The 72089-nt window shown below is 42.6% G+C and overlaps 1 protein-coding gene and 1 long non-coding RNA gene across 2 annotated transcripts; both read right to left on the reverse strand.

The window, feature by feature from the left end:
* Positions 1–21979: 21979 nt before the first annotated feature.
* Positions 21980–22600, reverse strand: LOC148195830 (L10-interacting MYB domain-containing protein-like). Its single transcript, XM_088095296.1, has 2 exons — positions 22250–22600; positions 21980–22168 (listed from the first exon to the last, which is right to left on the reverse strand). Exons 1-2 carry the CDS (start codon positions 22598–22600, stop codon positions 21980–21982), a joined length of 540 nt encoding a protein of 179 aa, XP_087951422.1.
* A 1233-nt stretch (positions 22601–23833) lies between these two features.
* On the reverse strand, positions 23834–26224 carry LOC148195831 (uncharacterized). Its single transcript, XR_015780681.1, has 2 exons — positions 24993–26224; positions 23834–24437 (listed from the first exon to the last, which is right to left on the reverse strand). It is a non-coding gene; the product is annotated as an uncharacterized LOC148195831 (long non-coding RNA).
* Between the last annotated feature and the right edge of the window lie 45865 nt (positions 26225–72089).

A 72089-nucleotide genomic window follows, 5' to 3' on the forward strand; every position in this document is an offset into this window, starting at 1 on the left:
GAGGAGAGGAAGTAGACGAAGTTGGAGAAATGGCAGAAGTTGACGAAGTAGACGACGTTTATGAACTGGACAAAGTGGAGGAAATGGACCAAGTTGACGAAGTGGAGGAAGTGGAGGAAGTGGAAGAAGTGGAGGAAGCACTAGTGCAGCGAAGGGCTTTTACCGCGGTTCATTTTCACTATACGTCGCGGTTCTTGAACCGCGGCATATTCAGCCGCGGTAGTAAGTCAGACACTTTATACCGCGGTTCGAACCGCGGTATATAGGCTGCGGAATATGCCGCGGTTGTCTAGGGAACCGCTGCCTAAACCCTAAAAAAAATTTAAAAAAAAAATTAAAAAATGCACTATATGCCGTGGTTGAACCGCGGCATATAGGCCGACGAATATGCCGCGGTTAGTGTCAAAACCGCGGCCATATGTCTCGTTTGTAAAAAAAAACGAAGCACTATATGCCGCGGTTGTGGTTAGAACCGCGGCATATTCCCCTGCAGTTTTTTAAAATTGCAGGTCTGTTTTTGTGATATCCATTACCACAAAAACAGACCTGCATATAAAAACATTTACAGAAATTCAATTTCAACATAACAAACACATGTTCAAATGTATTTCAACATCAAATAAAGTAGAGAGTCTAAGAAAATTCTATCTAATCAAATGCATTGTTTAAATCTAAATCTAAGAGCTATTGTATAATCTAACTATATACTTCGCAGCAGCGTTCCTAATGAATAGTAGTGACTTCTCAGGAACTGGTGTAGTAGTCTTGAATCTCTGCAAAAGATAATTCATTTTAATTAGTGTATATGAATTCAACATTTGTTAAAAAATCAAAATTTGTTAAAGTTAAATATTACCGTTTCCCAGCTTCTTGTGATGTGAGAACGAACAATATGGGTCATCCAATACATTACATAGTATCCACACTCATATGACCCATTTTGTCTGTTACACTACAATATATCATCACAGTTGATAATAGTTAGTGAATAACATTTGTTATAAAACAATTATAACAAAGTCAGACTTTAGCATATGTCAAACCTTGAGAGAAATCCAAGCAATCTTTCTACTCTTAGCAATTGATCTCCCGTCCATCATCATACTTGCTGGAATAGAACTGTATATAAAAAAATGTTTTAGCATTCAGTTATATAACAAAGAAAGTCCAAACATTGAGGTTCTTACCAATCAATTGCTTGTCTGAGTTGTGTGGGAGGAGGCCTGTGCAATGAGCAGAACCACAAAGCATAGTTGTCTTGCACAGACATAACAAGAAGTTGCCAATGGCGCCTGAAATTCATAATAACGTAACTATTAAATATTAAAATCACATATGGAACATTATTATGTTAACAAAGTTCACTTACCCGGATATATAAGGCAAAAAGTATATTTTCTTGCCCCTTCCAAAACTTCTTATCAGACTCATGTTGATATGGTCAAAATCATTTGATTCATGAATTTCTTGGGGATCAATGAATCCATAATCATCAGAACGCCCCAACTTATTAGCGACCCCAAACATATACCTGAAATCAAAAATTAACTTTGATATAAGGATACTTGATATATAAATCAATTTTATATATAAATAATTGGTCATAGACTTACATCGTCCATAGTTGAATAATTGAAATATTCAACTCTTGTGTTCCCGACGCAAGCTCACGGACATCTTGGCTATTAAGGTATATTGGGACCTCAGAGCCATGCCCAAATACATTAGCATCATACTGAACCTCCAAAGGCTTATCATCAAGGATGTCAGCAAGTAGATGCAATGAAGAAAGAGGGTCATCCTCAGATAGAGGAATCTTCTGTTGTTCCTGCGTCTGTTGTTACATGAAAAGATAAGATAAGTTTTGACATCAAAAACCTTTAAAATTGAGAAGTGTAAAGAAGAATTTCATACCGAGGGGTCAGAAACTGGTTTAACCAAAAATTTAGGCCAAGTGATAAACGACTTATATGCTTGTTCCACAGTGAAAATCTCTTCCGTGGACAGTGGAACCGAGGCATCTGGCATGATCATTTCATCCACTGAGACCTTCACCTCATCCTCTAATAGTTGCATACCATGACATACAGTCGCTGACCTAAACTCTGTTCCACGAGCTACCAGCACCATCTCATCTTCTTCTAAAATGTATAGCAGACATGGACTACCATCGTCCATGTCATCCTCTGCGATGGCTGATGCGGAACAACTTCCTTTGCCGCTTCTCCCTATCAGAGTAAATGTTAGATTATACAAGAGATAGAAATAATTGCACATAAATGTTTATTAAGTTTACCTGTGGGAGGGGGAGGGACCACATGTTCCTCTATAGGAGACTGCATCGGGCGCATGCTCTGAAACTGCTCCTGGTAGAGCATCTGGAATTCAGCCCTCACCTCGGCCCTGATCTCCTGCATAAGGTCTTGTCGGACCTTTTTTGTGATCTCTTCTGTCATCCTTTGTGTATCGCTGTACGAATATGAAGGCTGACGAGAAGAGCTCCCAAAATAATCCGTAATGCCTACTCCAGGACCTGCAGCACGTACACGTCCAGGGTGCTCAGGTCGTCCAATTGCAGCAGCAAGAATATCCTGGCGACCCTCTGGAGTGAATTGGCCTTGGGAGCTCTGCTCAACCAAGGCGTCCTGTAACATTACAAAACACCATTATTCTTTAAATAGTTTAATGTAGTATGTATAATGACAATATTTATTATTTTAGGAACAGTGATAACTTACAATTTTTTCAGAAATCTCTCGTGCAGTGTCGGAAGAGTAGGTGCCCGATGGTCGCATACGGGCCAACTTCCATTTCTCATGTCTAGACGGTGGAGAAGGAGGCTGAGGAGGGCTACCACTCTGAGATGGTGGTATAGCATCTGCCTTTTGCTTGAGGATTTTCTCCTCAAGCTTCCTATACCCACCACGAGATAATAGGTGGGGGTTTTTGTTCTTAGCACTTGTTCCTTGTGCTTTGCTTCTAATTGCCTGTCACATACACATTAATTAATGAGTTCATATGATATATATTTGTTAATGAGGAATTGAATAATATGAACTACACTAACCTGCCATTCCTCTGACATCCGACTCTCTTTAAAAACCCGCCAAGTCTCCTCATCAATGGACTTATATGCATTACATGGAGTTTTATGTTTAAGGTGTCCAAAGATGTACCTTGATGTCAACTTGCTTTTAAAGTTTCTGAAATTTTCTGCAACAGTTGACAAACACTTATTTCTAAGTGTTGGGACATTTGGAATGTCAAATGTCATCTGAAAAAAACATAATAAAGTTGTATTAGTACAAAATTATCAATATAAACAAATTATAATTCAAATGCTATTAACTAACTTACCAATATATCTTGCCAAATAATGTTCCGATCACCCTCGGACACATGATCAAAAGATGGAATGAGAATGCTAATCTTATCACGTGCCACTACTCCAAGGTATGATCGGAAGTCATCTGCATAGGGGCCAGTTGCCACACCCGTGGTGACATTCACATTCACCGGAGTTCTTTCACCACTATTTTTCCTGATTAATAGTTGTTTCATCCTAGTGGGTCCTCTAGTGGATCTGGGTGGGGGAGCCTCATCCCCTGAAGAATGTGGATGATCAGCCATATATCTGTCAAAATAAATAACAACATTAAATTTTCTTTCAAGACTTATGTAATATCATATAAATTAACAAAACATGTAATAGTATCCAAATTGAAAATTCATACATAAAGATATGGATTCATCATATGTATATTCCCTCATCATGATCTGACCGAATTGCATGTACATCATCGTCAACTACAGATTGGTCATCCAACTTTGTTGTAGTTTGAAATGAATGGTTGTCAGCAATATCAATATTAATTAGATTGTCTTCGTTAACTTCAATTTGTTTTTTGCCTTGAAGAGCAACATACCAATGGTCAGACGAAGGATCTTTGACATAAAAAACTTGAGATGGTTGATGTACCATGATAAACGGTTCGTCTCGATAACCCACCTTGCGAAAATCAACCAGTGTCATACCCGAGTCATCTATTTTCACACCACTCTTATTGTCAAACCACTTACACTTGAACAATGGAACGGAAAACTTGGTGTAATCAACCTCCCATATCTCTTCTATTATACCATAATATCTCATTGATCCAAGTACAGGAGATTGATCTTTTGATGTGGAAAATTGAAGTGACTCAGCTTCTAAACTGACTCCACTATTTTGTACTGTGCTTTTATCATCCAAAGTCTTCGTATAGAATGTGCAATTATTGACTTCATAACCTGTACAACACACGACATCAAACTTCAAACCATTTGCAAGCCACAATAAAGTTTCAGAAGAATGTGGCTCTTTGTCAATTTCAGATTTGAACCAAGACATAAATGTTTTGTTATGCTCCATCAATTGCCATTTCTCTGATTGTCTTGGATTTTTATTCTTAACAATGGCTTTGTGTGCTTCCAAAAAAGGGATCACCTCATCTGTGTTGTTCAATATATAAAGATGCGCTTGCAACAATTCTTCGCGATCTTTTGTCACCACATTGACACCTCGGATGCTTTTACTTGTAGAAAATTTATTCAACCATGCTGTGCGAGGAACTCCTATTGGATTCGTTGATGTCATGTAATCTGAACAAAACTCGATACTTTCTTCAGCAATATACCTTTCAATCATCGAACCTTCAGGATGATATGGATTTTTAACGTACCCTTTCAAAATCTTCATATAACGCTCAATAGGATACATCCATCTTAAGTATACCGGTCCGCACAACTTGATTTCTCTAACCAAATGAACAAGTAAATGTACCATGATGTCAAAAAAAGATGGAGGGAAAAACATCTCTAGTTGACACAAGATGATAACAATCTCGCCTTGAAGTTCATCTAACTTTGTAGGATGGATGGCTTTACTACATATTGACGAGAAAAATGAACACAACCTGTTTATGGTGTGCCTAACATTTTTGGGCAAAATTCCACGAATAGCCACCGGTAACAACTGTTGCATTAAGACGTGACAATCGTGAGACTTCATGCCAACAAGCTTTAAGTCCTGCATTGACACTAAACTCTTCATATTTGAAGAGTATCCTTGTGGTACTTTGATACTCTTTAAACATACACAAAAACTTATCTTCTCTTGTCTAGACATTGTGTAACATGCAGGGGGCAAATAAGTACGTTTACCAATCTCCTTCGGTGCCAACTCTTCTCGGATATTCATGTCAACCAAATCCAAACGAGCATTCACTCCATCTTTTGTCTTTCCCTGAATGTTGAGTAATGTACCAATCAAGCTATCACACACATTCTTTTCTACATGCATCACATCTATGCAATGTCGAACATCTAACTTTGACCAATATGGAAGATCAAAGAATATTGATTTCTTCTTCCAAGGGGTCGTTACAGATGACTTCTTCGATGTTTTCCCAAATACATGATGTATTTTATTAACTTTTTGAAGAACTTCAAGGCCAGTAAGTGGATTTGGTGCTTCGTCCCTCTCTTGATCTCCATTGAATGCTTTTTTTAACCTTCGATATGGATGATTACGTTTTAGAAATCTCCGATGACGCAGATACACCGTCTTTCTTCCATGTTTCAATTGATGAGCTGCAGTGTTTTCTTCACATATAGGACACGCTTTATGACCCTTGACACTGTATCCTGACAAATTACCATAAGCAGGAAAGTCATTAATGGTGCAAAATAACATTGCACGCATCATAAAAGTCTCTGAAGCGAATGCATCAAATATTTCAACCCCGTCAACCCACAAAACCTTCAAGTCTTCAACTAGTGGGCTTAGATAAACATCTATGTCATTTCCAGGCTGCTTTGGACCAGATATCATCATAGATAACATCATGTACTTCCTCTTCATGCACAATGCAGGAGATAAGTTGTAAATTATCAATATAACTGGCCAACAACTGTGATTGGTACTCAGATTACCAAATGGGTTCATTCCATCAGTGGCTAAACCAAGCCTAAGATTTCTACACTCTTTACCAAATTCGGGGAATTGTCGATCAATATTTTTCCATTGCTTTGAATCAGCTGGATGACGAAGCAGCCCGTCAATTTTTCTCTCATCTGCATGCCATCTAAGATTTTTAGCATCTTTGGGATTCGCAAACAAACGCTTAAGTCTGGGCACTATTGGAAGGTACCAAACTAATTTCAAAGCAGATCCATTTTTTTCTATCTGACCATTATCTTCACTATTGTTTTTTGACTTGTATCGTGATAAGCCACATTTTGGACACTCTGTCAAAAATTCAAACTCTTTCCTATACAAAATGCAGTCATTGGGACAAGCATGTATCCTTTTATACTCCATACCCATTGGACAAAGAATTTTCTTCGCATCATAATTACGAGTGGGCAGTGTATTTCCATCTGGCAACATTTCATTCAACAACGTCAACAGTTCTGTAAAACTCTTATCAGTCCATCCATTGCTCGCCTTCAAATTCATGAGCCTTAACACCGCTGATAAACGTGTGAACTTAGTTGAACCGACATACAAAGGTGTTTCTGCATCAGTCGACATCGTCTCATACACATGAGCTTTGGCAAAATTTTCTGCTCCAACATCGCGGATCATGTCCTCCAATTTGTCTTCATCCGATCGATCTTCTTCCATGGTGGAATCAGTAACATTTACACTTTGAGAGTCAGTGGGAAAATCCATTTCTTCGCCGTGCCAGATCCATGTTGTATAGCATCTTAGAAAACCATCACATATAAGATGTTCTCTAATTTGAGTTGCGTTCAACTTTCTCCCATTCAAACAGTTCACACAAGGACATCTAAACTTCACTTCATCATCAGTTCTCCCCTCATTACGTTGCGCAAATTGTATAAATTCCTCTACACCTCTCTCGTACTCAGCACTAATACGTGGTAAATTAATCCAATTTCGATCCATATTCCTAAATATTACATAAAAAGATAAGCTACTAAAAATCAAACTTCCAATTACATACAAGAACTACAACACACATTACCAAAACTATAGCAAAAATCATACCATACATTACCAAAACTATAACAATTTCATGCATTATCAAAATTAAAGCAAAAATTATACCATACATTACCAAAACTATAGAAACTTCATACATTACCAAAATTATAGCATTATGTAAAAACTAATGAAGAAACCACGTTAAAGATGCAAAAGGGCATAAATACCTGGAAGAGGAACGGCGAAAACGCTTGGTGCAACAAAAACCAAATCGCAGCAGACATTGAATGGCTCGTTTTCAAACAATTTTGATCGGCTGAAATGTTTCAAACGCGTCACAAATGAGAAACGAACCAATAATTTTGAGTTTAAACGGTGCAGAAACGCGTACCTGAGATGACTCGGAGGAAGAAGAAAACGCGTTCCAGAGAGCTTGCGCGAAGACGACGACACTGTTCCAAGTTTTGTTTTTTAACTCTGAACGAGGGAATCTACCGCGGTTCCCTACTTAACCGCGGTATAATAGGGGTATATGCCGCGGTTTAACCCCCAACCGCGACATATACTGATTAAAAAAATTATCCGAAATGGCATTTTTGAAATTATTTTCAAACTATATGCCGCGGTTCAGCGGGCAACCGCGGCATATACCTCGAAATATTTCAAATTAATATTAAATTAATTTCAGATGGGAGAATATGCCGCGGTTGCTCGTAGAACCGCGACATATACCCCTGTAACGTGCTCAACATAACTGCCCCCCAACTGCCTTCTGGGGAATTTCAGAAGTTACAGGGGGTATATGCCGCGGTTCTCTGGGGAACCGCGGCATATACCCCCTGTAACTTCTGAAATTCTCTGACTGGCAGAGAAGTTGAGACGTTACAGGGGTATATGCCGCGGTTCCCCAGAGAACCGCGGCATATACCCCCTGTAACTTTTCGAATTCTCTGACCCAGTCAGCACCTGCAATAAATTGGCAGGGTATATGCCGCGGTTGTGCAGAGAACCGCGGCATATACTCTGTTATTTAATTTTTTATTCATACGTGGCGTCAAAGGCAATGGTTGACTGGGGTATATGCCGCGGTTCCCAGTAGAACCGCGGCATATAGGTTCGTTTTATTTACAAAACTGCCACCGCGCACCATTATGCTGCGGTTTTCGTTGAACCGTGGCATAATGTGCGCTGTAAAAACCCGATTTTTTACTAGTGAAGGGGAGGAAGTGGAGGAAGTGGAAGAAGTGGAGGAAGTGGAGGAAGTGGACGAAGTTGACGAAGTGGAGGAAGGGCATGAAAAGCAGGAAGTGGACAAAGTTGACGAAGTGGACGAAGTGGACAGTGTGTTGGAAGTGGACGACATGGACGAAGTTGACGAACTAGACGAACTGGAGGAAGTGGACAAAGTGGAAGAAGTGGACGAAGTGGAGGAAGTGGAGAAAGTGGAGCAAGTGGACGAAGTTGACGTAGTTGACGAAGTGGACGAAGTGGAGGAGGTGGAGGAGGTGGAGCAAGAGGACAAAGTGGACGAAGTAGAGGAAGGGGAAGAAGTGGAGGAAGTGAGGAAGTGGACGAAGTTGACGAAGTGGAGTAAGTGGATGAAGTGGAGGAAGTGGACGAAGTTGACGAAGTAGACGAAGTTTAAGAAGTGGAAGAGTTGGACGAAGTGGAAGAAGTGGACAGTGTGGAGGAAGTGGACGAAGTGGAGGAAATGGACGAAGTTGACGAAGTTGACGAAGTGGACGAAGTGGAGGAAGTGGATGAAGGGGACGAAGTGGAGGAAGTGGACGAAGTGGATGAAGTGGACGAAGTGGACGAAGTGGAGGAAGTTGAGGAAGTGGAGGAAGTTTAGGAAGTGGAGGAAGTGTAAGAAGTGGACGAAGTTGACGAAGTGGAGGAAGTGGAGGAAGTGGAGGAAGTGGAGGAAGTTGACGAAGTGCACGAAGTGGACGAAGTGGACAAAGTGGAAAAAGTGCACATAGTGGTGGAATTTGACAAAGTGGAGGAAGTGGAGGAAGTAGAGGAAGTGGAGGAAGTGGACAAAGTGGAGGAAGTGAGGAAGTGGACGAAGTTGACGAAGTGGACGAAGTTGACGAAGTGGACGAACTTGACGAAGTGGAGGAAGTGGAGGAAGTGGAGGAAGTGCATGAAAAGGAGGAAGTGGACGAAGTGGAGGAAGTGGACAAAGTTGACGAAGTGGACGAAATGGACGATGTTGACGAAGTGGATGAAGTTGGCAAAGTGGACGAAGTAGACGTGGTGGACGAAGGAGATGAAGTGGACAAAGTTGAAGAAATGGCAGAAGTGGACGAAGTAGACGAAGTTTACGAACTGGACAAAGTGGAGGAAATGGACCAAGTTGACGAAGTGGACCAAGTTGACGAAGTGAAGGAAGTGAAGGAAGTGGACGAAGTGGAAGAAGTGGAGGAAGTGGAGGAAATGGAGGAAGTGGAGGAAGTGGAGGAAGTGGAGGAAGTGGAGGAAGTGGACGAAGTTGACGAAGTGGACGAAGCTGACAAAGTGGAGGAAGAGCATAAAAAGGAGGAAATGGACGAAAGTGGAGGAAGTGGAGGAAGTGGAGGAAATGAGGAAGTGGACGAAGTTGATGAAGTGGACGAAGTTGACGAAGTGGACGAAGTGGACGAAGTTGACGAAGTGGAGGAAGTAGAGGAAGTGGAGGAAGTGGACAAAGTGGAGGTAGTGGAGGAAGTGGAGGAAGTGAGGAAGTGGAGGAAGTGGAGGAAGTGGAGGAAGTGGAGGAAGTGAAGAAAGTGGAGGAAGTGGAGGAAGTGGACGTGGTGGACGAAGCAGACGAAGTTGACGAAGTGGACGAAGTTGACGAAGTGGACAAAGTGGAGGAAGTGGAGGAAGAGGAGGAAGAGGAGGAAGTTGATGAAGTGGAAGAAGTTGACGAAGTGGACGAAGTTGAGGAAGTGCTAAAAGTGGAGGAAGTGGAGGAAGTGGAGGAAGTGGAGGAAGTTGATGAAGTGGAAGAAGTTGACGAAGTGGACGAAGTGGACGAAGTTGAAAAAGTAGAGGAAGTGGAGGGAGTGGAGGAAGTGGAGGAAGTGGAGGAAGTGGAGTAAGTGGAGGAAGTGGACGAAGTGGACGAAGTGAAGGAAGTGGAAGAAGTGAAGGAAGTGGACGAAGTTGACGAAGTGGACGAAGTTGACGAAGTGGACGAAGATGACGAAGTGGACGAAGTGGACGAAGTTGACGAAGTGGACGAAGTTGACGAAGTGGACGAAGTTGACGAAGTTGACGAAGTGGACAAAGTGGAGGAAGCGGAGGGAGTGGATAAAGTTGACGAAGTGGAAGAAGTTGACGAAGTGGATGAAGTGGACGAAGTTGAAAAAGTAGAGGAAGTGGAGGAAGTGGAGGAAGTGGAGTAAGTGGAGGAAGTGAAGGAAGTGGAAGAAGTGAAGGAAGTGGACGAAGTTGACGAAGTGGACGAAGATGACGAAGTTGACGAAGTGGACGAAGTTGACGAAGTGGAGGAAGTTGACGAAGTGCACGAAATGGACGAAGTTGAAAAAGTAGAGGAAGTGGACGTAGTGCACAAAGTGGAGGAAGTGGAGGAAGTTGACGAAGTGGAAGAAGTTGACGAAGTGGACGAAGTTGACGAAGTTGACGAAGTTGACGAAGTGCACAAAGTGGAGGAAGTGGAGGAAGTGGAGGAAGTTGATGAAGTGGAAGAAGTTGACGAAGTGGACGAAGTGGACGAAGTGGACGAAGTGGACGAAGTGGACGAAGTTGAAAAAGTAGAGGAAGTGGAGGAAGTGGAGGAAGTGGAGGAAGTGGAGTAAGTGGAGCAAGTGAAGGAAGTGGAAGAAGCTAACGAAGTGGACGAAGTGGACGAAGTGGACGAAGTGGACGAAGTGGACGAAGTGGACGAAGTGGACGAAGTGGACGAAGTGGACGAAGTGGACGAAGTGGACGAAGTGGACGAAGGGGACGAAGAGGACGAAGTGGACGAATTGAACGAAGGGGACGAAGCGGACGAAGCGGACGAAGCGGACGAAGTGGACGAAGTGGTCGAAGAGGACGAAGTGGAGGAAGTGGACGAAGTGGGGCAAGTGAAGGAAGTGGAGGAAGTGAAAGAAGTTGTCGATGTAGACGAAGTGGACGAATTTGACGAAGTGGAGGAAGTAGAGGAAGTGGAGGAAGTGGACAAAGTGGAGGTAGTGGAGGAAGTGGAGGAAGTGAGGAAGTGGAGGAAGTGGAGGAAGTGGAGGAAGTGGAGGAAGTGAAGAAAGTGGAGGAAGTGGAGGAAGTGGACGTGGTGGACGAAGTAGACGAAGTTGACGAAGTGGACGAAGTTGACGAAGTGGACAAAGTGGAGGAAGTGGAGGAAGTGGAGGAAGAGGAGGAAGTTGATGAAGTGGAAGAAGTTGACGAAGTGGACGAAGTTGACGAAGTTGAGGAAGTGCTAAAAGTGGACGAAGTGGAGGAAGTGGAGGAAGTTGATGAAGTGGAAGAAGTTGACGAAGTGGACGAAGTGGACGAAGTTGAAAAAGTAGAGGAAGTGGAGAGAGTGGAGGAAGTGGAGGAAGTGGAGGAAGTGGAGGAAGTGGAGTAAGTGGAGGAAGTGGACGAAGTGGACGAAGTGAGGGAAGTGGAAGAAGTGAAGGAAGTGGACGAAGTTGACGAAGTGGACGAAGTTGACGAAGTGGACGAAGATGACGAAGTGGACGAAGTGGACGAAGTTGACGAAGTGGACGAAGTTGACGAAGTGGACAAAGTGGAGGAAGCGGAGGGAGTGGATAAAGTTGACGAAGTGGAAGAAGTTGACGAAGTGGATGAAGTGGACGAAGTTGAAAAAGTAGAGGAAGTGGAGGAAGTGGAGGAAGTGGAGTAAGTGGAGGAAGTGAAGGAAGTGGAAGAAGTGAAGGAAGTGGACGAAGTTGACGAAGTGGACGAAGATGACGAAGTTGACGAAGTGGACGAAGTTGGCGAAGTGGACGAAGTTGACGAAGTGCACGAAATGGACGAAGTTGAAAAAGTAGAGGAAGTGGACGTAGTGCACAAAGTGGAGGAAGTGGAGGAAGTTGACGAAGTGGAAGAAGTTGACGAAGTGGACGAAGTTGACGAAGTTGACGAAGTGCACAAAGTGGAGGAAGTGGAGGAAGTGGAGGAAGTTGATGAAGTGGAAGAAGTTGACGAAGTGGACGAAGTTGATGAAGTGGAAGAAGTTGACGAAGTGGACGAAGTGGACGAAGTGGACGAAGTGGACGAAGTTGAAAAAGTAGAGGAAGTGGAGGAAGTGGAGGAAGTGGAGGAAGTGGAGTAAGTGGAGCAAGTGAAGGAAGTGGAAGAAGCTAACGAAGTGGACGAAGTGGACGAAGTGGACGAAGTGGACGAAGTGGACGAAGTGGACGAAGTGGACGAAGTGGACGAAGTGGACGAAGTGGACGAAGTGGACGAAGTGGACGAAGTGGACGAAGTGGACGAAGTGGACGAAGTGGACGAAGTGGACGAAGGGGACGAAGAGGACGAAGTGGACGAATTGAACGAAGGGGACGAAGCGGACGAAGCGGACGAAGCGGACGAAGTGGACGAAGTGGTCGAAGAGGACGAAGTGGAGGAAGTGGACGAAGTGGGGCAAGTGAAGGAAGTGGAGGAAGTGAAGGAAGTTGTCGATGTAGACGAAGTGGACGAATTTGACGAAGAGGACGAAGTTGATGAAGTTGACGAAGTGGACAAAGTGGTGGAAGTGGACGAAGTGGACGAACTGGACGAATTCGATGAACTGGACGAAGTCGACGAAGTTGAGGAAGTGGAGGAAGTAAAAGAAGTGGAGTAAGTGAAGGAAGCGGAGGAAGTGGACGAAGTTGACGAAGTGGAGGAACTTGAAGAAGTTGACGAAGTGGAGGAAGTGGAGGAAGTGGAGGTAGTTGAGGAAGTGGAGGAAGTAGAGGAAGTGGAGTGAGTGGACGACGTTGACGAAGTGGACAAAGTGGAGGAAGTGGAGGAAGTGGAGGCAGTGGAGGAAGTGGAGGAAGTGGACGAAGTGGAAGAAGTTGACGAAGTTGACGAAGTGGACGAAGTGAACGAAGATGACAAACTGGAGGAAGTGGAGGAAGTGGAAGAAGTGGAGTAAGTGGAGGAACTGGAGGAAGTGGAGGAAGTGGAGGGAGTGGAGGAACTGGAAGAAGTGGAGGAAGTGAAGGAAGTGGAAGAACTGGAGGAAGTGGACGAAGTGGACAAAGTTGAGGAAGTGGACGAAGATGACGATGTTGACTTAGTGGACGAAGTGGACGAAGTTGACGAAGTGGACGAAGTGGAGGAAGTGGACGAAGTGGAGGAAGTGGACGAAGTGGAGGAAGTGGAAGAAGTGGACGAAGTTGACGAAGTAGACGATGTGGAGAAAGTGGACGAAGGGGACGAAGTGGACGAAGCGGACGAAGTTGACGAAGTGGAGGGAGTGGAGGAACTGGAGGAAGTGGAGGAAGTGAAGGAAGTGGAGGTAGTGTACGAAGTGGACAAAGTTGACGAAGTGGACGAAGATGACGTTGTTGACGAAGTGGACGAAGTGGACGAAGTTGACGAAGTGGACGAAGTGGACGAAGTGCACGAAGTGGAGGAAGTGGACGACGTTGACGAAGTGGAGGAAGTGGAGGAAATGGAGGAAGTGGACGAAGTGAAGGAAATGGACGAAGTGGACGACGTTGACGAAGTGGAGGAAGTGGAGGAAATGGAGGAAGTGGAGGAAGTGGATAAAGTGGAGGAAATGGAGGAAGTGGAGGAAATGGAGGAAGTTGACGAAGTAGACGAAGTTGAGGACATGGAGGAAGTCGAGGAAGTTGACGATGTAGAGGAAGTGGAGCAAGTGGAAGAAGTAGACGAAGTGGAGGAAGTGGAGGAAGTGGAGGAAGTGAAGGAGGTGGAGGAAGTGGAGGAAGTGGACGAGGTGGACGAAGTTGACGAAGTGGACGAAGTTGACGAAGTGGAGGAAGTGGACGAAGTGGCAGAAGTGGAGGAAGTGGAGGAAGTGGACGACGTTGACGAAGTGGAGGAAATGGAGGAAGTGGAGAAGTGGACGAAGTGGAACAAGTTGACAAAGTGGACGAAGTGGACCAAGAGCACGAAGTTGACGAAGTGGAGGAAGTGGAGCCAGTGGAGGAAGTGGATGAAGTGGAGGAAGTGGACGGCGTTGACGAAGTGGACGAAGTTGACGAAGTGCACAAAGTGGAGGAAGTGGAGGAAGTGGAGGAAGTTGATGAAGTGAAGAAGTTGACGAAGTGGACGAAGTGGATGAGGTTGACGAAGTTGACGAAGTGCACAAAGTGGAGGAAGTGGAGGAAGTTGATGAAGTGGCAGAAGTTGACGACGTGGACGAAGTTGACGAAGTTGACGACGTGGAGGAAGTGGAGGAAGTGGAGGAAGTGAAGGAAGTGGAAGAAGTGAAGGAAGTGGACGAGGTTGACGAAGTGGACGAAGTTGACGAAGTGGACAAAGTGGAGGAAGTGGAGGAAGTGGAGGAAGTTGACGAAATCGAAGAAGTTGACGAAGTGGACGGAGTTGACGAAGTGGACGAAGTTGACGAAGTGGACGAAGTGGACGCAGTGGAGGAAGTGGAGGAAGTGGAGGAAGTGGAGGTAGTGGAGGAAGTGGAGGAATTAGAGGAAGTGGAGGAAGTGGACTGAGTGGACGACTGATGAGAGGGTCGCACCTCCCACAAAAGTTGTGCATTAAAGAATGCAGTACAGTGCTAGGAAGTGACTCCTAGGTCGTCTCTCAAGGACCAATTTGGGTTCAGTCTCAGATCAAACACGTAGTGGGGGGGGGTTTGTGATTTTTTTTGGTTGCGGTAAAAAATTAAAAGCGTTGAAATAAAATTCAAAACAGTAAAACGAAATTTAAAACAGTAAAATGAAATTGGTACAGTAAATGAAATTAAAACAGTAAAAACGAAAATACAGTAACATGAAACAGTGAAAATAAATCTGGAACAGTAAAAAAAAAACGAAAATACAGAAAAACATAAAATACAGAAAATAGTAAATACAGAAAACAGTAAATTTAGAAAACAGTAAAAACAGAATCAAAATCACTGCAGTAAAATACAGAAAATAAAATTATAGTAAATGATCAACATGCAAAAATAAAGAAGAGCAGAAATTAAATTGCAGAAAACAACAACTGAAATTAAATTACAACAGAAATTAAATTGCAGCAGTAAAAAGAGACAGTAAAATCTGGAAATTTAGAAACAGAATTTGAAACCAAACTTTGCTTAGAAATTAAATTGTGCATGAAATTATTACAACAAAGAACAAGAAAGCTAAATTGAAAATTAAACATTACAGCAAAGAAGATGAGTGCATCAACCGTAAACCTCCATTTTCTGTACTGTGATTCTTCTTTCTCTGTTTTGGACAGCCGTGAAACTTTCAAGCTTTGAACAATAAAAACATTCACCCAAATGCATCAAAGAAAACTAAATGAAGAAAGGAGAATAACACTAACACAGCCGTGACTATTCAGCACAAATGAAAAGAAATGAAACACTTCAAAAATGAAATTACAAAGCTTCAAATTACAATAACAACTTGCACAAACAGAATACAGAGTGCAGTTTATAGAATACAAAGATGATAACAGCAGATGAATAAAAGCTTAAATGGAAAAGTGTACAAAACCGAAGGAGAAGGCACCAAGAACTTCAAGCTACATCACCCTCCATTCTCCTCAATTCTTCTGCTTTTTTTTTAAAAATAAAAGCCCTCCTCCTTTTTTAGGTTGCGGCTGGAACATGTGCTTCCCTTTTCCTGGATGGACGCCCACCTCATGCTTCCAACCACACACATTTCTCTGCTGGACCATTCTGCTTTTGACACCCCTTCACATGTGAAAGCTTATTTTTCTTTCTCTTTCGTGGCAGCTACTAAGCCCAACGTCACACCCATCTTTGCTTTGCTGGATGTCACCCCTATTTGGTGCTTCTGCTGGAAGGCCTTTTTGTGCACAAAGAAAAGCCAAGATGCTTCTCCAATTCCAGCCCATCACGTGACAGCACCTGCTTCAGGATGCTTGCTTCTACAAGGCGTGCGACTGCTTCTTCCAGCTGAAATCAGACCGTGCACACCACCCCTCTTCCTTCTTTCAACGTTAGCTTCTCCTTCTTCTTTTCTTTGACCAGCTGCTGGATTCTTCTTGGACATGTGAATGCAGAATGAATGGGCCGTGTGCAGCTGGATGTTTCTCAAAGAAAACGTGAATGGTGGCAGCTCCAAATTGCTGGACTTCTTCTTCTTCAAGGTGTTGCACCGTGAGCACCTCCTCTGCTGCCATGGCCGTGAGTTTCTCCAAATGGAGATCAAAATCCAAAAGCTTCTTCTCTAAATGAATGTCCAAAACCAAAAGCTTGTGTGGAGTAGAAGAGCACATCACCAAATCTGCACATCTCTTTTCAAGCCAAAGTGCCCGTGAGCTTTTTCAAGTGGTGGCCCCCATTATAAAATTCACAAAGAAAGTTGATTCCTTATTGGTAAGTGTCGTATGGTGTTGTCCCTTGGACATTAGCTTCCAACATGTGGCCCCCCTCTTTTGTTACATATGCTTCTTGCAAAATGAATTTCACCGTGTCCAGCTCCAAACGTGACAACACTCTTGTTGACTTAAACTTGCTACCATGCCTCTTCCAACAAGCAAAACCGTGAGGTGTTTACAAATGGTGGCCCCTCCATCATTCCAATTGATTTACTTCTTAAAAGAATCCAAGCAATGACCGTGACATTTACTTAGAAAATGTGGCAGCACACTTGTTATCTTCCAGCTATAAAACCGTGAGCTTCATTTCAATGTGGTCCCCTCCATTTTGCTTCTTAAAATTCAAGAATTGAAGGACTTTCTTAAGAGTGTTGGGAGGTCTTAGCATCGTCCAATGATCAATTCCAGCCACCACAATTACTAAACAGCAAGCAACCAATGCAAACAGATTAGAAATCACTCAAACAGTAATCACTGGACTGACATATGAGAGTAAAATAAATACTGGGAACAGCACAGAACGAATTTGAACAAAGTAAAAACTATACGTTAAAATAGACATCCAGACGAAACTATGAAAAAAAATTGCATGGAAAACGGATAAGAATTGAACTCAAACGAAGACACACAAGTTGACACAACATTCACGCGGCAGCCAGCGAAAATAAAAATGGCTAAGATGCATTGGCTCAATTGCCATTTCTCATTTAGCTTTCAAATGTCCCAAAAAGTTATCCAAAATTTTCCCGTAATTAATAATGCAAAATAATAAGCTCAGATAATTCAAATTAGTTAAAATAAGAATTTCCGATCAAATTAAGCACAATTAGGAAACACAAGAAAATACCGGACGTTTAAGCATAATTCCCCGACTAATTCTAGCACATTAAACTAAGTGAAGTGAGGAAAATATTGGTTCATCAAAATAGACCACACTTAGTCTTTTGCACTCCTGGGCAAAATCAAGACGCAAATCAGGGAATAGTTCAAAGGACTTTTAAGAAGGTGACACAACGTCGACACACAGAAAATAAAGATTCACAAGGAAACAAACAGAATTACACATTCCTCAAGAAATCTGGACAAAGAAAAGAGGTAGACAATATCCAACTCAGAATCAGAGAAAGCAGATACTCATGAAATTATCCAAGCAATTCAAATCATGACAAAATGATCAATCAGCTCAAAAGGTGAATCAAAAGTAACAAAACCTCACAGATGCACTATCAGTGTTTCTCTCAAGTGTTTAAGGTAAATCAATGTCACTCAATGCACTCAAGAAAGCGATCACAAATAGACTTGGCAAGCCTCTAATATCAACACTCAAGCACATACGCATGTTCAAATCAAAAGGTCTTTTCATGGTTGTAATGGGGCCAAGGACATGGGAGGATAACATATGGATGAGAAGCTATAAACCAAAAGAAATAGAGGAGCAATGGGGAACAAGTGTAAACACAGTCAAATCACACCCAAAACCTCTAATTCAATCCTCTTCTTGACTCCATTATTCACAAATTTATTTATTTTTTCTCATTTTTCTCATCATTTTTTTTTCATCCTGTCTCTTTTTTTTTTCTTTTCTCACTCTTTAGGACACAACTATAAGAGACAAGATACACAACATATTTACAAACATAAAACAAGAAGAGGAACCAACCAGCCAATTCATCAGAAACCCCAAGGAGACCACACTTGTTCCCAGAACACTTCCAAAGCTCCAAAATTCCCTAAGGTTAAGGTAATATTGGTTTTTCACTTAGGGCTAGTGTATGAGCTTCAAAACAAAGAAATGAGGAAAGTATAGGCTCAAAAAGGGTTTTCAAAGAATCAGAGCAAGGTAAGCTTATTTGGCTAGAGAGGCTCAAGAACAAAAATGCCTTTATCACTTCCAAACATGCATATCAATCAAGAATTATCAACAAGAGTCAAGCCAAGGCATATGTGCAAGCAATCAAGAGACATATCACACACAAGAAAGAACATCAAGTGGCTCAAATTCTCACACAGGGCATTTGTGTCACAATCAATTCAACTCTCAAACATCATGATCATCTTCCAAGCAAAGAAAAGCAAGGGATTTCAAACCAATAAGTATCAATCAAGTGAAGTGAAAGACGAGTCTACAACTTTAACACAGTCCAGAAATGAAGAGAAACATATAAAACTGTACACAAAACAAAACAAAAACAACTTAGAAAAGAAAAAAAATTTAACACGGAAAACAAAAATTAACAAAGAAAAATCAGAATCTCCCCCAATAGACCACAGTTAAACTACACAGTGTCCTCAATGTGTCATAAGCATAAGATCAGAAATCAAAACAGTCAACAGATCATGGACAAGTGCAATAAAAGTAGGGAAAAGGGGAGAAGAGAGAAAGAAAACTCCCCTGGTCATGGTGGCAATTGCCAATTTTGGACTATCAGGGAGATGTCTTCCACCACAGGATTCAGCAAACAAGTTTTGAGGAGGAACAACTTCATCAGTACTGCCATATCATCCACAACGCGATGTTTCTTCTTTCTTTTCCCAGCAAACTGTTCCATCAGTAGCTTTCGTTCCACTGGCAGTTGTTCAGTGTGTGACACCGGAATGGAGATCTCTGGCTCAGTCAAAGAAGTAGCAATACACTCTCCTTCATTAATCATGATTTCCTTAATGTCAGCACCTGCATTCTCATTTAATTCTGCAGCATGGTCATCAAACTCACAATTAATAGCATCTGTTATACACTTAGAATCTGTCTGTAGCACATAATCAATTTCAATACAAATCGGGCAAGAACCAGATTCACAATCACATTCAAAGTTCTCAGAGAACTGTGTCAAATCAAAGTTCAGTCCTAACTCTATAGAGTTATCAGATTGCACAGTTTCCACCTCAAAATCAGTATTGATATATGCATCATCAACAGAATCAAAGGTCAGTTCAAGGCTATTATCATTCAAAATTTCATCACGGCAATCATGTCCATTCAAAACAACCCTTAGACCAATGGGTTTAATGGCTGATACTGAATCAAAAATTTTAGAATGGTCAATCAAATCTGTATCAGTATCAGTCATGAATCCTATAGAATCAGTGTGCATCAAATCACAGGCATTTGAATGCATAAGCAAATAAGGTAAAGTGTTTGGAATCTCAAGTTCAGAATAAACCTGTTTTTGCTCATTGAAAATTTTCTTACCAATCTCCAAGTCATCAGCTGCATCCTCAAGGCTATCATTTAAATCAAGGTCAGTGCAAGGATAGGGAACATCAGGTATGTCAATGTGCTCTACAGGGAATAATGAATCCACAACATGAGTGTGCACATGTGTATCAATATCAGAATCCAAAACAGGCTTAAATGGTTCAAGTTTTACCAATTCAAAAGCATTAAAATTTACTTGAACCTCAGATACATGAGTAGGGATTTCAAGTTTACAGTAAACCTGCTCAGGTTTTTCCTTTACTACCTCACTTGGATTTTGACCCGCCAGCTTGCAGAGCAACTTCTTTGCCTCTGTTGGAGTTGTGTCCATCAAAGATCCCCCAGCAGCTACATCCACTAATATCCTTTCATTGTCCAAGAGCCCTTCATAAAAGTAAATCAAGAGCAAATGCTCTGGAATTTGGTGGTTTGGACAGGCTGTGCAGAGCCTGTTAAACCTCTCCCAATAATCTGGCAGGCTTTCTTCTTGAAATTGCTCAATGGTAGTGATCTCCCTCCTAATGCTGCTTACCTTTGCTGTTGGAAAGAACTTGTGGAGGAATCTCTGTTGTGTTTCTTGCCAACTATCAAAAGGATACTGGTATAGGAACCAGTCTCTTGCTGCACCTTGAAGGGACATTGGAAACACTTTCATCAACACTGTCTCCTTTGAAACACCAGGAGGCCTCATCGACAAACACACTAAACAAAACTCCTTGAGGTGCCTGTATGGATCTTCATGTGCCAACCCATGGAATTTGGGAAGACTCTGGATCAGATCATATATCCAGTCTTGAGAATCTGTCATCTCCTCTATTGTAGTGCAAAACCTGTCTCAGACCTGGACTTCCACTTCAAACAAAGATTAAACCAAACATATAGAAACATAACATCGGGGAAAACCATTATTTACATAATTTGAAACTTCGAGAAACAACAACTAAATGCACAAAATACAAAAATGATAAAAATCTAAAAACACAAAAATCGATAAAAGAAGTAAACCCAAACAAGACTAACTAAACATCCTAAAACACATCACACAACACAACACTAACACTAACACAACAAAACACAACACACACAAACACCACAAAAACCTAAGACCGAACCATTGTTCCCCGGCAACGGCGCCATTTTGATAAGAGGGTCGCACCTCCCACAAAAGTTGTGCATTAAAGAATGCAGTATAGTGCTAGGAAGTGACTCCTAGGTCGTCTCTCAAGGACCAATTTGGGTTCAGTCTCAGATCAAACACGTAGTGGGGGGGGGGTTTGTGATTTTTTTTGGTTGCGGTAAAAAATTAAAAGCGTTGAAATAAAATTCAAAACAGTAAAACGAAATTTAAAACAGTAAAATGAAATTGGTACAGTAAATGAAATTAAAACAGTAAAAACGAAAATACAGTAACATGAAACAGTGAAAATAAATCTGGAACAGTAAAAAAAAACGAAAATACAGAAAAACATAAAATACAGAAAATAGTAAATAGAGAAAACAGTAAATTTAGAAAACAGTAAAAACATGAAGAGCCTATCTATCTGGGGTATAGAGACCCAACTCCACCATCACCTCCTCCATATGTGGATGAGTATAGTCCAGGGCAGACTCAATCTGTGCTTCCGTTCCATTCGGAGGAACTTCATCTTCACACAGTTCCAAAAGGAAGGCACCTATGGTCGATGTGATAGATGCTCAATTTGATAAGTTGACAACCAGCCTGGATGGTTTCACAAATGTCCTTGGCTCTACAAATGTTCATTTTGGTGTAATTTATGATGCAGCCATCTGTCAAGTCTCAACAATGGAAGATAGAAATCAAATACTCCGTCGCACCTCGATGTACACATACACAGAGGGCAACATTTGTGAAATGTTGAGTGCTATGAAAATTGCTAATGAAAACTTGCTCGAGCAATGTTATGATTTCTTATGTGGAAACCCCACATGTACTAAAAGGTTGATCGGACTTCCACCACACAAGAGGTGGAATAAGTTATGTGAAATGATCTCGGGTGGTCATTGTTAGGGATGTCTTCAATGATTAGTTGTATTACAATTATACTATTATATGTTCAATGTACCTGTTTTATAATTGTGACTTCTTGGTTTTAATCCATCTTCAACTTTTAAGTTATGGTTATGGTTATGATCTAATGGTTTGTCTTTGCTTATTGTTATTATTAATATTCAATAATTTTTTATGACTTAACTTGGTATTGTTTTTATTTATGGTTTTGTTGAAGAAATTGTGAAATGGCCTCATCATCAACCAAAAGTTATTGTTATTATTCAAACATTCAATCAATCAGAATGTACTCCATATTCTGATTAAGATCAACCTGTACACGAGGCCCAACCCGTTGTCGACGTGCTTGACGAGCGGTCCGAACACCACTCCCAATAGCTCGATCCGCAACCCATAATTCCATCATTAAATCGTAGTGTCTGATACTATTAACTCTCCACTTTGATGCACTTGGCCTCGACTGAAACAACATAAATTAAACAGATAGTGGTTGAACTTATGTCTTTTAAGAATCCACCAAATTTGAATATTTAACAAATACCTGAATGAGGTCATCCCAGACTTTGTCCTCAACTTCAAATCTCAGACTTATGCCGTTCCAGGCAAATCCACTCAATCCAGCAAAGAGGTCATGAACCTCACGCCATCTGTCTTTTAACACCTTTTGACGATTTTTGACATTACTTTTACTAACATTAACATAACCACAACTATGAAGGTTTTGAACCATGTTATTATAGGCTTGGGTTGTCCAACTTCCATCAACCCTATTACCCAAACGGGTTTCCTCGATCAAAGAATGCAAAATCGTAGCATCCATGTCCTTTGTCCATTTAATGAACTCTCTTGTGCCTCCAGAGGACTCAATGGTTACTCCCTGACCCCTATCCATATTAAACCTATTTCATAAACAAAATGGTAACAAGTCAAGTTTACTTAATCATAAAACCAAATAGATGTGATATTCAAATAACATAGTCATAAAAAATAATCAATTACAATAAGTATGAGTTTTGATAATCTCGCCACATTTCATCTGCTATGGCATCCCTAATAGTACTACAGATAACAGTTGAAAAACTGTTATTTTTATACTTAATTTTGACATAAAAAATAACCTTTATGACTTAGAAACTAGCTTGGAATCATGCTTTTGTTTATGTTTTGGAAATAAGAGAGTTGGATGGGTTTTATGCTTGGTTTTCCTTGTTTTTGTAGGTTTTAAGATGAATTGAATGGAAGAAGTGAAGGAGCCAGAAGTTGGACTCAGAAAAGGAAGAAAAAGTGCATAAAACAAGAGTCGCAAGTACCGCTCAGCGCCACTTTTACCGCTGAGCAGCACTTTGAAGTCCCGCAGTCACCGCTGAGGGGCAAAACTGCAACTAAGAGTCAAATAGAAGAACCGCACTTACCACTGAGCGCCATTTTATTGGACTTTGGGCCACTTTTCTGTAATTTTTAGGGTTAGTATCTTTGGCCAAAAACTTGATGAACAAATCTTCAATCCCCGAAAACGAAGTCAAAAACTTGTTAATGCTCGACAAGTGTAATCGAATCGTATCAAGTAATAAAACACTATAAGACCAAGTATCGTTTTCCCAAGAGACTCACGACACTAAACATTTATGTGATTACTCAACTAATTAAGACTCTAAAGAACATATTTTTGGGATTTTGAATGCAAATGCAATAAAATAAACATGAATGCATGAATGCAATTTGATCAATTGAGGTTAAACACAAGAAAGAATAGATGAAGTTGATGATATTGTTGTTGGGGTTTAGATTTAACCTAATTTACTCTCATGCATTTATGAATTCGTCTTTCTTTTCATTAATGTTAATGACACTCTCTGAATTACCTTAAACCCGATGTCTCGGTGAAGAAAGCCTATGCTTAATTATGAGTTCATAGAATTCCTAGCATCCCTAATAATTAATTCTGAAGCACAGAAGCTTAAAGGCAACCAACCCTCATATCTCTATGCCTAGGCAATACTGCTTTTGGTAGAATTTCCCTAGTTTTAGATTTCCCCATATTTGCCCATATTGACAAAATCAATAATCATGACATCGAATGAGTTAAACAATGAATGTTTTGGGCAAAGAGGAAAAACCCTAACAATTAATGAAAGAAAGCATGTATCTTATAAAAGATCTTGAAGAACAAATTCAATACATGAGAGTTTAAGAAGGTTACATCTTTCCCAACAACAATAAGGTTTATCCCTCCATCGTCATGGAAGAACTAGATGAATAATGGAATGAAAGAATGAAAGAGATAGAAAAACCCGAGAAAGAGAAGAGGAGAGCCGTCACCATCCCCAAATCTACCCCCAAGGGGTGAAAAGTATGTTTGTGTGCTTAAGCCATCAAAAGATACTAACCCTAGGAAGACTAAAGCCTTATATAGACTTCTAAATATTACAGAAAATTAAGCCCAAGCCCATAAGAATAACAGAAATCGGGTCCAAGCCCAAAACAGATCATAAAAATTATAGAAAATTGGCCCAAAGCCCAATAAAGTGGCGCTCAGCGGTAAGTGCGTTTCTTCTATTTTGCCCCTCAGCTGCATTTTTACCCCTCAACGGTGCCAACGGGTCCTTGAAAGTGCCGCTCATCGGTAATTGGCGCTGAACAGTACTTGCGGCTTTCTTCTTTTGCACTTTTTGTGTCCTTTTTTGATTCCATCTTTGTCCCACTTCACTGCTTCAAATTCATCCAAAAACCTGCAAAAACAAGGAAATTAAGCATAAAACCTGTCCAACTCTCTTATTTCCAAAAATATAAGCAAAAGTATGATTCCAAGCTAGTTTCTAGCCATAAAGGTTGTTTTTTATATCAATTTTAAGTATAAAAATAACAGTTTTTTAACTGTTATCACAACCCCAAACTTAGAACTTTGCTTGTCATCAAGCAAAACAAAACTGGAACAGTAAAAAAAAACGAAAATACAGAAAAACATAAAATACAGAAAATAGTAAATAGAGAAAACAGTAAATTTAGAAAACAGTAAAAACAGAATCAAAATCACTGCAGTAAAATACAGAAAATAAAATTATAGTAAATGATCAACATGCAAAAATAAAGAGCAGAAATTAAATTGCAGAAAACAACAACTGAAATTAAATTACAACAGAAATTAAATTGCAGCAGTAAAAAGAGACAGTAAAATCTGGAAATTTAGAAACAGAATTTGAAACCAAACTTTGCTTAGAAATTAAATTGTGCATGAAATTATTACAACAAAGAACAAGAAAGCTAAATTGAAAATTAAACATTACAGCAAAGAAGATGAGTGCATCAACCGTAAACCTCCATTTTCTGTACTGTGATTCTTCTTTCTCTGTTTTGGACAGCCGTGAAACTTTCAAGCTTTGAACAATAAAAACATTCACCCAAATGCATCAAAGAAAACTAAATGAAGAAAGGAGAATAACATTAACACAGCCGTGACTATTCAGCACAAATGAAAAGAAATGAAACACTTCAAAAATGAAATTACAAAGCTTCAAATTACAATAACAACTTGCACAAACAGAATACAGAGTACAGTTTATAGAATACAAAGATGATAACAGCAGATGAATAAAAGCTTAAATGGAAAAGTGTACAAAACCGAAGGAGAAGGCACCAAGAACTTCAAGCTACATCACCCTCCATTCTCCTCAATTCTTCTGCTTTTTTTTTAAAAATAAAAGCCCTCCTCCTTTTTTAGGTTGCGGCTGGAACATGTGCTTCCCTTTTCCTGGATGGACGCCCACCTCATGCTTCCAACCACACACATTTCTCTGCTGGACCATTCTGCTTTTGACACCCCTTCACATGTGAAAGCTTATTTTTCTTTCTCTTTCGTGGCAGCTACTAAGCCCAACGTCACACCCATCTTTGCTTTGCTGGATGTCACCCCTATTTGGTGCTTCTGCTGGAAGGCCTTTTTGTGCACAAAGAAAAGCCAAGATGCTTCTCCAATTCCAGCCCATCACGTGACAGCACCTGCTTCAGGATGCTTGCTTCTACAAGGCGTGCGACTGCTTCTTCCAGCTGAAATCAGACCGTGCACACCACCCCTCTTCCTTCTTTCAACGTTAGCTTCTCCTTCTTCTTTTCTTTGACCAGCTGCTGGATTCTTCTTGGACATGTGAATGCAGAATGAATGGGCCGTGTGCAGCTGGATGTTTCTCAAAGAAAACGTGAATGGTGGCAGCTCCAAATTGCTGGACTTCTTCTTCTTCAAGGTGTTGCACCGTGAGCACCTCCTCTGCTGCCATGGCCGTGAGTTTCTCCAAATGGAGATCAAAATCCAAAAGCTTCTTCTCTAAATGAATGTCCAAAACCAAAAGCTTGTGTGGAGTAGAAGAGCACATCACCAAATCTGCACATCTCTTTTCAAGCCAAAGTGCCCGTGAGCTTTTTCAAGTGGTGGCCCCCATTATAAAATTCACAAAGAAAGTTGATTCCTTATTGGTAAGTGTCGTATGGTGTTGTCCCTTGGACATTAGCTTCCAACATGTGGCCCCCCTCTTTTGTTACATATGCTTCTTGCAAAATGAATTTCACCGTGTCCAGCTCCAAACGTGACAACACTCTTGTTGACTTAAACTTGCTACCATGCCTCTTCCAACAAGCAAAACCGTGAGGTGTTTACAAATGGTGGCCCCTCCATCATTCCAATTGATTTACTTCTTAAAAGAATCCAAGCAATGACCGTGACATTTACTTAGAAAATGTGGCAGCACACTTGTTATCTTCCAGCTATAAAACCGTGAGCTTCATTTCAATGTGGTCCCCTCCATTTTGCTTCTTAAAATTCAAGAATTGAAGGACTTTCTTAAGAGTGTTGGGAGGTCTTAGCATCGTCCAATGATCAATTCCAGCCACCACAATTACTAAACAGCAAGCAACCAATGCAAACAGATTAGAAATCACTCAAACAGTAATCACTGGACTGACATATGAGAGTAAAATAAATACTGGGAACAGCACAGAACGAATTTGAACAAAGTAAAAACTATACGTTAAAATAGACATCCAGACGAAACTATGAAAAAAAATTGCATGGAAAACGGATAAGAATTGAACTCAAACGAAGACACACAAGTTGACACAACATTCACGCGGCAGCCAGCGAAAATAAAAATGGCTAAGATGCATTGGCTCAATTGCCATTTCTCATTTAGCTTTCAAATGTCCCAAAAAGTTATCCAAAATTTTCCCGTAATTAATAATGCAAAATAATAAGCTCAGATAATTCAAATTAGTTAAAATAAGAATTTCCGATCAAATTAAGCACAATTAGGAAAAACAAGAAAATACCGGACGTTTAAGCATAATTCCCCGACTAATTCTAGCACATTAAACTAAGTGAAGTGAGGAAAATATTGGTTCATCAACGACGTTGACGAAGTGGAGGAAGTGGAGGAAGTGGAGGAAGTGGAGGAAGTGGAGGAAGTGGAGGAAGTGTAGGAAGTGGAGGAAGTGGAGGAAGTGGAAGAAGTTGACGAAGTTGACGAAGTGGAGGAAGTTGACTAAGTGGAGGAAGTGGGGGAAGTGGACGAAGTGGAGGAAGTGGACGAAGTGGAGGAAGTGGAGGAAGTTGACGAAGTGGACGAAGTGGACGAAGTTGACGAAGTGGACAAAGTTCAGGAAGTGGAGGAAGTAGACGAAATGGACGAAGTGGACGAAGTGGAGGAAGTTGACGAAGTGGAAGAAGTTGACGAAGTTGACGAAGTGGACGAAGTTGACAAAGTGGATAAAGGTGACGAAGTGGAGGAAGTGGAGGAAGTGGACGACATTGACGAAGTGGACAAAGTTGACGAAGTGGAGGAAGTGGAGGAACTGGACAAAGTGGACGAAGTGGACGAAGTGGAGGAAATGGACGAAGTTGGCGAAGTGGACGAAGTGCACGAAGTAGAGGAAGTGGAGGAAATGAACGAAGTGGACGACGTTGACAAAGTGGACGAAGTTGACGAAGTTGACGAAGTGGACGAAGTGGGGGAAGTGAACGAAGTGGACGAAGTGGACGAAGAGGAGGAAGTGGACGAAGTCGAGGAAGTGGACGAAGTGGACGAAGTTGACGAAGTGGAGGATATGGAGGAAGTGGACGAAGTTGACGAAGTGGACAAAGTGGAAGAAGTGGACGAAGTGGAAGAAGTGGACGAAGTGGAGGAAGTGGAGAAGTGGAGGAAGTGGACTAAGTTGACGAAGGTGACGAAGTTGACGAAGTTGCGAAGTGGACGAAGTGGACGACATGGAGGAAGTGGAGGAAATGGAGTAAGTGGACGAAGTGGACGACGTGGACGAAGTGGATGAAGTGGAGGAAATGGAGGAAGTGGAGGAAGTGGATAAAGTGGAGGAAGTGGAGGAAAAATGGAGGAAGTTGACGAAGTAGACGATGTTGAGGAGATGGAGGAAGTGGAGGAAGTGGAGGAAGTGGAGGAAGTAAACGAAGTGGAGGAAGTGGAGGAAGTGAAGGAAGTGAAGAAAGTGGAGGAAGTGGAGGAAGTGGACGTGGTGGACGAAGTTGACGAAGTGCACGAAGTTGACGAAGTGGACAAAGTGGAGGTGATGGAAGCTACTCCAGGATATGCAGAAGAAGCTCCAAAACTCAGAGAAGTGGCAGCGGATTGAATGAATTCAGTGGAGTTCTGGATGCACGTAAGGTGTTTGATAATATGCTGGAGGTGTTTGAGTGGTTGTGTTTGGTAGAGTTCTAGCTCAGTAGGCTTTCCAAAGGGGAAAGAAGCTAGAGGAGGTGCAAGATAACAATGCACAAGGTTGAACTTGAGAGTAAAAGCTGAAAATTGGCAGCATTTCTTTACTACAAATCAAGTTACCTTTACAAGTGATTTGGCTTCTCTTTTATAGATGAAGAGTAACTTGCCTAGCAAGCTACTAAACATATTAGCAATGTACATGAAGCCCTATAAGAAGTGTGCAGGAGAAGCTATACAGCTGGCCATATGTTCCATACGGTAAACATTGAAAACATGCTTTAAAAGAAAGTGGAAACGCTGGTTTGCTTGGTTGGCCGTATGTTGTATATCAGCTTTGCTTTTCCAATCCAAAAAGCACTTCCTTTCTTCCTTTCTTTACCTCCTTTGCTTCCCTTAGTTCACCAAGCTTCTTTGGTTGATTGGCTATGGTTTTCCACTCTTATTAGTGACCTACAAAACAAGGTAAATGTATTTAGTTAAAGAAAACATTCTAAGACTTAGAAAGAAAATATTAAGTCCTTTATTCAACTTCCCTTTCTTGGTCTTAGAGTAAAGTTGATACTTCTTTAGATGGAAAGTCCCTAAAGGGGTTGCCATCATTTCCTCCCTCTTTAAAAACGATTTGTCCTCAAATCGGGAAGAAAGAAAGAAGCACAACTTTGGTTTTTATGTTCCTCCGGGATCAAAAATATATCTACAAAAGATTGAAAAAATGAGTATGATGAAGAAGATGTAAACAAAGATAAGAAGACAAAAGAAGAGTCTTGTATTTTTGAAAAAGATTTTCAGAAATTTAGGCTTGGAAAAATGGAAAATTCCATAGTCCCAAGTTATTGGATTTTTATCTTGAGTTACTTGTTTACACAAAGGTAACATTAACTCAAGGTTTGAATTGCCATATTTTGAAAAGGATGGTACAGAATATGGGATGGCAATTGATTTAAAAGATAAATGAATAATGGAAGAGTGCACAATAAATGGAAAAGAAGTAAAGAATGAGAACCCTTCCCTTTTAGGTTCCATGGTGATGGTAAGAGTAGGAGTTGCCAGCATTAGCAAGAGCTCCTTCTCTTTACTTTCCTCTGCTTTCTTCTTTTCTTCTTCTCTTTTCTTTTCCTCTTTCCTTGTCTCTCTTTCCTTACTCTCTTCTTCTTCTTTCTCTCTTTCTTGTCTCTCTTCTTCTTCTCTCTCTCTTTCTTGTCTCTCAACATCTCTTTTTAGCTTTAATTCTATTTGCTTAGCTTGCACCTCCTTAAGGTTAATCTTAAATTCTAGTTCTCTAATAAGGAAACCATTATCATTTAAGCTTTCAAGAAATATTTTTCCTTTTTCAATGTAATCTCTCAAGAATTGGAGGTTTCTCTTAATAGTTGAAGGTACAAACTCTTTTCTCATGCAAGATTTTAATTCAGACCAATTATGAATGGGAGATTTTCTACCTATCCTAACATGATATTGTCTCTCATCCCACCACTCTCTTACTTGCATTTCAAATCTAGATGTGTAGAGACTAAGGACATAAGATTCACTATTGCTAGAATGAAAATAGGATTCAGGTTTACTTTTTCTAGCAATAAATGGATGCATGTCATTAATGTCCTTTTCCCAAGTTAGGTATGTTAATGCACCAATATCCGCACCAAAGTATGGAATATTTGCCCTAGCTTGTTTATACAATTCACCCTCAATCCGAACAAATTCATGAAAGCAACAAGTCCTTCTTCTAGCTTCATCAAGTTTTCTTTTAATTTCTTTGAAACTAATGGATTGATCAAAACTAGAAAACCAAGAGGACCTATATGAACAAGAAGACGGATAAGAAGTATAACAAGACATCAAAAACTTTTTTTTTTTTTTTGATTTTTGTGAAGGATTTCTAGAAAGATTCTAGAGGTAAAATGAACCAAATAGCTCCCAGGAAGGAGAGGTGAGTCACAAATGGACAAGCTTAAGAACCTTGTCCTTCCTAGCCAGAGTGTCTTTGGTTGTTTCTTACCTTAGTGTCTAGGTAGAAATCTGTCAAAACTTTTTAAATGCAAGAATGCTATGCACCTAGAAACCAAATGAAGGTTTATCTAAATGAAACGCGCTCCTATGTATCATGGAGACTTAAAACATAAAAGTCAACAAGCAATGTAAAGTAAAGCAAATGGAAATGAATGAAACACGACCCTAAGTGAAAGTGCAAGTGACACTTGGAGCCACTTGACACACTTTCACACTAAGAAGTGGAAACTAACCTATTACAATGTTTGATGGTGCACTTGGAATTGCTTGAAAAGCATTTTTCCAAGTCACTTTAAGTTGAAAATGAACACAAAATTGAAAGAATTGACAAAGGTTCCGTGATACCAATCCAAATTTACAATTGAAAATTGTGGAAAAATGGAACAAAAACTAAGTGTAACTGCTGTTTCAGATTGCTGGACTGTCAAAAATGGTGTGTTTTTGCTACTGCCATGGTGCTGGAACAGCAAGGATAAAGTGCTCTTGGAGTCCAAGCTTGTGGCCACTTTAACAAGTCTTCCACTCCCTAAGATGCTACCCCTTTGGAGAAGCAATCTTGAAGTTTGAAATTTCACCACAGCATCACACCAAGCCAAACAAATCAGCAACAAAAAGTTAGCAAAAGTCTTGCAGTGCACCAGATTTTTCAGTGAAAATTAACTTGACAGCACAATGGAAAGCCAAGAAAGTTGAATTTTAATAAATTTGGGGCTGGAAACAGAGATAACACTCAAAAGGAACCTAAGATAGGGTCTAGAACAGATGAAACAAGCAAGAAAAGACTCAAAACAGTGAGTGAATCGTGTGCAATGTAAGTGTTTGATGGAAATTCCAAAGTGTTTGACAAAATGCCACAAAGAGATGCAGATTTTGTGTTTTCTGGATTTTGACTGTCAAAACTGGATTGCAGGGGTGTACTTGCCTTTTTCTGATTGTTTTACACTTGTGTAAGCATTGGTAATTAATTGGAAACCAAATCCCCAGCTTTTGCCAATCCAATTTGCAAATTGAGAATTTTTAAGTGTAGAAAACAGCAAAGAAATGCATGCTGCACCAAAATTGTGGCTGGAAAAATGGAACAGCAGTATTCAAAATGAGTTTCAGTGATGAAAATGATCAAATGACACTTCAAAGAAGTTTGTATCATCAAATGGAATATGTTCAAACACTTAAACAGCAAAGGTAAAGGTCATCTCAAAATTTGACTGGTTTACTTTCAAATTTAACCAAATTTGATGACTGAAATTGTGATTTGATACAAAGGCTGGAAAATGACCATTTGCACAGTAACAACAGGTTTGAAATGGTGAAATAAACTTGCATACACTTGGAAAATGCACTTGCAGAGACAGATTCACAAAATCACAGCAGCTGAAGCCAAAAATGCAGCAAAGTTTGGTGGTTTACAGAGGAAATCTGCATATAGGCTTCTTAATGACCATTTGAACAGTAGAACAAGTTTGAAATGGTCAAGTATACTTGCACAAACAATCCAACACCACAGAGGCACATAGATTCTCAAAATCACTCTAATAGTTGCCAAAATATGCAGAAAATTGGACAAAACTGCACCAGAAATTAAAATGCATCAGAGTCAAAGCTGGATGGATCAACAATCATGCAAGAAAGGTCCTAAACAACTAGATCTAACCGTAGATTATCAGCTAGAGGAACTTTAAACACCAAAGCCACATCAAAGACAACAAGCACGGTGCAAAAAAAAACTTGAGAAAACTGTGACAGTGACTGGAAAATCAGATTTAAAACAACTCAACTACGCATTTGGCAATTCTGTGATTAACATGAGGTGCTATCATTTGAGACATGTTTAGAATCATTAAACAAACTTGTGCAGAGCTATAGTGACAACAATTCTGGACAGAAACAGCATCGACCACATCAAACCAGAAATTTAATTTTGATGCAGAATTGTGAAACAGTGACAGCACAAGCTACTGAAAGTAGGCAACTAAGGTATGCATTTTGCATTTTATTGATTAATAAAAGTTGCTACTACTAGAAACATGTTTAACAACAGTAAACACACTTGCACCAAGGTTCAAAACCACAGATTATGACCAGAAACAGTGAGCACAACTTGAAACAGTGAAGAAATTTGATGCAGATTTTTGAGACTGGAAACAATGTTTGCACTGCTAGTAGCTCCAATGATCAAAGCTGGACATTAAGCCATTGCTTATATGATCAACATATAGCTAGCAAATGCATTGGACACACTTAAACAACAAAGAAATAATTCTGGAACAGAAGCAAAGACTAGACAGAATTAAAACTGCAGTAAATTCTGCACATGACTGACAAAAACAGAAAATGATGATTAAGCTGGATTCAAACGAAAATTAAAGAAGTTGCACCGATTAAAATGGAAAACAAACACTAATGAACAGTGAATAGAATCAAACATTCACTCAAACACAGAATCAAACCAGAAAAAACAAAATGAAACAGTGACATATATGAACAGCACAAGACGGAAAAAAAAACAGAGGAATGGATACGAGACACTTAGCTCTTGAAGCGTGACTGAAACGACTGGCTCTTGATGCCAAATGATGGAAGCTACTCCAGGATATGCAGAAGAAGCTCCAAAACTCAGAGAAGTGGCAGCGGATTGAATGAATTCAGTGGAGTTCTGGATGCACGTAAGGTGTTTGATAATATGCTGGAGGTGTTTGAATGGTTGTGTTTGGTAGAGTTCTAGCTCAGTAGGCTTTCCAAAGGGGAAAGAAGCTAGAGGAGGTGCAAGATAACAATGCACAAGGTTGAACTTGAGAGTAAAAGCTAAAAATTGGCAGCATTTCTTTACTACAAATCAAGTTACCTTTACAAGTGATTTGGCTTCTCTTTTATAGATGAAGAGAAACTTGCCTAGCAAGCTACTGAACATATTAGCAATGTACATGAAGCTCTATAAGAAGTGTGTAGGAGAAGCTATACAGCTGGCCATATGTTCCATACGGTAAACATTGAAAACATGCTTTAAAAGAAAGTGGAAACGCTGGTTTGCTTGGTTGGCCGTATGTTGTATATCAGCTTTGCTTTTCCAATCCAAAAAGCACTTCCTTTCTTCCTTTCTTTACCTCCTTTGCTTCCCTTAGTTCACCAAGCATCTTTGGTTGATTGGCTATGGTTTTCCACTCTTATTAGTGACCTACAAAACAAGGTAAATGTATTTAGTTAAAGAAAACATTCTAAGACTTAGAAAGAAAATATTAAGTCCTTTATTCAACTTCCCTTTCTTGGTCTTAGAGTAAAGTTGATACTTCTTTAGATGGAAAGTCCCTAAAGGGGTTGCCATCATTCCCTCCCTCTTTAAAAACGAAGTGGACGAAGTTGACGAAGTTGAGGAAGTGCTAAAAGTGGAGGAAGTGGAGGAAGTGGAGGAAGTGGAGGAAGTGGAGGAAGTTGATGAAGTGGAAGAAGTTGACAAAGTGGACGAAGTGGACGAAGTTGAAAAAGTAGAGGAAGTTGAGGGAGTGGAGGAAGTGGAGGAAGTGAAGGAAGTGGAGGAAGTGGAGTAAGTGGAGGAAGTGGAGGAAGTGGACGAAGTGAAGGAAGTGGAAGAAGTGAAGGAAGTGGACGAAATTGACGAAGTTGACGAAGTGGACGAAGTTGACGAAGTGGATGAAGATGACGAAGTTGACGAAGTGGACGAAGTTGACGAAGTGGACGAAGTTGACGAAGTTGACGAAGTGGACGAAGTTGACGAAGTGGAGAAAGTGGAGGAAGTGGAGGAAGTGGATAAAGTTGACGAAGTGGAAGAAGTTGACGAAGTGGATGAAGTGGACGAAGTTGAAAAAGTAGAGGAAGTGGAGGAAGTGGAGGAAGTGGAGTAAGTGGAGGAAGTGAAGGAAGTGGAAGAAGTGAAGGAAGTGGACGAAGTTGACGAAGTGGATGAAGATGACGAAGTTGACGAAGTGGACGAAGTTGACGAAGTGAAGGAAGTGGACGAAATTGACGAAGTTGACGAAGTGGACAAAGTTGACGAAGTGGACGAAGATGACGTTGTTGACGAAGTGGACGAAGTGGACGAAGTTGACGAAGTGGACGAAGTGGACGAAGTGCACGAAGTGGAGGAAGTGGACGACGTTGACGAAGTGGAGGAAGTGGAGGAAATGGAGGAAGTGGAGGAAGTGGACGAAGTGAAGGAAATGGACGAAGTGGACGACGTTGACGAAGTGGAGGAAGTGGAGGAAATGGAGGAAGTGGAGGAAGTGGATAAAGTGGAGGAAGTGGAGGAAGTGGAGGAAATGGAGGAAGTTGACGAAGTAGACGAAGTAGACGAAGTTGAGGACATGGAGGAAGTCGAGGAAGTTGACGATGTGGAGGAAGTGGAGCAAGTGGAAGAAGTAGACGAAGTGGAGGAAGTGGAGGAAGTGGAGGAAGTGGAGGAAGTGAAGGAGGTGGAGGAAGTGGAGGAAGTGGACGATGTGGACGAAGTTGACGAAGTGGACGAAGTTGACGAAGTGGAGGTGACGGACAAATTTGTAAGCACCAAAATATGATGTCACAAACTTGTTTCACAATCGGCAAGTATGACCGAATCGTTCAAGTAATAAAACTTGGTAAGACCAAGTATCGTTCTTCCCAAAGGACTCACGGCCTAGTTTAGTTATGTGGTTTCTTGATTAACTAAGACTTACAAACGAAATATTTGGGTTTAAAATGCAAGACAGAAAATAAACATGTATGCATGAATTTTGATCAATGGCAAAGACAAAAGATAAACACTTTCAATGGAATATATGAATGAATATGTTGTTGGGGGTCAATTTCATCTCATCCACTCTCATACATTTTAGGAATTCAACATTCAAATCATCATTGTTAATGCCACTCTCTAATGTACCATTCTAGATGGCTTCTCCCTAATCAAATAGTTCATACAATTCCTAGCATTCCTAATGATTAGTTCATGAGTGCAGGAGCTTAAAGGCAACCAATAGAATATTGTCAGTATAATATTGGGAGAAATTCCCCGGATCTAGACTTCCCCGTACGTGTCCGTATCGACAAAACCAATAATCATGCATTAGAATGAGTTAAACAATGCAAGCATTGAGCAAAGAGGAAAAACCCTAACTAATAATGAAAGAAAGCATATGTCTTAATTCAAAGATGTACTCAACAGATTCCATATATGAGAGCTTCAAGAGATTACATTGATTCCCCAACAAACATACAAGGTTTAGTTCACCATATTCATGGTGAACCTAGATGAATTACAATGAAAGTATGAAAGAATAAACCCAATAAAGGTGAAGAGGTAGCCTGAGCATCCAAGATCCTCCTTCAAAGGGGTGAAAGAGAGAGTGTTTGCCTCGTTTCTGCCAAAGATGCCTAACTAAAGGACGTGCAAGCCCTTATATACTAATCTAGAGTTACAAAAGATTACAAAAGCCCAAGCCCAAAAAGTGCCGCTCAGCGCCATTTACCGCTCAGCGGTGGTTACGCGTCTTCTTTCTTCCCCTCAGCGGCCATTTGCCCCTCAGCGGTTCCAACGCCACCTCTTGAGTGCCGCTCAGTGGTAGTTTGCCGCTGAGCGGTGCCTTCGACTTCTCTTTTTGCACTCTTTCTTGTCTTTTCTAATGTCCTCTCTCTCATTCTTCACTTCTTTCACCAAATTCACCTCAAAACCTGCACAAAAACACTCAAATCAAGCATAAACCTGTCCAGCTCTCTTATTTCTGAAAATATAAACAAAATGCATGATTTCAAGCTAGTTTCTAAGTCTAAAGGTTGCTTTTAGTATCACTTTTAAGCATGAAAATAACAGTTTTTCAACTGTTATCACAACCCCAAACTTAGAACTTTGCTTGTCCTCAAGCAAACAAAATGTAACTCCATCTCCAACCAATTCATATGATGGTTCACTCATTCAAAATCCTCTTTTCAAGATAAGTAATAACTTCACTCAAACTTAAGACCAAGAGTTCAATCAAGATGTGCACATGCTTTAGTGTTCACAAAGTCATTTAAATTCCAACAAATGCTATTTTTCATAAATGATCAATCAATTAAGCATGGATGTTTATGTGCTTATGGAATATTTCCTCACTAGGTAAAGTGTTTCACTCAACATACAAGTGTATAAGAGGTAAAGTGTTTCACTCATTCACTCCACTATCACAATGTCACATGAATCAACTTTGCCTTTCATTTAACCACAATCAAATACATTCACAAGCATGCATCATCACAAGGACTTTTCAATGGCTTATAATGTGGCTGGGCTAACAAGAAAATTGGTTTTTCTGGATCACAAAATCCTTGAGTTAAGAGAATCATAACAACACAATCTTCTTATTCATTCCCAACTTTCTTTTGCCTTTGCTTTTGCATTTGCATTGAGCTTTGCTTCTTTTTCTTTTCTTTTCTTTGCATATTCTTACTTTTTAGCTCTTAGCTCAATGCTTTTTCCTTTTTCATGTTTCCCCAATAACCCCAAACTTGAACATTTAACAATACCACACAAGATCTTCTACTTAACTCAAGGTAAAGATTTTCAATCAAGGGTGTTCAGTGTATATTTAAGGCTAAGGGTTCAAAGGATAGAACACAACGTGTTCTCTTTTAGAAGGCTAACTTTATGAATTTGGCCAATAAAAAGGGTTTCAAAAACACGGCCTTTGATCATATGATGCAAAACAAGCAATTGATTCAATCATAGAAAACCTGGGCAAAGTCATTCATGCTTTCAAAGTAACAGCATTCAATCAATAACAATTCTGGAGCTCAAAACCTCACATATAAGTTCATTCACATTTGACATGCACATCCTGCTTAATTTCACAATCACAATCATGATATCATGCATTTGTTCACAAAGCTTGTGAATCACCTGTATAAGCATTTAATGTGCACATCATCTCAACATCAATCAATCAATAAGCATCATCAAGCATTACTTATCAAACAATCACAGTTAATAGCAAACCATCATAAGAAACCAGGTGTTCAATAGAGTACATCAAACCCTAATCTAAAAACAAAAACAAATAAGTTCAGAAAACTTAAACCATAAAAGCATAATCATATGATAGCATTCATCAGTAAATGCTATCTCAGCTCCTCATCAGTCCGAGCTCTCTGTATCTTCCTCTTCCTCTTCATCATCATCTTCATCAAATGCATCCTCCTCCTCTGCTTCATCTTCCTCCATATCTCTGGCTGAAGCTTCAGCTGCTCCAGCTCCTCCATATACTGGTTCTTCTGGCCAAGCTACCACATTATGGAATTCATCCATAGTCCACCTGTGTGCTGGAGGGGTATCATACATCCCCACTATCATCTCAGCCGTGGCCACCTGCCCTCTGTGGATGGACTGCAACTGAGCACCTATAAGAGACATATACATGTCCCTCATCTGGAATGGTTCTGCCTCATGAGTATCAACAGAAGTCCTGCTCTGTGCTGGCCTTCTCTCTCTACGAGCCTGGCGTGGTGGCGCTGGCTGGGCTGCCTCCTCACCTCCACAGTACTGTCTGTAATAGGCCTCATCTATAGCTTTTCTTGGCCTCTCAAATGGTGGAACAGAAGTGTCCACCCCAGCTAGCTTGCAAAGGTGAGTGATCAAAGAAGGATGTCCCAGTGGTGCTTTGTTGTTTGAGGTGTTAGCACACACACTAATCTCATCAGCTATCACCTGCCCAATATTAACATTCAAGTTTCTGATAGCACAGTAGATGAAGAGTGCCCTGCTGAGAGTAATATCTGACACATGTGAACATGGCTGAATGTTGGCATGAGAAAATGCCATCCAATACTTTGCAAGAGGAGTCAAATCTGTCCTCCTAATATTAACCACTGAGCCAGATCTATTCCTTTGGAAGTGTCCTCCAGGTATGCACAATACTCTCTCAACATCCTCAAAGTCAGCACCTTCCTCCATGCTAAGAGCAAACTGGCATTGCTCACCAGCCCACACAGTATCCAGAAAGTTATTGATGGAGTCAGGATCATACCTGATAGCATGGCCTCTAACATAGCCCAAATAATTCTCAGCTGGATAATCACCAATCTTCTTTGCATTGGTGTAGAATTCTTTCACCACAGCTATGTTGGCAGGTGATGGATAAGTGGCTAGCTTCCCCCAATCATTCCCTAACACTTGCTCTCCAAATTGAGGAGCAAAGTTAGGTATCATTCCAACCTTTCTCTCCATTAGAAGTCTCCTGTCCTGAACCACCCTAAAGTGCTTCTCATGTTTCCTAGAGAGGAACCTGCCATTATGGGGCTGCTCTGGTTCCTTTTCCTTTCTCTTGGTTGCCATGGTTTTCAATCTCTTTCCTGAAGAGGATGCCATTCCTGCATTCAAACATAAATCCAAAACCACAGAACATGATGTTCATCATTAGTAAACTCAGAACACAACTCCTTTCGAAGCTAAACCACCGCTGAGGGCCAGAATTTCCCCTCAGCGCCACCAGTGCCACATTCAAACACGCAATAAACCAGAAAAAAACAAATCTGGCAGAGTGCCGCTCAGCGGTAAATGCCGCTCAGCGGTAATCTGCAGATTTTTGCAAATCTCTTTTTAAAACAGTCCTAACTCCACCCAAATGCAATTTTCAGTTTTCCAGTTCATAATCAAGCAGTTTAATCGGTTCAAACATCAAATATATCATCAAATCATGCATAGAAATCAAAACCCCTAAATATTCATGCTTTGACAATCACAGTCAATTTCAAGAACCCTAGAATGAACAAAATGCATTTTACTTACTTGGGTGGAGATGCTAGATGATATGAGAATGCTTCTAAACTAGAATGCTCTCTTCCAACCCCAAACTTTGATAGCACACTAGTGTAAAAGTGAGTGGAAGAGAAATTTTCTAAAGAGGGAAGAGTAAAAAGATGTGGAAAACCTAGGAGAAGAGGTGTGGAAGTGTTTATGCAGAGAAGAACTTGAAAGAGTGTAAAAACGCGCAGATTAGGGTTTAAAAATACCCCAATGGGCTCGGGTTCCGCTAAGGGGAACTTAAGCCCATCTGCGTTAGTACCGCTCAGCGGTAAATGCCGCTCAGCGGCACTTTCGTGATGTGCCCTTCTCCTTCTTTTCTTGACCTACGTGCCTTCCTAGCATACCCCTCATAGGTTCCCTGCAATTCAATGTTAAAAATGCTTATGCAAACCCTAACTAAAATAGACAAACAGAAAACAATCAATCAACTGGGTTGCCTCCCAGGTAGCGCTTGTTTAACGTCACGAGCCTGACCCAAAATCCACCAACACCCATCAGTAGGTGTTTCAAACTTACCAGCACCATCAGTAGGTGCAAAATCTTCTCACCAACACCCATCAGTAGGTGTTACAAACTTAGTATCCTTCAGTAGATACTTAATCACCTAGCATCCTTCAGTAGATGCTAGATCCAACAAATTAATGTCCAGAATAATGTTCACAAATTATAAATTACAAAACCAAATCAAAAGTTTGTAAATCCACTGGGTTGCCTCCCAGCAAGCGCTTCTTTAACGTCACTAGCTTGACCCTGTTAAAGCTCAAGTTCCTTCTTCTTTTTTTTTCTTCTTCCTACTGAACTTCTTCAGAAATTTGATCAAACCAGGAACCTGTTGCAGTGTCTCAATCATAGGAACTTTAATCTCCAATTTCTTGAAGATTTCCATGAAGCACTTAAATTTCTTTTCCTTCCTATGATTCTTCTTTAGATGAGGATGTGATTTTTCATGTGATTTCTTCTTCTTTCCTCTCATCTTCTTTTTCTTCCTTTTTCTCTCCTTAAATTTTCTCTTTTTCTCTTCTTTTATTTTTTTCTTCCTTTCTCTTTTTCTCCTCAACTTCTTTATCTTCACACAAATTTTCTTTCTCTCTTCTCTCTCAACCAATTCTTTTTCTTTTTCTTCATCTTTATCTTTCTCACTCAACTCTTCTTTCTCTTTTCTCTCTACCCTTTCCTCATCTCCCTCTAATTTTTCCTCATCAAGAATCTTGTCACTTTCAGTGATAATGACTTGCCCTTCCTCCTTAAGGTTAACATCAGTATTAACATCATCATTTAATATCTGACTAATGTGACGAAGTTGCATCTCCATTCTTTTACATGATTCTTCAATGCTTTTCTGAGTAGAGTCGGAATTTTTCAAAAATCGTTGAAGGGTGTCCTCCAACCTATCCAAACTTCCTGATAGAAAGGGTTGTTGCTGCCATTGTTGTTGTGGTTGGTTCTCAAATTGTCCAGCAGCTTGCCAAAATTGGCTTTGATCCATGCTTGAGTGAGGTTCCCACCATTGGTTGAGATTACTTTGGTAGAATTGAGTGCCCCTATAATTAAACTCTTGACCAAATTGCATTCTGCAGACATTAGGCACAAAACCCTAAAAACAATTGTTAGCACAAAAAGATAGAGAAAAGAAAATAAAGATTGAAAAGATATAAGAAGATAAGAGATTTAGAAGATAGAATCAAATAAAATAAAATAAAACCTAATCTAAAAAATAAAATCTAATCTAAAAGATAAAATAAAATAAAATCTAACCTAACCTAAAAGATAGAATAAGAATAAAATAAAATCTAACCTAAAAAGATAAAAAGATAAAATCTAATAAAATAAAATAAAATCTAATCTAAAAAAAATAAAAATAAAATCTAACCTAAAAAAAAATCTAATCTAATCTAACCTAAAATAGAATCAAATCAAATAAAAACCGAAAAATAAAAAAACAGAAAATAAAAATAGAAAACAGAAAAACAGAAAACAGAAAAATAAAATAAAATCAAATAAAATACAAACTGAAAAATATAAACAGAAAAATAAAATAAAATTAAAAAAATTCGAAATTTAAATTAAAAATAAAAAAAATAAGTCAAAGATAATCAATAATCACACAAATTAACCAGTTAAACCACGAGTCCCCGGCAACGGCGCCAAAAAACTTGATGGACAAATTTGTAAGCACCAAAATATGATGTCACAAACTTGTTTCACAATCGGCAAGTATGACCGAATCGTTCAAGTAATAAAACTTGGTAAGACCAAGTATCGTTCTTCCCAAAGGATTCACGGCCTAGTTTAGTTATGTGGTTTCTTGATTAACTAAGACTTACAAACGAAATATTTGGGTTTAAAATGCAAGACAGAAAATAAACATGTATGCATGAATTTTGATCAATGGCAAAGACAAAAGATAAACACTTTCAATGGAATATATGAATGAATATGTTGTTGGGGGTCAATTTCATCTCATCCACTCTCATACATTTTAGGAATTCAACATTCAAATCATCATTGTTAATGCCACTCTCTAATGTACCATTCTAGATGGCTTCTCCCTAATCAAATAGTTCATACAATTCCTAGCATTCCTAATGATTAGTTCATGAGTGCAGGAGCTTAAAGGCAACCAATAGAATATTGTCAGTATAATATTGGGAGAAATTCCCCGGATCTAGACTTCCCCGTACGTGTCCGTATCGACAAAACCAATAATCATGCATTAGAATGAGTTAAACAATGCAAGCATTGAGCAAAGAGGAAAAACCCTAACTAATAATGAAAGAAAGCATATGTCTTAATTCAAAGATGTACTCAACAGATTCCATATATGAGAGCTTCAAGAGATTACATTGATTCCCCAACAAACATACAAGGTTTAGTTCACCATATTCATGGTGAACCTAGATGAATTACAATGAAAGTATGAAAGAATAAACCCAATAAAGGTGAAGAGGTAGCCTGAGCATCCAAGATCCTCCTTCAAAGGGGTGAAAGAGAGAGTGTTTGCCTCGTTTCTGCCAAAGATGCCTAACTAAAGGACGTGCAAGCCCTTATATACTAATCTAGAGTTACAAAAGATTACAAAAGCCCAAGCCCAAAAAGTGCCGCTCAGCGCCATTTACCGCTCAGCGGTGGTTACGCGTCTTCTTTCTTCCCCTCAGCGGCCATTTGCCCCTCAGCGGTTCCAACGCCACCTCTTGAGTGCCGCTCAGTGGTAGTTTGCCGCTGAGCGGTGCCTTCGACTTCTCTTTTTGCACTCTTTCTTGTCTTTTCTAATGTCCTCTCTCTCATTCTTCACTTCTTTCACCAAATTCACCTCAAAACCTGCACAAAAACACTCAAATCAAGCATAAACCTGTCCAGCTCTCTTATTTCTGAAAATATAAACAAAATGCATGATTTCAAGCTAGTTTCTAAGTCTAAAGGTTGCTTTTAGTATCACTTTTAAGCATGAAAATAACAGTTTTTCAACTGTTATCAGGAGGAAGTGGACGAAGTGGCAGAAGTGGAGGAAGTGGAGGAAGTGGACGACGTTGACGAAGTGGAGGAAATGGAGGAAGTGGAGAAGTGGACGAAGTGGAACAAGTTGACGAAGTGGACGAAGTGGACCAAGAGCACGAAGTTGACGAAGTGGAGGAAGTGGAGCCAGTGGAGGAAGTGGAGCCAGTGGAGGAAGTGGATGAAGTGGAGGAAGTGGACGACGTTGACGAAGTGGACGAAGTTGACGAAGTGCACAAAGTGGAGGAAGTGGAGGAAGTGGACGAAGTTGATGAAGTGAAGAAGTTGACGAAGTGGACGAAGTGGATGAGGTTGACGAAGTTGACGAAGTGCACAAAGTGGAGGAAGTGGAGGAAGTTGATGAAGTGGCAGAAGTTGACGACGTGGACGAAGTTGACGAAGTTGACGACGTGGAGGAAGTGGAGGAAGTGGAGGAAGTGAAGGAAGTGGAAGAAGTGAAGGAAGTGGACGAAGTTGACGAAGTGGACGAAGTTGACGAAGTGGACAAAGTGGAGGAAGTGGAGGAAGCTGACGAAATCGAAGAAGTTGACGAAGTGGACGAAGTTGACGGAGTTGACGAAGTGGACGAAGTTGACGAAGTGGACGAAGTAGACGAAGTGGACGCAGTGGAGGAAGTGGAGGAAGTGGAGGAAGTGGAGGTAGTGGAGGAAGTGGAGGAATTAGAGGAAGTGGAGGAAGTGGAGTGAGTGGACGACGTTGACGAAGTGGACGAAGTGGAGGAAGTGGAGGAAGGGGAGGAAGTGGAGGAAGTGGAGGAAGTGGAGGAAGTGTAGGAAGTGGAGGAAGTGGAGGAAGTGGAAGAAGTTGACGAAGTGGAGGAAGTTGACTAAGTGGAGGAAGTGGGGGAAGTGGACGAAGTGGAGGAAGTGGACGAAGTGGAGGAAGTGGAGGAAGTTGACGAAGTGGACGAAGTTGACGAAGTGGACGAAGTTCAGGAAGTGGAGGAAGTGGACGAAATGGACGAAGTGGACGAAGTGGAGGAAGTTGACGAAGTGGAAGAAGTTGACGAAGTTGACGAAGTGGACGAAGTTGACAAAGTGGATAAAGTTGACGAAGTGGAGGAAGTGGAGGAAGTGGACGACATTGACGAAGTGGACAAAGTTGACGAAGTGGAGGAAGTGGAGGAACTGGACAAAGTGGACGAAGTGGACGAAGTGGACGAAGTGGAGGAAATGGACGAAGTTGGCGAAGTGGACGAAGTGGACGAAGTGGACGAAGTGGACGAAGTGGACGAAGAGGACGAAGTGGACGAATTGAACGAAGTGGACGAAGCGGACGAAGCGGACGAAGCGGACGAAGTTGACGAAGTGGACGAAGTGGACGAAGAGGACGAAGTGGAGGAAGTGGACGAAGTGGGGCAAGTGAAGGAAGTGGAGGAAGTGAAGGAAGTTGTCGAAGTGGACGAAGTGGACGAAGTTGACGAAGTGGACGAAGTTGATGAAGTGGACAAAGTGGTGGAAGTGGACGAAGTGGACGAACTGGACGAATTCGACGAACTGGACGAAGTCGACGAAGTGGAGGAAGTGGAGGAAGTAAAAGAAGTGGAGTAAGTGAAGGAAGCGGAGGAAGTGGACGAAGTTGACGAAGTGGAGGAACTTGAACAACTTGACGAAGTGGAGGAAGTGGAGGAAGTGGAGGTAGTTGAGGAAGTGGAGGAAGTAGAGGAAGTGGAGTGAGTGGACGACGTTGACGAAGTGGACGAAGTGGAGGAAGTGGACGAAGTGGAGGAAGTGGACGAAGTGGAAGAAGTTGACGAAGTTGACGAAGTGGACGAAGTGGACGAAGTGGACGAAGATGACGAACTAGAGGAAGTGGAGGAAGTGGAGGAAGTGGAAGAAGTGGAGTAAGTGGAGGAACTGGAGGAAGTGGAGGAAGTTGACGAAGTGGACGAAGTGGACGATGTGGAGAAAGTGGAGGAAGGGGACGAAGTGGACGAAGCGGACGACGTGGAGGATGTGGAGGAAGTGGAGGAAGTGGACGACGTGGACGAAGTGGATGAAGTGGAGGAAATGGAGGAAGTGCAGGAAGTGGATAAAGTGGAGGAAGTGGAGGAAAAATGGAGGAAGTTGACGAAGTAGACGATGTTGAGGAGATGGAGGAAGTGGAGGAAGTGGAGGAAGTGGAGGAAGTAAACGAAGTGGAGGAAGTGGAGGAAGTGGAGGAAGTGAAGAAAGTGGAGGAAGTAGAGGAAGTGGACGTGGTGGACGAAGTTGACGAAGTTGACGAAGTGGACGAAGTTGACGAAGTGGACAAAGTGGAGGAAGTGGAGGAAGTGGAGGAAGAGGAGGAAGTTGATGAAGTGGAAGAAGTTGACGAAGTGGATGAAGTTGAAGAAGTGGACGAAATTGACGAAGTTGAGGAAGTGCTAAAAGTGGAGGAAGTGGAGGAAGTGGAGGAAGTGGAGGAAGTTGATGAAGTGGAAGAAGTTGACGAAGTGGACGAAGTTGAAAAAGTAGAGGAAGTTGAGGGAGTGGAGGAAGTGGAGGAAGTGGAGGAAGTGGAGGAAGTGGAGTAAGTGGAGGAAGTGGACGAAGTGAAGGCAGTGGAAGAAGTGAAGGAAGTGGACGAAGTTGACGAAGTGGACGAAGTTGACGAAGTGGATGAAGATGACGAAGTTGACGAAGTGGACGAAGTTGACGAAGTGGACGAAGTTGACGAAGTGGACAAAGTGGAGGAAGTGGAGGAAGTGGATAAAGTTGACGAAGTGGAAGAAGTTTACGAAGTGGATGAAGTGGACGAAGTTGAAAAAGTAGAGGAAGTGGAGGAAGTGGAGTAAGTGGAGGAAGTGATGGAAGTGGAAGAAGTGAAGGAAGTGGACGAAGTTGACGAAGTTGACGAAGATGACGAAGTTGACGAAGTGGACGAAGTGGACGAAGTGGACGAAGTGGACGAAGTGGACGAAGTGGACGAAGAGGACGAAGTGGACGAATTGAACGAAGTGGACGAAGCGGACGAAGCGGACGAAGTTGACGAAGTGGACGAAGTGGACGAAGAGGACGAAGTGGAGGAAGTGGACGAAGTGGGGCAAGTGAAGGAAGTGGAGGAAGTGAAGGAAGTTGTCGAAGTAGACGAAGTGGACGAAGTTGACGAAGTGGACGAAGTTGATGAAGTGGACAAAGTGGTGGAAGTGGACGAAGTGGACGAACTGGACGAATTCGACGAACTGGACGAAGTCGACGAAGTGGAGGAAGTGGAGGAAGTAAAAGAAGTGGAGTAAGTGAAGGAAGCGGAGGAAGTGGACGAAGTTGACGAAGTGGAGGAACTTGAACAACTTGACGAAGTGGAGGTGGAGGAAGTGGAGGAAGTGGAGGTAGTTGAGGAAGTGGAGGAAGTAGAGGAAGTGGAGTGAGTGGACGACGTTGACGAAGTGGAGGAAGTGGAGGAAGTGGAGGAAGTGGAGGAAGTGGACGAAGTGGAAGAAGTTGACGAAGTTGACGAAGTGGACGAAGATGACGAACTGGAGGAAGTGGAGGAAGTGGAAGAAGTGGAGTAAGTGGAGGAACTGGAGGAAGTGGAGGAAGTTGAAGAAGTGGACGAAGTGGACGATGTGGAGAAAGTGGAGGAAGGGGACGAAGTGGACGAAGCGGACGAAGTGGACGAAGTGGAGGATGTGGAGGAAGTGGAGGAAGTGGACGACGTTGACGAAGTGGACGAAGTTGACGAAGTGGACAAAGTGGAGGAAGTGGAGGAAGTGGAGGAAGTGGAGGAAGTGGAGGAAGTGAAGGAAGTGGAAGAAGTGAAGGAAGTGGACGAAGTTGACGAAGCGGACGAAGTTGACGAAGTTGACGAAGTGGACAAAGTGGAGGAAAGTGGAGGAAGTGGAGGAAGTTGACGAAGTCGAAGAAGTTGACGAAGTGGACGAAGTGGACGAAGTGGACGAAGTAGACGAAGTGGACGCAGTGGAGGAAGTGGAGGAAGTGGAGGAAGTGGAGGTAGTGGAGGAAGTGGAGGAATTAGACGAAGTGGAGGAAGTGGAGTGAGTGGACGACGTTGACGAAGTGGAGGAAGTGGAGGTAGTGGAGGAAGTGGAGGAAGTGGAGGAAGTGTAGGAAGTGGAGGAAGTGGACGAAGTGGAAGAAGTTGACGAAGTTGACGAAGTGGAGGAAGTTGACTAAGTTGAGGAAGTGGAGGAAGCGGAGGAAGTGGAGGAAATGGAGGAAGTGGGGGAAGTGGACGAAGTGGAGGAAGTGGACGAAGTGGAGGAAGTGGAGGAAGTTGACGAAGTGGACGAAATTGACGAAGTGGACGAAGTTCAGGAAGTGGAGGAAGTGGACGAAGTGGACGAAATGGACGAAGTGGACGAAGCGGAGGAAGTTGACGAAGTGGAAGAAGTGTACGAAGTTGACGAAGTGGACGAAGTTGACAAAGTGGATAAAGTTGACGAAGTGGAGGAAGTGGAGGAAGTGGACGACATGGACGAAGTGGAGGAGTTGGAGGAAAAATTGAGGAAGTTGACGAAGTAGACGATGTTGAGGAGATGGAGGAAGTGGTGGAAGTGGAGGAAGTGGAGGAAGTGGAGGAAGTGGAGGAAGTAGACGAAGTGGAGGAAGTGGAGGAAGTGGAGGAAGAGGAGGCAGTTGATGAAGTGGAAGAAGTTGACGAAGTGGACGAAGTTGACGAAGTTGAGGAAGTGCTAAAAGTGGAGGAAGTGGAGGAAGTGGAGGAAGTTGATGAAGTGGAAGAAGTTGACGAAGTGGACGAAGTGGACGAAGTTGAAAAAGTAGAGGAAGTGGAGGGAGTGGAGGAAGTGGAGGAAGTGGAGTAAGTGGAGGAAGTGGAGGAAGTGGACGAAGTGAAGGAAGTGGAAGAAGTGAAGGAAGTGGACGAAGTTGACGAAGTGGACGAAGATGACGAAGTGGACGAAGTTGACGAAGTGGACGAAGTTGACGAAGTGGACAAAGTTGAAAAAGTAGAGGAAGTGGAGGAAGTGGAGGAAGTGGAGTAAGTGGAGGAAGTGAAGGAAGTGGAAGAAGTGAAGGAAGTGGACGAAGTTGACGAAGTGGACGAAGATGACGAAGATGATGAAGTTGACGAAGTGGACGAAGTGGACGAAGTGGACGAAGTTGAAAAAGTAGAGGAAGTGGACGTAGTGCACAAAGTGGAGGAAGTGGAGGAAGTTGACGAAGTGGAAGAAGTTGACGAAGTGGACGAAGTTGACGAAGTTGACGAAGTGCACAAAGTGGAGGAAGTGGAGGAAGTGGAGGAAGTTGATGAAGTGGAAGAAGTTGACGAAGTGGTCGAAGTGGACGAAGTTGAAAAAGTAGAGGAAGTGGAGGAAGTGGAGGAAGTGGAGGAAGTGGAGTAAGTGGAGCAAGTGAAGGAAATGGAAGAAGCTAACGAAGTGGACGAAGTGGACGAAGTGGACGAAGTGGACGAAGTGGACGAAGTGGACGAAGTGGACGAAGTGGACGAAGTGGACGAAGAGGACGAAGTGGACGAATTGAACGAAGTGGACGAAGCGGACGAAGTTGACGAAGTGGACGAAGTGGACGAAGTGGACGAAGAGGACGAAGTGGAGGAAGTGGACGAAGTGGACGAAGTGGGGCAAGTGAAGGAAGTGGAGGAAGTGATGGAAGTTGTCGAAGTAGACGAAGTGGACGAAGTTGACGAAGTGGACGAAGTTGATGAAGTGGACAAAGTGGTGGAAGTGGACGAAGTGGACGAACTAGACGAATTCGACGAACTGGACGAAGTCGACGAAGTGGAGGAAGTGGAGGAAGTAAAAGAAGTGGAGTAAGTGAAGGAAGCGGAGGAAGTGGACGAAGTTGACGAAGTGGACGAAGAGGACGAAGTGGACGAATTGAACGAAGTGGACGAAGCGGACGAAGCGGACGAAGTGGACGAAGTGGTCGAAGAGGACGAAGTGGAGGAAGTGGACGAAGTGGGGCAAGTGAAGGAAGTGGAGGAAGTGAAGGTAGTTGTCGAAGTAGACGAAGTGGACGAAGTTGACGAAGTGGACGAAGTTGATGAAGTTGACGAAGTGGACAAAGTGGTGGAAGTGGACGAAGTGGACGAACTGGACGAATTCGACGAACTGGACGAAGTCGACGAAGTGGAGGAAGTGGAGGAAGTAAAAGAAGTCGAGTAAGTGAAGGAACCGGAGGAAGTGGACGAAGTTGACGAAGTGGAGGAACTTGAAGAAGTTGAGGAAGTGGAGGAAGTGGAGGAAGTGGAGGTAGTTGAGGAAGTGGAGGAAGTAGAGGAAGTGGAGTGAGTGGACGACGTTGACGAAGTGGACGAAGTGGAGGAAGTGGAGGAAGTGCACGAAGTGGAAGAAGTTGACGAAGTTGACGAAGTGGACGAAGTGGACGAACTGGAGGAAGTGGAGGAAGTGGAAGAAGTGGAGTAAGTGGAGGAACTGGAGGAAGTGGAGGAAGTGGATGGAGTGGAGGAACTGGAAGAAGTGGAGGAAGTGAAGGAAGTGGAAGAAGTGGAGGAAGTGGACGAAGTGGACGAAGTTGAGGAAGTGGACGAAGATGACGATGTTGACTTAGTGGATGAAGTTGAGGAAGTGGACGAAGATGACGATGTTGACTTAGTGGACGAAGTGGACGAACTGGACGAAGTGGAGGAAGTGGACGAAGTGGAGGAAGTGGAAGAAGTGGACGAAGTTGACGAAGTAGACGATGTGGAGAAAGTGGAGGGAGGGGACGAAGTGGACGAAGCGGACGAAGTTGACGAAGTGGAGGGAGTGGAGGAACTGGAGGAAGTGGAGGAAGTGAAGGAAGTGGAGGTAGTGTAGGAAGTGGACAAAGTTGACGAAGTGGACGAAGATGACGTTGTTGACGAAGTGGACGAAGTGGACGAAGTTGACGAAGTGGACGAAGTGCACAAAGTGGAGGAAGTGCAAGAAGTGGACGAAGTGGATGAAGTAGACGATGTGGAGAAAGTGGAGGAAGGGGACGAAGTGGACGAAGCGGACGAAGGTGACGAAGTTGACGAAGTGGAGGGAGTGGAGGAACTGGAGGAAGTGGAGGAACTGAAGGAAGTGGAGGTGGTGGAGGAAGTGGACAAAGTTGACGAAGTGGACGAAGATGACGTTGTTGACGAAGTGCACGAAGTGGACGAAGTGGACGAAGTGCACGAAGTGGAGGAAGTTGAGGAAGTGGACGAAGTGGAGGAAGTGGACGAAGTTGACGAAGTGGACGAAGTGGACGAAGTTGACGAATTGGAGGAAGTGGAAGAAGTGGAGTAAGTGGAGGAACGGGAGGAAGTGGAGGAAGTGGAGGAAGTGGAGGAAGTGGACGAAGTTGATGAAGTGGAGGAAGTGGAGGAAGTGGAGGAAGTTGAGGAAGTGGAGGAAGTTGAGGAAGTGGACGAAGTGGACGAAGTGGACGATGTGGAGGAAGTTGATGAAGTGGACGAAGTGGACGATGTGGAGGAAGTGGAGGAAGTGGACAAAGTGGACGAAGCGGACGAAGTGGAGGAAGTTGAGGAAGTGGAGGAAGTGGAAGAAGTCGAGGAAGTGGAGGAAGTGGGGGAAGTGTACGAAGTGGACGAAGTTGACGAAGTCGAGGAAGTGGACGAAGCGGAAGAAGTGGAGGAAGTGGACGAAGTCGAGGATGTGGACGAAGTGGACGAAGTTGACGAAGTGGAGGAAGTGGAGGAGGTGGGGGAAGTGGACAAAGTGGACGAAGTGGAGGAAGGGGAGGAAGTGGAGGAACTGAGGAAGTGGACGAAGTTGACGAAGTGGACGAAGTGGAGGAAGTGGACGAATTTGACGAAGTTTAAGAAGTGGAAGAACTGGACGAAGTGGAAGAAGTGGGTAGTGTGGAGGAAGTGGAGGAAGTGCAGGAAATGAACAAAGTTGACGAAGTGGAGGAAGTGGAGGAAGTGGAGGAAGTGGAGGAAATGGAGGAAGTGGACGAAGTGGACGAAGTTGACGAAGTGGACGAAGTTGACGAAGTGGAGGAAGTGGACAAAGTGGAGGAAGTGGAGGAAGTTGACGAAGTGGAGGAAGTGGACAAAGTGGATGAAGTGGACGAAGTGGACAAAGTTGAAGAAGTGGACGAAGAGGCGGAAGTTGACGAAGTGGAGGAAGTGGACGAAGTTGACGAAGTGGAGGAAGTGGAGGAAGTGGAGGAAGTTAACGAAGTTGACCAAGCGGACGAAGTTAACGAAGTTTCAGAAGTGGAAGAAGTGGACGAAGTGGAAGAAGTGGAGCAAGTTGAGGAAGTGGTGGAAGTGGACGAAGTGTAGGGATGAAGTAGCTCCAGCAAGAGTGACAGGTTGAACACAGCGGAACATGAATTCCAGAGATGGCAGCGGAAATGCAGGTTGAAAATCTGTGGTGTAAGTGATGGTTGCAGAGCTGTTTGGAAGGTGGAGAGCTAGCTCAGGCGGCCTTCAACTGGAAGGAAGCTAGATGGAGAAGGGAAGCTCATTGGGAAGACTTTTGGACAGAGTTTTAGATGCTGCAAATGCTTCAGCAGTGTAAAAATCAATATTCTCAAAAGTGTTTCTATAAAGATAGCTTCCATGAATTTATAGACTATCTATGGAGCTGCAGTAAGGAAATCATGATCCGAGAATGGTGGATCAGCTGCCATGTAGTGGCCCATGTGTAAAATGTGAAAGTCTTCTAGAGATAGTTATTAAAAATGTGCTAAAAATAAAGCAGCACGTGATCTGGTGGTGTTGTGGGACGGTGGTGTGCTTAACAAAGAGTGGTGGTGCCGCTAGCATCTTTGACAATCATATGGACAATTTTACCCCTTCTCTTGGTGTCTCCAAATTCCACTTAAAATGAAGAAAAAGAACGTGCCCTATTGTGTCCATATCTTCAAGCTCTTCTTGGATTCTTCTAGTCATACTTCTAGTAATGGGTCCCTGCCTTAAGTCATCATGTAGGAAGTGGACGAAGTTGAAGAAGTGGACGAATTGGACGAAGTGGACGACGTGGAGGAAGTGGAGGAAGTTGACGAAGTGGAGGAAGTGGAGGAAGTGAACGAAGTCGACGAAGTTGAAGAATTGGAAGAAGTGGACGAAGTGGACGAAATGGACGACGTTGACGAAGTGGACGAAGTGGAAGAAGTGGAGGAAGTGGACGATGTGGAGGAAGTGGACGAAGTCGACGAAGTCGACGAACTGGAGGAAGTGGAGGAAGTGGAGCAAGTGGAGCAAGTGGAGCAAGTGGAGGAAGTGGAGGAAGTGGAGGAAGTGAAGGAAGTGGAGGAAGTGGAGGAAGTGGACGAAGTGGACGAAGTTGACGAAGTTGAAGAATTGGAAGAAGTGGACGAAGTGGACGAAATGGACGACGTTGACGACGTTGACGAAGTGGACGAAGTGGAAGAAGTGGAGGAAGTGGACGATGTGGAGGAAGTGGACGAAGTCGACGAAGTTGACGAACTGGAGGAAGTGGAGCAAGTGGAGCAAGTGGAGCAAGTGGAGGAAGTGGAGGAAGTGGAGGAAGTGAAGGAAGTGGAGGAAGTGGAGGAAGTGGACGAAGTGGACGAAGTTGACCAAGTGGACGAAATGGACGAAGTGGATGAAGTGGACGATGTTGACGAACTGGACGAGGTGGACGAAGGGGAGGAAGTGGACGAAGTTGACGAAATGGCAGAAACGGACGAAGTAGATGAAGTTTATGAACTTGAAAAAGTGGAGGAAATGGACCAAGTTGACGAAGTGGACGAAGTTGACGAAGTGGAGGAAGTGGAAGAAGTGGAGGAAGTGAAGGAAGTGGAGGAAGTGGAGGAAGTGGAGGAAGTGGAGGAAGTGGAGGAAGTGGAGGAAGTGGAGGAAGTGGAGGAAGTTGACGAAGTGGACGAAGTTGACGAAGTGGAGGAAGTGGATGGAATGGAGGAAGTGGACAAAGTTGACGAAGTGGACGAAGTGGACTATGTGGAGGAAGTGGACGAAGTGGAGGACATGGACGAAGTTGACGAAGTGGACGAAGTGGAGGAAGTGGACGAAATGGAGGAAGGGGAGGAAGTGGACGAAGTTGACGAAGTGGACGAAGTGGACGAAGTGGACGAAGTGGACGAAGTGAGAAAGTTGATGAAGTGGAGGAAGTGGAGGAAATGGACGAAGTTGACGAAGGGGACGAAATTTAAGAAGTGGAAGAGTTGGACGAAGTGGAAGAAGTGGAAAGTGTGGAGGAAGTGAACGAAGTGGAGGAAATGGACGAAGTAGACAAAGTGGAGGAAGTGGAAGAAGTGGAGGAAGTGGAGGAAGTGGACGAAGTTGACGAAGTGGAGGAAGTGGACGATGTGGAGGAAGTTGAGGAAGTGGAGGAAGTGTAGGAAGTGGACGAAGTTGAAGAAGTGGAGGAAGTGGAGAAAGTGGAGGAAGTGGAGGAAGTTGACGAAGTTGACGAAGTGCAAGAAGTGGACGATGTGGACAAAGTGGAAGAAGTGCACAAAGTGGCGGAAGTTGACAGAGTGGAGGAAGTGGAGGAAGTGGAGGAAGTGGAGGAAGTGGAGGAAGTGGAAGAAGTTGACGAAGTGGACGAAGTGGACGAAGTGGATGAAGTGGACGAAGTGGACGATGTGGAGGAAGTGGACGAAGTGGACGAAGTTTAAGAAGTGGAAGAAATGGACGAAATGGAAGATGTGGACAGTGTGGAGGAAGTGGACGAAGTGGAGGATATGGACGAAGTTGACGAAGTGGACGAAGTGGAGGAAGTTGACGAAGTGGAGGAAGTGGACGAATTGGACGAAGTGGACAAAGTGGAAGAAGTGGAGGAAGTGGAGGTAGTTGACGATGCGGACGAAGTGAACGAAGTGGACAAAGTGGACGAAGTTTACGAAGTGGACGAAGTTGACGAAATGGACGAAGTTGACGAAGTGCAGGAAGTTGACGAAATGGACGAAGTTGACGAAGTGGAGGAAGTGGAGGAAGTTGACGAAGTGGAGGAAGTGGACAAAGTTTAAGAACTGGAAGAACTGGATGAAATGGAAGAAGTAGAAAGTGTGGAGGAAGTGGACGAAGTGGAGGACATGGATGAAGTTGGCGAAGTGGAGGAAGTGGAGGAAGTGGAGGAAGTGGAGGAAGTTGACGAAGTGGAGGGAGTGGACGAAGATGACGAAGTTGGCGAAGTGGACGAAGTGGACGATGTTGACGAAGTGGATGAAGTTGGCAAAGTGGACGAAGTGGACGAGGTGGACAAAGGAGAGGAAGTAGACGAAGTTGGAGAAATGGCAGAAGTTGACGAAGTAGACGACGTTTATGCACTGGACAAAGTGTAGGAAATGGACCAAGTTGACGAAGTGGACGAAGTTGACGAAGTGGAGGAAGTGGAGGAAGTGGAAGAAGTGGAGGAAGTGGAGGAAGTGGAGGAAGTGGAAGAAGTGGAGGAAGTGGAGGAAGTGGACGAAGTTGACGAAGTGGAGGAAGGGCATGAAAAGCAGGAAGTGGACAAAGTTGACGAAGTGGACGAAGTGGACAGTGTGTTGGAAGTGGACGACATGGACGAAGTTGACGAACTAGACGAATTGGAGGAAGTGGAGGAAGTGGACAAAGTGGAAGAAGTGGACGAAGTGGAGGAAGTGGAGAAAGTGGAGGAAGTGGACGAAGTTGACGTAGTTGACGAAGTGGACGAAGTGGAGGAGGTGGAGGCGGTGGAGCAAGAGGACAAAGTGGACGAAGTGGAGGAAGGGGAAGAAGTGGAGGAAGTGAGGAAGTGGACGAAGTTGACGAAGTGGAGTAAGTGGACGAAGTGGAGGAAGTGGAGGAAGTTGACGAAGTAGACGAAGTTTAAGAAGTGGAAGAGTTGGACGAAGTGGAAGAAGTGGACAGTGTGGAGGAAGTGGAGGAAGTGGAGGAAATGGACGAAGTTGACGAAGTGGACGAAGTGGAGGAAGTGGATGAAGTGGACGAAGTGGACGAAGTGGACGAAGTGGACGAAGTGGACGAAGTGGACGAAGTGGAGGAAGTTGAGGAAGTGGAGGAAGTTTAGGAAGTGGAGGAAGTGTAAGAAGTGGACGAAGTTGACGAAGTGGAGGAAGTGGAGGAAGTGGAGGAAGTGGAGGATGTGGAGGAAGTTGACGAAGTGCACGAAGTGCACGAAGTGGACGAAGTGGACAAAGTGGAAAAAGTGCACAAAGTGGTGGAATTTGACAAAGTGGAGGAAGTGGAGGAAGTAGAGGAAGTGAAGGAAGTGGACAAAGTGGAGGAAGTGGAGGAAGTGAGGAAGTGGACGAAGTTGACGAAGTGGACGAAGTTGACGAAGTGGAGGAAGAGCATAAAAAGGAGGAAATGGACGAAAGTGGAGGAAGTGGAGGAAGTGAAGGAAGTTGACGAAGTTGACGAAGTTGACGAAGTGCACGAAGTGGCGGAAGTTGACAGAGTGGACGAAGTGGAGGAAGTGGAGGAAGTTGACGAAGTGGACGAAGTTGACGAAGATGACGAAGTGGACGAAGTTGACGAAGTGGACGAACTTGACGAAGTGGAGGAAGTGGAGGAAGTGGAGGAAGTGCATGAAAAGGAGGAAGTGGACGAAGTGGAGGAAGTGGACAAAGTTGACGAAGTGGACGAAATGGACGATGTTGACGAAGTGGATGAAGTTGGCAAAGTGGACGAAGTAGACGTGGTGGACGAAGGAGATGAAGTGGACAAAGTTGAAGAAATGGCAGAAGTGGACGAAGTAGACGAAGTTTATGAACTGGACAAAGTGGAGGAAATGGACCAAGTTGACGAAGTGGACCAAGTTGACGAAGTGAAGGAAGTGGAGGAAGTGGAAGAAGTGGAAGAAGTGGAGGAAGTGGAGGAAATGGAGGAAGTGGAGGAAGTGGAGGAAGTGGAGGAAGTGGAGGAAGTGGACGAAGTTGACGAAGTGGACGAAGCTGACAAAGTGGAGGAAGAGCATAAAAAGGAGGAAATGGACGAAAGTGGAGGAAGTGGAGGAAGTGAAGGAAGTTGACGAAGTTGACGAAGTTGACGAAGTGCACGAAGTGGCGGAAGTTGACAGAGTGGACGAAGTGGAGGAAGTGGACGAAGTGGACGAAGTGGACGAAGTGGACGAAGTTGACGAAGATGACGAAGTTGACGAACTTGACGAGTGGAGGAAGTGGACGAAGTGGCGGAAGTGAAGGAAGTGGAGGAAGTGGAGGAAGTGAAGGATGTGGACGAAGTGGACGAAGTGGACAAAGTGGACAAAGTTGACAAGTGGACAAAGTTGATGAAGTGGACGAAGTTGACGAAGTGGAGGAAGTGGAGGAAGCTGAGGAAGTGGAGGAAGTAGACGAAGTTGACGAAGTGGAGGAAGTGGACAAAGTGGATGAAGTGGACTAAGTGGACGAAGTGGAGGAAGTTGAGGAAGTGGAGGAAGTGTAGGAAGTGGAGGAAGTGTAAGAAGTGGACGAAGTTGACGAAGTGGACGAAGTGGACGAAGTGGACGAAGTGGAGGAAGTGGAGGAAGTTGACGAAGTTGGCGAAGTGCAGGAAGTGGACCAAGTGGACAAAGTGGAAGAAGTGCACAAAGTGGCGGAAGTGGACGAAGTTGACGAAGTGGACGAAGTTGACAAAGTGGACGAAGTGGAGGAAGTGGAGGAAGTGGAGGAAGTGGAGGAAGTGGACGAAGTTGACGAAGTGGAGGAAGTGCATGAAAAGGAGGAAGTGGACGAAGTGGAGGAAGTGGACAAAGTTGACAAAGTGGACGATGTTGACGAAGTGGATGAAGTTTGCAAAGTGGACGAAGTAGACGAGGTGGACGAAGGAGAGGAATTGGACAAAGTTGAAGAAATGGCAGAAGTGGACGAAGTAGACGAAGTAGACGAAGTTTATGAACTGGACAAAGTGGAGGAAATGGACCAAGTTGACGAAGTGGAGGAAGTGGAGGAAGTGGAAGAAGTGGAGGAAGTGGAGGAAGTGGAGGAAGGGGAGGAACTGGAGGAAGTGGACGAAGTTAACGAAGTGGACGAAGTTGACAAAGTGGAGGAAGTGCATGAAAAGGAGGAAGTGGACGAAGTTGACGAAGTTTAAGAAGTGGAAGAGTTGGACGAAGGGGAAGAAGTGGACAGTGTGGAGGAAGTGGACGAAGTGGAGGAAATGGACGTAGTTGACGAAGTGCAGGAAGTGGATGAAGTGGACGAAGTGGACGAAGTTGACGAAGTGGAGGAAGTAGGCGAAGTGGATGAAGTGGACGAAGTGGAGGAAGTTGAGGAAGTGGAGGAAGTGTAGGAAGTGGAGGAAGTGTAAGAAGTGGACGAAGTGGACAAAATGGACGAAGTGGACGAAATGGACGAAATGGACGAAGTGGACGAAGTGGACAAAGTGGAAGAAGTGGACGAAGTGGACAAAGTGGAGGAAGTGGAGGAAGTGGATGAAGTTGACGTAGTTGACGAAGTGGACGAAGTGGAGGAGGTGGAGGAAGAGGACAAAGTGGACGAAGTGGAGGAAGGTAAGGAAGTGGAGGAAGTGAGGAAGTGGACGAAGTTGACGAAGTGGTGGAGGTGGACGAAATGGAGGAAGTGGATGAAGTGGACAGTGTGGAGGAAGTGGACGAAGTGGAGGAAATGGATGAAGTTCACGAAGTGGACGAAGTGGATGAAGTGGATGAAGTGGAGGAAGTGGATGAAGTGGACGAAGTGGACGAAGTTGACAAAGTGGAGGAAGTGGACGAAGTGGATGAAGTGGACAAAGTGGAGGAAGTTGACGAAGTGGAGGAAGTGGAGGAAGTGGAGGAAATGGAGGAAGTTGACGAAGTAGACGAAGTGCACGAAGTGGACGAAGTGGACAAAGTGGAAGAAGTGCACAAAGTGGCGGAAGTTGACAGAGTGGAGGAAGTGGAGTAAGTGGAGAAAGTGGACAAAGTGGAGGAAGTGGAGGAACTGAGGAAGTGGACGAAGTTGACGAAGTGGACGAAGTTGGCGAAGTGGACGAAGTGGAGGAAGTGGAGGAAGTGGCAAAAGTCGACGAAGTTTAAGAAGTGGAAGAAGTGGAGGAAATGGTCGAAGTTGACGAAGTGGACGAAGTGGACGAAGTGGACGAAGTGGACGAAGTGGACGAAGTGGACGAAGTGGATGAAGTGGAGGAATTGGAGGAAGTGGACGAAGTGGAGGAATTGGAGGAAGTGGAGGAAGTGGAGGACGTGGAGGAAGTGGAGGAAGTTGACGAACGTGACGAAGTGGACGAAGTTGACGAAGTGGACGCGTGAAGGATGTGGAGGAAGTGGCGGAAGTGAAGGAAGTGGAGGAAGTGGAGGAAGTGAAGGATGTGTACGAAGTGGACAAAAGGGACGAAGTTGACGAACTGGACGAAGTTGACGAAGTGGACGAAGTTGACGAAGTGGAGGAAGTCGAGGAAGTGGACGAAGTGGACGAAGATAACGAAGTGGACGAAGTTTAAGAAGTGGAAGAACTGGACGAAATGGAAGAAGTGGACAGTGTGGAGGAAGTCGACGAAGTTGACGAAGTGGACGAAGTGGAGGAAGTGGACGAAGTGGACGAAGTGGAGGAAGTTGACGAAGTGGAGGAAGTGGACGAAGTGGAGGAAGTGGAGGAAGTGGAGGAAGTGGACGAAGTTGACGAAGTGGACGAAGTGGACGAAGTGGACGAAGTGGACAAAGTGGAAGAAATGGACGAAGTTAAGGAAGTGGAGGAAGTGGACGAAGTTGACGAAGTGGAGGAGGTGGAGGAAGTGGACAAAGTGGACGTAGTGGAGGAAGGGGAGTAAGTGGACGAAGTTTAAGAAGTGAAAGAGTTGGACGAAGTGGAAGAAGTGGACGAAGTGGAGGAAATGGACGAAGTTGACGAAGTGGAGGAAGTGGAGGAAGTTAGGAAGTGGACGAAGTTCACGAAGGGGACGGAGTGGAGGAAGTCGAGGAAGTGGACAAAGTCGACGAAGTTTAAGAAGTGGAAGAAGTGGACGAATGGAGGAAATGGACGAAGTTGACGAAGTGGACGAAGTGGAGGATATGGAGGAAGTGGACGAAATGGAGGAATTGGAGGAAGTGGAGGAAGTGGAGGAAGTGGAGGAAGTGGAGGAAGTTGACGAAGTGGACGAAGTTGACGAAGTGGACGAAGTTGACGAAGTGGACGCGTGAATGAAGTGGACGAAGTGGCGGAAGTGAAGGAAGTGGAGGAAGTGAAGGATGTGGACGAAGTGGACGAAGTGGACAAAGTGGAAGAAGTTGACGAACTGAACGAAGTTGACGAAGTGGACGAAGTTGACGAAGTGGAGGAAGTGGAGGAAGTTCAGGAAGTGGACGAAGTGGACGAAGATGACGAACTGGACGAAGTGGACGATGTTTAAGAAGTTGAAGAACTGGACGAAATGGAAGAAGTGGACAGTGTGGAGGAAGTGGACGAAGTTGACGAAGTGGACAAAGTGGACGAAGTTGACGAAGTGGACGAAGTTGACGAAGTGGACGAAGTGGAGGAAGGTAAGGAAGTGGAGGAAGTGAGGAAGTGGACGAAGTTGACGAAGTGGTGGAAGTGGACGAAATGGAGGAAGTGGATGAAGTGGACAGTGTGGAGGAAGTGGACGAAGTGGAGGAAATGGATGAAGTTCACGAAGTGGACGAAGTGGATGAAGTGGAGGAAGTGGATGAAGTGGACGAAGTGGACGAAGTTGACAAAGTGGAGGAAGTGGACGAAGTGGATGAAGTGGACAAAGTGGAGGAAGTTGAGGAAGTGGAGGAAGTGTAGGACGTGGAGGAAGACTAAGAAGTGGACGAAGTTGACGAAGTGGAGGAAGTGGAGGAAGTGGAGGAAGTTGACGAAGTAGACGAAGTGCACGAAGTGGACGAAGTGGACAAAGTGGAAGAAGTGCACAAAGTGGCGGAAGTTGACAGAGTGGAGGAAGTGGAGTAAGTGGAGAAAGTGGACAAAGTGGAGGAAGTGGAGGAACTGAGGAAGTGGACGAAGTTGACGAAGTGGACGAAGTTGGCGAAGTGGACGAAGTGGAGGAAGTGGAGGAAGTGGCAAAAGTCGACGAAGTTTAAGAAGTGGAAGAAGTGGAGGAAATGGTCGAAGTTGACGAAGTGGACGAAGTGGACGAAGTGGACGAAGTGGACGAAGTGGACGAAGTGGACGAAGTGGAGGAATTGGAGGAAGTGGACGAAGTGGAGGAATTGGAGGAAGTGGAGGAAGTGGAGGAAGTGGAGGAAGTTGACGAACGTGACGAAGTGGACGAAGTTGACGAAGTGGACGCATGAAGGATGTGGAGGAAGTGGCGGAAGTGAAGGAAGTGGAGGAAGTGGAGGAAGTGAAGGATGTGGACGAAGTGGACAAAAGGGACGAAGTTGACGAACTGGACGAAGTTGACGAACTGGACGAAGTGGACGAAGTTGACGAAGTGGAGGAAGTCGAGGAAGTGGACGAAGTGGACGAAGATAACGAAGTGGACGAAGTTTAAGAAGTGGAAGAACTGGACGAAATGGAAGAAGTGGACAGTGTGGAGGAAGTCGACGAAGTTGACGAAGTGGACGAAGTGGAGGAAGTGGACGAAGTGGACGAAGTGGAGGAAGTTGACGAAGTGGAGGAAGTGGACGAAGTGGAGGAAGTGGACGAAGTGGAGGAAGTGGACGAAGTTGACGAAGTGGACGAAGTGGACGAAGTGGACGAAGTGGACAAAGTGGAAGAAATGGACGAAGTTAAGGAAGTGGAGGAAGTGGACGAAGTTGACGAAGTGGAGGAGGTGGAGGAAGTGGACAAAGTGGACGTAGTGGAGGAAGGGGAGTAAGTGGACGAAGTTTAAGAAGTGAAAGAGTTGGACGAAGTGGAAGAAGTGGACGAAGTGGAGGAAATGGACGAAGTTGACGAAGTGGAGGAAGTGGAGGAAGTTAGGAAGTGGACGAAGTTGACGAAGGGGACGGAGTGGAGGAAGTCGAGGAAGTGGACAAAGTCGACGAAGTTTAAGAAGTGGAAGAAGTGGACGAATGGAGGAAATGGACGAAGTTGACGAAGTGGACGAAGTGGAGGATATGGAGGAAGTGGACGAAATGGAGGAATTGGAGGAAGTGGAGGAAGTGGAGGAAGTGGAGGAAGTGGAGGAAGTTGACGAAGTGGACGAAGTTGACGAAGTGGACGAAGTTGACGAAGTGGACGCGTGAATGAAGTGGACGAAGTGGCGGAAGTGAAGGAAGTGGAGGAAGTGAAGGATGTGGACGAAGTGGACGAAGTGGACAAAGTGGAAGAAGTTGACGAACTGAACGAAGTTGACGAAGTGGACGAAGTTGACGAAGTGGAGGAAGTGGAGGAAGTTCAGGAAGTGGACGAAGTGGACGAAGATGACGAACTGGACGAAGTGGACGATGTTTAAGAAGTTGAAGAACTGGACGAAATGGAAGAAGTGGACAGTGTGGAGGAAGTGGACGAAGTTGACGAAGTGGACAAAGTGGACGAAGTTGACGAAGTGGACGAAGTTGACGAAGTGGACGAAGTGGAGGAAGTGGACGAAGTGGAGGAAGTGGACGAAGTGGAGGAAGGGGACGAACTGGACAAATTGGACGAAGTGAACGAAGTGGAGGAAGTGGAGGAAGTGGAGGAAGTGGAGGAAGTGGAGGAAGTTGACGAAGTGGACGAAGTGGACGAAGGGGAAGAAGCGACGAAGTGGACGAAGTGGACGAAGTTGACGAAGTGGATAAATTGGAAGAAGTGGACGAAGTGAAGGAAGTGGAGGAAGTGGAGGAAGTGGACGAAGTTGACGATGTGGAGGAGGTGGAGGAAGTGGACAAAGTGGACGAAGTGGAGGAAGGGGAGGAAGTGGAGGAAGTGAGGAAGTGGACGAAGTTGACGAAGTGGAGGAAGTTGACGAACTGGACGAAGTTTAAGAAGTGGAAGAGTTGGACGAAGTGGAAGAAGTGGACGAAGTGGAGGAAATGGACGAAGTTGACGAAGTGGACGAAGTGGAGGAAGTGGACGAAGTGGAGGAAGTGGACGAAGTTGAAGAAGTGGACGAAGTGGACGAAATGGAGGAAATAGAGGTAGTGCAGGAAGTGGAGGAAGTTGAGGAGGTGGAGGAAGTGGAGGAAGTGGACGACGTGGAGGAAATGGACGAAGTGCAAGAAGTGGACGAAGTGGAGAAAGTGGAGGAAGTGGAGGAAGTTGACGAAGTGGACGAAGTGGAGGAAGCGGACGAAGTGGAGGAAGTTGATGACTTAAGGCAAGGACCCATTACTAGACTTAAGGCAAGGACCCATTACTAGAAGTATGACTAGAAGAATCCAGGAAGAGCTTGAAGATATGGACACAACAGGGCACGTCTTTTTCTTCATTTTAAGTGGAAATTGGAGACGCCAAGAGAAGGGGCAAATCTGTCCATAGGAATGTCCAAGTTGCTAGCTGCACCACCACTCTTTGCTAAGCACACCATAGCAACATCAACACCAACAGAACACGTGCTGATTTGGCTTTTTTAGCACATTTTACACATGGTTCACACATGGCAGATCCATCTTTCTCTGTACATTACTTCCACGCTGCAGCTCCATGATTGGCCTATAAAATCATGGTAGCTACCTTTGTAAAGACACTTTTGAAGAATATTGAGTTTTACTCTGCTGATGCATTTTTCCAGCAACCAGAACTCTGCCCAAAAGTCACCTCTTATTGAGCTTTCCTTCTCCATCCAGCTTCCTTCCAGTGAAGGCCGCCTGAGCTAGAGAATCCACTCACCATAGAGCTCTTCCTCCATCTCTGCATCCACTGAATTCACTCTTCCGCTGCTACCAAACCACAATTCATTCCGCTGCCAGTTGCTTCTCGTGAGCCAACTTCGACACTGCTCACGATCCAATTCCTCATTCCACTGCCTTCAACCCACACCTCTTCTGGAGCAACTTCATCAAGTGGTATTCAGAGCCTAGGTTCTGCATCACGCTCCAGCTAAGTGTTCTTTCCATTCCATATATACTGTCATCAACATTCCCTTCGTGTTTTTCTTGAATCTGTGCACTGTTACCTTAAGTTTTTCAATTCCAGTAGATTCCATTGTGTTGATTCGTTTGTCTAGCTTTTAATTGCTATATTGTTCATCATTTTAATCGGATCAATTCATTGATTTGAGTCTTTTAATTATTTTAATCTACATTGTTTTGTCCAGTCATGTGATTTTCTTGAATTTTTGTCAAAAATCCTGAGTAATTTTGGTGCCTGGATAAATCTGTGAAACTGGATGTGTTTTTCAATAGAAGCACATCAGATGAGCAATGATTAAAGAGCTCAAGTGCATCTTGAATTCCATCACAGTGCAGTGCTAAGTTCATTGCACTACCTAGTCTCGTGAAAAGGAGAAGCTCTCGCTTTGTGGGTCAAAGGTCGGAGCGATTCTCTTCGAGTTGGCAACGCTATTGTTCTTCCGGTTCGTTGGTCGAAGGAAGAACTGTTCTGCACTGTTCCAGAGTTGAAGGAAAGTGTAGATTGTTGGCTTCCATTTCGTTGGTCGAAGGAAGGTTTTATATTTCGGTTTGTTTATTCACTCTTAATTGTATTTTGCTGAAACTGATTTTAGTGAAATCGTTAATCACTCTTTATAGTGATTAACAACTGGACGTAGATTCTTTTGAATCGAACCAGGATAAAAATCCAGTGTGTCAACTTTTCTATTCCTTACATTCGTTACTGTTTTATGCACATCAAGTGTTTGTTAAATTTTCTCTAAGAAAATTGATTTTCTAAAACGGACCATCATAACTCGATTTGTGACCGTAACACGCTTTCCGAGTATTTTATTCCGCTGCGCAACTCTATAACGGTACCGATTGTTCCAACAATGTTTGTATCACCAAAAGGCTACTGTAAAAATCTTGGTGCAAGAAATTTTTCATTTTGGTGGGTTTTGAAGATAGCCAAGTTTGGTGGAGAAAGTTGGCTAAGTTTGTGGTGCATGGTGGCAAGTTTTGGAAAATTTTCAAAGTGTTGGTTTTTGGGGTTTGATGGTTGGAATGCACTCGTTATATCACCAAAAGGCTACTGTAAAAATCTTGGTGCAAGAAATTTTTCATTTTGGTGGGTTTTGAAGATAGCCAAGTTTGGTGGAGAAAGTTGGCTAAGTTTGTGGTGCATTGATGAGAGGGTCGCACCTCCCACAAAAGTTGTGCATAGAATAATGCAGTATAGTACTAGGAAGTGACTCCTAGGTCGTCTCTCAAGGACCAAATTGCGGTTCAGTCTCAGATCAACACGTAGTGGGGGGGTTTTGAAAATGTTTTTTGTCTTTAGAAATGAACTACATTAAAACTGGACATTAAATACAACCAAACATTGAAATAAATGAACAAAGCATGAAGACCGAAGGGTCCTACAGATGATCGAACTGTTGAACATTGAGACCAGATGGTCTCTAATGAGGAAATTGTAAATGCAGGAAAATAAAAGACCCGAACAGAATAAAAAGAAAAGTAAACTGAATGGTCCAAAAGCAAGATGTTCAGTTAGCATTAGGAACAATTGAAATGTAACGAAACTTGAAATGAAATCGCTAAATCAGAATTTAATTGCAAATTGTAGCTTTGAATAAAAGAAACAACGTTTAGCTAATAATCAAAAATGCTCATTGCAGCAAAAGTAAAAATTTAAAGAAGACACATTGATGCTTTTGAAACGCAGCGGCTAAACGAAATAAATGAAATGCGGATTGTGGTCTTCTATTAATGCAAATCCATAAGTGAATAAAGCGTCAGCCATGGGAATCATGCAACAATAAAAAATGCAACATCATCACTAAAACAGTATTTAAATAACGCATGAACAGTAAAGTAAAATAATTATAAATAATTCAGCTGCTTGCTTTCCAATGCATATGTAGAATATAAGAAATATGTTTCAGTTCATGCGTGAAGAAAGAAAAAATATGAGGCGACCTGGTGAGCAAACCGTGTGTTGCTTCTGCTTTCTAAAAAAAACTAAAACGTTTTAACCAAACACTATGAGGGTGACGGCTCTGCTCACACGCCTCTGGACACCACGTTCTCCACTAGAATATGCTACATTTTTCTCTTCCAAACAAAGATAAAAAAATTCACAGCCTTCTTCTCTCTATCCTAGACTTGACAACAGCTGGAAAAACTTTTGTTTCATTCTCCACAAAAACCAAAAACAATCTCCCTTCCGAAACAAGTGGCGGCTGGATGCCCCCCTCCAAGGTGGCGGCTGGGTCTTAACTCCAAATGCAAGATGACTTCTGCCCCCCCTCTGGACCTCTCAAGCTACTGGATGCGTTTTCTTTTTTTTACTAGACGTCACCCCCTGCTGCCAGCGTGTGGGCCGTCCGCTGGCGTGTGCGTGTGCTTCCTACAAAGGTGCGTGGAGTTTTGTAGCTGCTTGCTGGATGCACCCCTCCTTTTACGTGCTGCTGAAAAATGAATGAATGTGGTTGCTTCTCATGTGGGCCGCTGTGTTTCAGCCCAAGTGATCTAGCTTCTTTCTTCTGCTGGACGGGATTATGCTGCCACCAAGTGCTGGACCAATTTTAATTTGTCCATGGGCCCGCTCTTCTTTTCCGATAAATGAAGTCCCTCCAAATATTCCAAATTGTATTTCCAACATTTTCCCTGAAATTAATAATGCAAATAATTTGCTCAAATAATCCAAATTAATTAAAATTATAATTTTTGGTCAAATTAAGCACAATTAGTAAAAATGGGAAAATACTGGACAATTAAGCACAATTCCCCGATTAATTCTAGCACAATAAACTAAGTAAAGTGAACAAAATATTGACTCATCAAAATAGACCACACTTAGTCTTTTGCACTCCTGGGCAAAACCAAGACGAAAACCAGGGAACTACTCAAACCTCAGGAAGCTGACACAGACTCGAAAGACAGACAACAAGACTCCAAAACAGGAACACAGTTGAACAATTCTCACAGAATCTGGACAATAAAAGGTATAGGCAGAATCCCACACTGAGTCAATGAAAACAGATACTCAAAGAATCATCTAAACAGTTCAGTACCAAGAAAACAGTCAATCAGTTCAAGAGATGAATCAAAAGCAACAGAGCCTCACAGATGCACACAATCAGTGTTTCTCTCAAGTGCTTAAGGTAAATCAATGTCACTCAATGCACTCAAGAAAGCAAACACAAATACACTTGGCAAGCCTCTAATATCAACACTCAAGCACATACGCATGTTCAAATCACAAGGTCTTTTCATGGGTGAAATGGGGCCAAGGACAAGGGAGGATATATCTGGATAAGAAGCTACAAACCATAACGAACAGAGGAGCAATGGGGAACAAGTGTAAACACATTCAAACACACCCACAACCTCTAATTCCATCCTCTTCTTGACTCCATTATTCACAATTATTCACACATTTTTTTTTCACTATTTTACTGCTCTCTTTTTTTTTTCATCCTGTCTCTTTTCTTTTCTCTTTTCAAAACAAAACTGTAAAAGACAAGATACACATATATTTACCAAAACAAAACAAGAAGGGAACCAATTAGCCAACTCATCAGAAACCCCAAGGAGACCACACTTGTTCCCAAAACACTTCCAAAGCTCCAAAATTCCCTAAGGTTAAGGTAATATTGGTTTTTCACTTAGGGCTAGTGTATGAGCTTCAAAACAAAGAAATGAGGAAAGTATAGGCTCAAAAAGGGTTTTCAAAGAATCAGAGCAAGGTAAGCTTAGTTGGCTAGAGAGGCTCAAGAACAAAAAATGCCTTTACCACTTCCAAACATGCATATCAATCAAGAATTATCAACAAGAGTCAAGCCAAGGCATATGTGCAAGCAATCAAGAGACATATCACACACAAGAAAGAACATCAAGTGGCTCAAATTCTCACACAGGGCATTTGTGTCACAATCAATTCAACTCTCAAACATCATGATCATCTTCCAAGCAAAGAAAAGCAAGGAATCCAACATCTCAGAGTATCAATGAAGTGAAGGAAAACTGACAACCTAACCACAATCCAGAATTCACGAAAAGCATGCAAAACTGTACACAAGACACAACAAAAACTACCTAGAAAAGAAAAAAAATTTAACACGGAAAACAAAAATTAACAAAGAAAAATCAGAATATCCCCCAATAGACCACACTTAAACTACACAGTGTCCTCAATGTGTCATAAGCATAAGATCAGAAATCAAAACAGTCAACAGATCATGGACAAGTGCAATAAAAGTAGGAAAAGGGGAGAAGAGAGAAAGAAAACTCCCCTGGTCATGGTGGCAATTGCCAATTTTGGACTATCAGGGAGATGTCTTCCACCACAGGATTCAGCAAACAAGTTTTGAGGAGGAACAACTTCATCAGTACTGCCATATCATCCACAACGAGATGTTTCTTCTTTCTTTTCCCAGCAAACCGTTCCATCAGTAGCTTTCCTTCCACTGGCAGTTGTTCAGTGTGTGACACCGGAATGGAGATCTCTGGCTCAGTCAAAGAAGTAGCAGTACACTCTCCTTCATTAATCATGATTTCCTTAATGTGAGCACCTGCATTCTCATTTAATTCTGCAGCATGGTCATCAAACTCACAATTAATAGCATCTGTTATACACTTAGAATCTGTCTGTAGCACATAATCAATTTCAATACAAATCGGGCAAGAACCAGATTCACAATCACATTCAAAGTTCTCAGAGAATTGTGTCAGATCAAAGTTCAGTCCTAACTCTATAGAGTTATCAGATTGCACAGTTTCCACCTCAAAATCAGTATTGATATATGCATCATCAACAGAATCAAAGGTCAGTTCAAGGCTATTATCATTCAAAATTTCATCACGGCAATCATGTCCATTCAAAACAACCTTTAGACCAATGGGTTCAATGGCTGATACTGAATCAAAAATTTTAGAATGGTCAATCAAATCTGTATCAGTATCAGTCATGAATCCTATAGAATCAGTGTGCATCAAATAACAGGCATTTGAATGCATAAGCAAATCAGGTAAAGTGTTTGGAATCTCAAGTTCAGAATAAACCTGTTTTTGCTCATTGAAAATTTTCTTACCAATCTCCAAGTCATCAGCTGCATCCTCAAGGCTATCATTTAAATCAAGGTCAGTGCAAGGATAGTGAACATCGGGTATGTCAATGTGCTCTACAGGGAATAATGAATCCACAACATGAGTGTGCACATGTGTATCAATATCAGAATCCAGAACAGGCTTAAATGGTTCAAGTTTTACCAATTCAAAAGCATTAAAATTTACTTGAACCTCAGATACATGAGTAGGGATTTCAAGTTTATAGTAAACCTGCTCAGGTTTTTCCTTTACTACCTCACTTGGATTTTGACCCGCCAGCTTGCAGAGCAACTTCTTTGCCTCTGTTGGAGTTCTGTCCATCAAAGATCCACTAGCAGCTACATCCACTAATATCCTTTCATTGTCCAGGAGCCCTTCATAAAAGTAATCAAGAGCAAATGCTCTGAAATTTGGTGGTTTGGACAGGCTGTGCAGAGCCTGTTAAACCTCTCCCAATAATCTGCCAGGCTTTCTTCTTGAAATTGCTCAATGGTAGTGATCTCCCTCTTAATGCTGATTACCTTTGCTGCTGGAAAGAACTTGTTGAGGAATCTCTGTTGTGTTTCCTGCCAACTATCAAAAGGATACTGGTATAGGAACCAGTCTCTTGCTACACCTTGAAGGGACATTGGAAACACTTTCATCAACACTGTCTCCTTTGAAACACCAGGAGGCCTCATCGACAAACACACCAAACAAAACTCCTTGAGGTGCCTGTATGGATCTTCATGTGCCAACCCATGGAATTTGGGAAGACTCTGGATCAGATCATATATCCAGTCTTGCGAATCTATCATCTCCTCTATTGTAGTGCAAAACTTGTCTCAGACCTGGACTTCCACTTCAAACAAAGATTAAACCAAACATATAGAACCATAACATAGGGGAAAACCATTATTTACATAATTTGAAACTTCCAGAAACAACAACTAAATGCACAAAATACAAAAAATGATAAAAATCTAAAAACACAAAAATCAATAAAAGAAGTAAACCCAAACAAGACTAACTAAACATCCTAAAACACATCACACAACACAACACTAACACAACAAAAAGACCTAAGACTGAACCGTTGGTCCCCGGCAACGGCGCCATTTTGATGAGAGGGTCGCACCTCCCACAAAAGTTGTGCATAGAATAATGCAGTATAGTACTAGGAAGTGACTCCTAGGTCGTCTCTCAAGGACCAAGTTTTGGGCAATTTTCAAAGGCTACTGTAAAAATCTTGGTGGAAGAAATTTTTCATTTTAGTGGGTTTTGAAGATAGCCAAGTTTGGTGGTGAAAGTTGGTAAGTTTGTGGTGCATGGTTGGCAAGTTTTGGAAAATTTTCAAGGTTTTGGTTTTTGCAGTTTGATGGTTGCAATGCACTCGTTATATCACCAAAAGGCTACTGTAAAAATCTTGGTGCAAGAAATTTTCATTTTGGTGGGTTTTCAAGCAAGCCAAGTTTAGTTGTGAAAGTTGGCTAAGTTTTGGTGCATGGTGCCAAGTTTTGGGAAATTTTCAAAGTGTTGGTGTTTGGGTTTGATTGTTGGAATGCACTCTTTATATTACCAGAAGGCTACTGTAAAAATCTTGGTGCAAGAAATTTTTCATTTTAGTGGGGTTTGAAGCAAGCCAAGTTTGGTGGTGAAAGTTGGCTAAGTTTGTGGTGCATGGTGGCAAGTTTTGGCAAAATTTCAAAGTGTTGGTTTTTGGGGTTTGATTGTTGCAATGTACTCTTTATAGCACCAAAAGGCTACTGTAAAAATCTTGGTGCAAGAAATTTTTCATTTTGGTGGGTTTTGAAGCTAGCCAAGTTTGGTGGTGGAAGTTGGATAAGTTGGTGCTTGGTGCCAAGTTTTGGAAAATTTTCAAAGTGTCGGTTTTTGGGGTTTGATTGTTGGAATGCACTCTTTATATCACCAAAAGGCTACTGTAGAAATCTTGGTGCAAGAAATTTTTCATTTTTGTGGGTTTTGAAGCTAGCCAAGTTTCGTGGTGAAAGTTGGCTATGTTGGTGCTTGGTGCCAAGTTTTGGAAAATTTTCAAAGTGTTGGTTTTTGGGGTTTGATGGTTGGAACGCACTCTTTATATCATGAAAAGGTTACTATAAAAATCTTCGTGCGAGAAGTTTGTCATTTTGGTTGGTTTTGAAGCTAGCCAAGTTTGGTGGTGAAAGTTGCTAAGTTGGTGTTTGATACCATGTTTTGGGAAATTTTCATAGTGGTTGTTTTTGGGGTTTGTGTCGGAACAATCGGTACCGTTATAGAGTCGCGCAGCGGAATAAAATATTCGGAAAGCATGTTACGGTCACAAATCAAGTTTTGATGGTCCGTTTTAGAAAAACAATTTTCTTAGAGAAAATTTATCAAACAGTTGATGTGCATAAAACATAAAAGAGTATAGGGAGAAAAAAAAGTTGACACACTGGATTTTTATCCTGGTTCGATTCAAAGGAATCTACGTCTAGTTGTTAATCACTATAAAAAGTGATTAACGATTTCACTAAAATCAGTTTCAACAAATTACAATAAAAGTGAACAAAAACAGAGAGATAAAACCTTCCTTCGACCAACTAACTGGAAGCAAGCAATTTACACTTTCCTTCGACTGACGAACCGGAACAGTGCAGAACAGTTCTTCCTTCGACCAACGAACTGGAAGAACATTAGCGTTGCCAACTCGAAGAGAATCGCTCCGACCTTTGACCCACAAAGCGCGAGCTTCTCCTTTTCACGAGACTAGGCAGTGAAATGAACTAGCTTATGGAACTTCCTCATATCACACTGTATTCTCAAAAGCTCAGAGTTGTCTGTAATTGGAGAACCCCTTTTTGTTGCATAGGAACTCCTCTTTCGCTGTTGAGCTCATTATCACTAGTATCCATGTTGTCAATAATTTCTATAGCTTCCTCTGGAGTTTTCCATTTAATATTGCCTCCTGCTGAGGCATCAAGCATCATCTTGGTTTGTGAACCAAGCCCTCCAAGGAAAGTTAAGACTACTTCCTGTTCTTCAAAGCCATGCGTGGGTGTTTTTCTTAGCAGACTTTTGTATCTATCCCATGCATGCCCCAGTGATTCTTCCATGCCCTGCTTAAATGAAGATATCTCTTGCTTGCCTTTTGTCACCTTTGATTGTGGAAAGTACTTGTTCAAAAACTTTGTTACCACTGCTTCCCACTCTGTGAAACTTCCTTCTGGAAAAGAGTTCAACCAAAGCTTAGCATTGCCTCCCAATGAGAAAGGAAACAAACTAAGTTTGATTGCTTCGTCTGGCACCCCATTGATTTTCACTGTGTTGCAAATTTCATTAAATGTAGTAAGGTGCTCATATGGGCTTTCATGAGATAACCCATTGAATTGATTACTCTTCACCAGTTGGATCAATGCTGGTTTGACCTCCATATTGGCTGCATTGACTCTAGGTCTAGCTATGCTGTTAAAATGTTGAGGTCCAGCTACATTGGTGTAATCAGCAAGAGTTCTTCTGATATGATTATTCTCCATATTTTCTGTGCTATTGTCAGAACCTTGTGGTGATGGTTGCAACAGAGTTTCCGGAGGAGGGAAAAGTTCTCTAGATGTTCTGATTCTTCTCCTCCGTCTACTGTCTTCTAATCCTTCAAGCAACGGTTCTGTTGTTTTCTTGCTCCTAGTTCGAATTGCCTCCTGCATACACAAGATCACAAAACCCTAGAAGATTTGGTTAGCACAAAAAGATATAAAAGAAAATATAAGATTCAGAAAATAAAGACAGAAAACAGAAAAAAAATAAAATAAAATAAAAATTCGAAATTTAAAAATAAAATAAAAAAAATAAGTCAAAGATAATTAATAATCACACAAATTAACCAGTTAAACCACGAGTCCCCGGCAACGGCGCCAAAAACTTGATGGACAAATTTATGAACACCAAATTATGATGTCACAAACTTGTTTTCAATCGGCAAGTATGACCGAATCGTTCAAGTAATAAAACTTGGTAAGACCAAGTATCGTTCTTCCCAAAGGACTCACTGGCCTAGTTTAGTTATGTGATTTCTTAATTAACTAAGACTTACAAACGAATTAATTGGGGTTTAAAATGCAAGACAGAAAATAAACATGTATGCATGAATTGTGATCAATGGCAAAAAGCAAAAGATAAACACTTTCAATGAAATTTATGTATGGATATGTTGTTGGGGTTCAATTTCATCTTATCCACTCTCATATATTTTAGGAATTCAACGATCAAATCACCATTGTTAATGCCACTCTCTAATGTACCTTTCCAGAAGGCTTCTCCCTAATCACGAGTTCATACAATTCCTAGCATTCCTAATGATTAGTTTATAAGTACAGGAGCTTAACGACAACCAATATAAAATTGGGAGAAATTCCCCAGATCTAGACTTCCCCGTACGTTCCCGTATCGACAAAACCAATAATCATGCATCGAATGAGTTAAACCATGCAAGCATTAAACAAAGAGGAAAAACCCTAACTAATGATGAAAGAAAGCATAAGTCTTAATT

This window comes from Vigna umbellata, chromosome 7 (genome assembly GCF_029865625.1).
Source record: "Vigna umbellata cultivar VRB3 chromosome 7, Vumbellata_1.0, whole genome shotgun sequence".
NCBI lineage: Eukaryota > Viridiplantae > Streptophyta > Magnoliopsida > Fabales > Fabaceae > Vigna > Vigna umbellata.

Coding starts and splice junctions, on each gene's coding strand:
- LOC148195830 (XM_088095296.1), bottom strand. CDS start 22,600: ATGGATAGGGGTCAGGGAGTAACCATTGAGTCCTCTGGAGGCACAAGA. Junction 22,169..22,249: donor TCTGGGATGACCTCATTCAG/GTATTTGTTAAA, acceptor ATGTTGTTTCAG/TCGAGGCCAAGTGCATCAAA.